This window comes from Salvia hispanica, chromosome 2 (assembly GCF_029641045.1).
Source record: "Salvia hispanica isolate PSC_SH4W2 chromosome 2, Shi_PSC_v1, whole genome shotgun sequence".
NCBI classification, from domain to species: Eukaryota; Viridiplantae; Streptophyta; class Magnoliopsida; order Lamiales; family Lamiaceae; genus Salvia; species Salvia hispanica.
Genome location: NC_142693.1, coordinates 53,292,287 through 53,364,375, shown reverse-complemented (window position 1 = coordinate 53,364,375; position 72,089 = coordinate 53,292,287). Strand labels below are relative to the sequence as shown.

Here is a 72,089-nt window from a genome sequence, read left to right as displayed (position 1 = left end):
GCATGTTTTAGGTTTTCAATATTCTTAAAGCATGATTAATTCAAGTTATGAGCATGATACATGTGATAATTACGCGAATAGATTTTGTCTAAATAATCTGCTAAATAGATCTGATTATTATGTGATTTATTTACATGCTCTTCCGCTGCGTGCACCAACAGTCCGTTGTTCGGTCTAAGTGTGAGAAGTTTTTATTTTTATAAACTGTTGTTGTGTGTTGCATTGATCTCCATGTTTCCCCCCTTCATGACGATGGCTTGGGGACAAGCTTGAGTGAAGTGGGAGGGGGAGAGGAGTCAATGCAAGTATTTGTCAGCATGATAAGAGTCTTTAGCTCAAGTTTTTTTGTTTGTGTCGCATGAGCCAGTGAATATAATACGGCATGATCTCCTTAGTGAAAGTAATTGAAAATAGGAGGTATTTCAACTTAGAAGCCTTTTCTTTTAATAAGCCAAGTCAATCTGAATGAAGCAAGAACGATAGAGGACGCCTTTACTTACTTAGTTGTGAAGCCCTACTATAAAAGCGAGTTATAAGCCTTAAATAACTTCGAGCTAACACATGTAAAGGGGCCGCCACTGAATGCTTAGGGAGAAGAGTCATGAAGGAGAAAAATAGGGGAATTGGGTTATGAAGGTATAAGCTGGACGAAGTCCAGGGTAAGGTGTTATAAGCTGGACGAAGTCCAGAGAAGAGAAGAAGAAAATGGAGGAATAAGCTGGACGAAGTCCAGGGAGAAGTTTTTTAAAGGGCAAGAACAATAATAACCTGACCTAGGAAAAGAGAAGGAAACTCTCATAACCCGACGCTTCAGTGGTGTGGCAATAACTTAAGAGAGAATCGATCCTAACATCCCTGGTGAGGAATGAGTGATCAAGTGAATCCAATAATTGGGTAAGTAGAGGCTATCTTGACGAACTGACAGATTGGCTAGGTAGAGGAAGGGAAAGGGCCTATTTGGAGGAGTGCAAACTGTTGGATTGACCTTAATCTTGTGGGGACGGTTGCCTAAAGGTGGAAGCTAGCTCATGCATATGTGTTTATGTGTTTTTCTTTAAGTGTTTTAGTTTCAAGTTGTGTCTAGGTCTAGGAGTCTGTCTAGAGTCTAAAGAGTCGGTCAGGGGATAACCTTGCTTGAAATTCGCCTTATTCTTTTTCTTGTCTTATTACTTGAGGACAAATATGGTTTAAGTGTGAGCAGTTTGATAAGGCTAATTTCATGCATCGGTTATATGGTGAAAAGCACTATATTTTGCTTGGTCTAACACAGTTTTAAGCTAGGTGTGTGACAGAATCACTAGATCCAGGAGATGCTGGAGGAAACGGACTAGCGAAGGAATGAAGGAGAAGTGAGCAGAATTTAAGGAAAAGAAGGCTAGAAGAAGGGAGTCAAAGCTGAGGGCAACAAAGTCTATCTATACCTCGCTGGGCCCCACTTCAACGCCTATAAATAGAGGAGCATGCAACACACAATAGATACAACTTTTCGCTCTTAGCTCACACACAACACACACACACTTGGGAAATGGGAGTTCTGGGGTAGTTTAGGTTTTAAGGGGTCCAATCTTCAGAGGAAGTCCGTCGTAACACCGTCCGCGTGAGGGCGAAGATACAATCTATTTACTTTCGGTTCTTTTGCACTCTATTTCGTTCGAACTTCACTTTTGGAAGTCGATTTGGTTGTTGATGTTACTGATTATCTATGCATTTCTTAGTTTTTGTTATATTGTGTTATCTCGTGTTGATCTACGTTGATCCTGTTGTTAAAAGTTTTTATTTCGGCAAGTTGCATGTTGATCTCTGTTTTTGTCACTTTGGTGCTTGATCTGGGGAATTTGGCTGTAGATCTGCGGTGTTGTTGTTGATCGGAGGTTGTTTGTTGAATCTGAAGTTATGGAATGTTTTTGGCTGGAGTTTGTGTCGGATGCTTGGATCCGGAGTGGATTTCGCATCCGAGGTTGGATTTGAACAGGGGAAGTCGAGTTGTGCATGGATTTTTAGTTTTCTGTTTACTTTCTGTTTTGCTTCGTCTAGCAGCCGTAGATCTGTTTAGTTCTTAATTGTTCTTCATTAAATCGTTAAAATCCAGTCTGCTCTGTTTTCTAATTACGTTTCATACCTGTTTCTTCTGAGTTTTTTTGTGAAATTTGATTTGAAGAAGATGATGTCGCTGTTAGTTAGTACTTTAGTTAGTTTTTTCTCAGCTTTTCGTCCGTACTTGCTTTTTCAGTCATGGTCCCCACCGTCAGTTTATTTCCCAGATCTAGGTAATTTAGAATAGTTTCTTAGATCTAGCGATTGTCTCGGTTCTAGTTTACGTGCATGTTTTCTGTTTTGCCTAGATCTAGCTGTTAGCGTAGCAGATTTCAATACCAAGTCTATTTTAATTTCCTCAACCCAAAAATGCGTGGCAGCAGCCAACCCAAAAATAATTTCCAAATCCTTGAGCATGTTCATTACGCATCCATCTCTGTGGGATCGATCCCTACTTCCCTGTGCTAAGTTTTAGTATAAGTGGTTGAGGGTTTTGAAGAAGTGATTTGCGTGTCCGACGATCGAGATTTTCCAACGACCAGTGAGTTCCTAGACCTTGTGATCTAGTGGATTTGCTGGACCTAGGAAACTTGTTATTCTTTTCTGTGCACACTAGCAAACACTCGTGTCTTCAGTCGGGTGGCATTTAGAAGCCGTGGAGAGACCAGAGAGTTTGAGAGAAGTCCCACCCGGCCGAGTGATTTTCCAGTACAATAATTGTACCCGGCCGGGTGGTGAATTTATACCTGCGAGAGTCCAGAGAGTTGCGGAAAGTGAAGACCCGGCCAGGTGAGTTTCCTGTGCAATAATTGCACCCGACAAAGCGTGATTTTTAGAGGAGAAGAATAAGAAAGAAGATCTAGGGCAACTCTACTCATTCTCTACCGTCGTAAACACACACTCCATCTCTCTCAAGCACTCTTGGAAGAAGATTGGAGATTCAAGCTTCAATTCCTCCACCAATTGTACTCTGTATCATGTTTTCCATTGTTTTCCTTAGTTTAGACGTGTTTTCTTCCATGAATATGAGTAACTAAACTTCTTTTATGTAGAATTCTTGGTGAAGATGCATTGATTCATAGTTTTAATCCAATTGACTTCGTTTTTATCTAGCTCTTGTAATTGTTTGGTTTATTCCTGTGCTTTTTCCTGTCAATTGCTTAATCACCAATTGGTAGTGTTAGGGTTTCTTAGAGTAATCGGGAGGTGAAATAATTAATCTTGAAATAGGAATGATTCACACATTTATTCAATAAAACTCGGGAGAGTTGAGATTCTGAGTGGGATCTTTAATTTAATCGATCTTTTGGGAGTTAAGTCTAAGAATTAGAAGGGGACTTCAATTGTTACACTTAATCTGTGGATTTCTCACCTTGGGAAAGGGTTAAATTCAAATCTGTGATTGATTCAACAATTCTAAAGACTTTAAATGGCAATTTAATTTCAATTGGGTTAGGCTATGAGTTGTGCATCGGATCCTTGAATTCTGCATATTTCTTCATCTCTGTCTGCAACTTGCTTCTTTGTTCTCTTATTTAAGTGTTTTCTTTTAATCTCTGAATTTATATGCTTTCAGTAGCTGTTAGTTTCAAAACCAAAATTGATCGTCTGGATAGTAGTCGAAATTGGTTCGTGGTACTTAGGTTTACACTTAATTGTCTCTGTGGGATACGATATACCCTTTCTTGCTATTTGCTACAATAACCCTATATACTTGCAGGTATTATTTGGGTAAAATAAAGTTGAGTCACGTATCCAGGATTTTCATAATGGGGGTACGAAAAATAAAGATGTACGACTTAAAATTTCAATTTTTGACAAATCCTTTTTGTTCTTTTTGTATGTTTTCTCAAATTTTCTATTTTATATAATAAAAATTTTCTTTATTTTTTATTAAAAACTTCATTTTTAAATAGAAATAAATCATTTGATGGTGTCACGTAGACGGTAAACTATGCATTTGATGTACATGTATCCATATATTGTTACTTAGAAATATAGTATAGATATGAATATAATGAGATTAATTTTATATATATTACTAACTTATGATACTTATTCGGTACTAGTAATTAAACCTGAGTTTACTGTAAATTATTACTAAAATTTATACTTTATACTTATAGTAATTAATTGAAACTAAATACAAAATAATACAAAATTAAATTAAAAAAGATTAGTTGGTAAACCAACAAGTACTACTGCCAAAACAAAATAAATAATGAAAAGTAAATATGAATTGAAAACAAAGTTTAGGAAGTCAAAGTAAAAAAATGAGTAGGAGATGAGAGCCTGAAAAGGCTGGAACTCTAGTCTTAGCTGTAACAAGTCTTAGCTGTAACAAGAAGAACTTCTACCACTAGGCCACCAGCAGATTTTATTAAATTTTCACTACATAATTGTATTAAACATAAATTATTGGGGGTACAGCTGTACCCCCTTGTTCCCATGTGTATACGCCGCTGTGTTGAACTACTACCGACTCAAAATCTTGCAATAATCTACGCAACCTCTGCACAATATTCTGGAAATTAACAGTTACCTCAAATTGCCCCATAATCATGTGTTTTTTCTTATGCGTGTTGTTGACTCAACTTATTTTAACACAAGTATACCCGCAAGTGTACGGGGCTAATGTAGCAAATAGTAAGCAAAGAGTATCGTATCCACAAAGACAATGAGTGTCAACCTAATTACCACGAACCAACCTCAACTACTATCTAGATGAATCGGAAAGTTTGAGTTTTCTAAATCTATTTAAAAGCAAGGTAAAAACAATTAAAAACAACTAGAGAACTAAAAGCAAATAAGAAAACGGATGTAGATCAAAGATGAGAAGGGTAGAATCCTACGGGATCGATAACAACTATCATATGCTCAACTAATTTCCAAACTATGCTAACAAAGGGTCTCAAGGGTTATTAAGCTATCACTAAGGTAAAACTATATCTTTTCTCAAAGCATATAATTTGTAGATTGCTACCTAGAACCGAAGTCTCCTTCCTAGAACTAAGGCAACAACTCCTAATTGCTCCTAAGATACTTAGCTTCATTCAAAGGCTCAAATCTCTCGATTATATTGGCAAAGACGTCAATTTCTTCTCTTTCAAATTAAACTACTCACTTCTCAGTTCTTGTAGTAAAATCCACATGCATTTATAAGGTGATCAGTCAACTAAATGTATAAGCACAGAAGAAATTAAAATAACCACACTAGCAAACATTGTTTGAACAAGAATAAAACTAAAGGTAGAAACTCCTAGAATTGGATTGGGCGGATTGGAGGCCTCGTCTTCAATCTTGCGATGAATACTCGTCCTCTGCTCGTTCTTCTCTTCTTCCTAGGTGAAAAAGTAGTACTTTTGGGGTAGGAGGCGTGTAAGTTGTGTTTGGAGGCGTTTCCTAGGCATATATATACCTAGGGTTGACTTTGGGCCCGAAATAAACTGTCGGACGACGCTGGCGGGTCGCCGGGTTGGGTGTGCGTCGAAGCTGGCAAGTCGCCAGCTGCTTACGGCGTTTTTTTCGTGGATTGCTGGCGGGTCGCCAGGTTGGGTATGCGTCGAACCTGGCGGGTCGCCAACTATGTCACTGCTCTGCGCAGTCTTGGTAAAACGGCCATAACTCTTTCTACCGAACTCCGATTGAGACGTTTAAGATATCCACACGAAGCTCTTTCGAAGACGAAGAGAATGGTATGCATTACATGCAAATCGGACTTCAAAATCTCCAGAAAAGCTGTCTCAAACATTGAGCAGCTGCACATCCATATATTTTGTACAGTTTTCTACACATTCTTCACAAAATGGTCAAAATACCAACATAATAGAGAAGTAGCTATAACCATGTCTCAAAGTACACAATATATGATCAAAACCAAGTAAAACTCATGTAAAATCCAAGTGAATCAACTCCCCCAAACTTAAACAATTGCAAGTCCTCGAGCAATGATAAAAAAGAACTAGAAGAAACTTGGATTCAAAAGAGTTTTAGACATCATCATCGTCTCAATTAATACGGAATAAAGGAGCATATCACAATACAAATTCCATCAAGTTAAGCCGTCGAATGCACTTTTACTACTAACTCGTATATCACCTTGGATTCATGCTTCACTCGGGATGTATATATGTGTGTATATTCACCTCACTCAAAAGTGTATAGGATATCAAGTAACACTCAAATCAATCAAAAATGCATGGTTTACCATAGGCTTGCTCAATGTCTAACCTCTCCTCTACTTCGTGTGACAATAAATCTAGAGTCCGAAAGGTCTTTTGTTTAGGTTATAATGTAGGCTCTTTGGTAAGGTAGGGTAATATTTGGCTAAAGTGACTAAATTCCCAAAAAGATGTGAAATTCCAAGACATTACACAATCCTCTTTCAACTTCAACCATTCACCAAAACACTTCTCAACAATAACTAGACTTTGTCTAATTTCTTCCCAACTTCCAAAGACCTCAAATTATTCTCTATATACTATATTTTTCTTTTTTCTTTCTTTCTTTCTTTCATTCTTTATTTCTTTCTCTCTTTCTTTTTTTTTTCTAAGTACAACCAACTTTCAACTTGATAAGCTAAACACGACCAATTTCTTTCAACAACTAAACTCTTCAAACTCTTCTTTTCATAGCTCAACAATTTTAGAGTCTAGGATTCCCAACCCCTTTGATTAGCTTAACAAAAGAAAAGGCAATAAGATCAAACTTGGCTATCAAGGGTATTATTATATAGCAAGGTTAGTGTTTAGGTAAAAATAAGGCTAACAACAATGGCCTAACATCTTCCCCTATCTCTAAGGTCACTATGTAGACTCAAGAAGACAAGAAGCAAGTTCTAGAAACACATACACATTTGATGATAAATCACACATGAAAGAATTAAAAGCTCAAGTCTCAATGGGCAAATAGCATGAATCAAGGCAAACAAGCAATTCGTTACTTATGCATCCTATTACTCAAACTCTCAAGTGATAGCTCAAAGTGGAAGGTTCTTTTATCATAGACGACTAGTCTTCACCCAAATTACTACCAAATTTTTCAATTCAATTTCAAATTTTTTCTTCAATAAATCCCAACCAATCAAAGCAAAAATTCATAGAGTTCTAACAAAAATAATTCTATCCTAAAAAAATAAAGCAACAAAAAACAATAAGATACGTACCTCGTTAGTGTCCCTATCCACCATATCATCCCCCCAAACTTATTCAAAGCTAAGCAAAGAATAAGTTTGAAAAGTTGGTGGAGAAGGGAGACTTACATGGTAAGCAAGCAACAAAAAAAAAAAAAAAACACACCAAAAACAAAATGAAACGATAAAATTAAAAGTTACCTACTAGGGGTTACCTCCCCTACAGTGCCTTTGGTTATCGTCGTTGGCTCGACGTCCTCCATGAGCTGCATCATGTCACGCCATAAATGGTGGTGTTCGATTTTCTATCAATCTTGGAAGCATATGATCTAGCCAATCTCTTCTTCCACCAAGTAGTTTTCAAAGCTCCATCACAAATTTTGGTTTCCACTTTGGGTGAATTTGCAGCTTTTGTTTTCTTCTTCTCCACTTTAGAATTTGGTGCAGTCTCTTCTTTAGAAAGTGATCCACCACATGAACCAAACATCCACCGCGGCAATGAAAAATTCCCCAATGTGGACTCAATTGCTTGTGTCTTTTGGACCTCTACAACATGCACAGCTTTGCACTCCATCTTCATAACAAGTTCCTCATCTTCACGACTCTTCATAGCATTATAGATAGACAAAATGTGTCGTTTGTTGCCCATACGAAGAGTGAGCTCTCCCTTTGCTATATCTATCAATGCTTTTCCCGTTGCTAGGAATGGACGCCCTAGGATAAGCGGCACATTCATGTCTTCCTCCATATCCAATACTACAAAATCGACGGGAAATATGAAGTCGTGTACCTTCACCAGAACATCCTCAACAATTCCTTTAGGATAGGTGATTGATCTATCTGCCATCTGCAGTGTGATTGTAGTCGGCTTGAGAGTGTCGATCTTCATCTTTCTGAAAAATGATAATGGCATCAGATTTATGCTCGCCCTAGATCACACAGTGCCTTTGTCTGTCTGTCATTTCCAATAATGCATGAGATATTGAAACTCCCAGGATCTTTAAGCTTGGCAGGTAGCTTCTTTTGAATTATCGCACTACAATTTTCAGATATGTTCACCGTCTCATAATCAATCCACTTCTTCTTCTTGGAGAGCACATCTTTTAGGAACTTTGCATACGTGGGCATCTCTTGCAGAGCTTCCACCAATGGTATATTAATGTGCACCTTCCTAAAAATATCGAGAAATTTGGAGAATTGCTCATCCAACTTCTTCTTCTTCACCGCAAGTGGAAAGGGCACTCTAACTGTCGTAGGAATGGAGGGAGGGGGCAGCTTTTCTGGCATTACGTCTTTCTTGGTCTGAATGTCCACCTTATTCTTTCCCTTGGAATTCTCTTCTGCTCTGACATCTTCCTCTGGAGTACTCTTCTTTTCCTCTACAGGCATGGAAGGTCCTTCATAGCTTTTACCACCTCTCAAGTGTATGGCCTTGCAATCTATGGGATTGTTTATGGTCTGTGCTGGAAATTGCCCTGGCTGATGTTGGACACCTATAGCTTGAGAAATTTGACTAATCTGAGTATCAATGCTCTTCATATGCACATTCAAGCTTTGCACGTCGTTTTCAACCTTCCCCAACCTTTGACTAGTGCTCTCCATGTACTTGTCAGTTTTCTCCATGTATTTGGTAGTCTGATTCATGAATGCTGCCAAGATATCTTGAGTAGTAGGCTTTTTCTGCTGTTCTACCAACCCATTAGACACTGTGAATCCTAGCGGTGGTTGCAGAGCATTGTTTGGATTCCCATATGAGAGATTGGGATGCACTTTGTTACCATAGTTGTTATAGTTACCACCACCTTGGTTAGGGCGATAGTTGTTGAAGTTCATGTTATTCCCTCCTTGGTGCACATAGTTGACACCTTCAACTCCTCCTTGCAGTTCTGGTCCAGGTTGTCTCATCTCCATGATCCCCAGTTGAGTGGTCAAAAGATCTAGCTGCTTTGACATTCTGTCTATCCTATCATCTTCTGTAGCAGAGGCCACCCTGCATGACTTGTTTCTTTCATTATTCCATCCTTTATCAGTGGAAGCTACTCTCTCAATCACTTGCATGGCATCATTCTCCCCTAATTGAAGGAGTGCTCCTCCTGCGCTCCAATTCAGTTCACGCATTGCATCTGGAGTACACCCCCTATAAAAAGTTATGACTTGGTGTCCCGGACTTAGACCATGTTTGGGGCATCTTTTCAGCAGTGTCTTGAATCTAGCCCATGCTTCTCGGATTGTCTCATGAGGTTTCATCTGGAATTGAATTATCTCTACTTGCCTCTTTAGAACTTCGCTGGGTGGGAAATACTTCTCCAAAAATAAGTCTACCATGGCATCCCACGTTTTAACAGATCCTGACCCCATGTTGTCGTACCAGTCTCTAGCATCATCTCTCAAGGAAAATGGAAATAGCCTTAGTCTGATTTGTTCATCTCTCACCCCATTAAGCTTCACTGTGTTACTGATCTGAATAAACTTAGTAAGATGCTTGTTGGGATCTTCATTGGCCTTCCCCGCAAAAGCATTAGCCTCAGCCATATTAAGCAATCCTGGCTTGAGCTCAAAATGATTGGCATCGATCCCATCGTTGCCAATTGGTGGGTTCTCCACCTCTCTGTAAGAGTACATGTTTTGCACTAGCACTGTGGCTTGTAGTTCATTCTTTTCTTTAACCTGTTTCACCAAATCTGCAAGTTGTAATTGGAGCTGTTGGACTACCGGATCTGGATGTGGTGCATTGTTCTCTCCGTTGTCAGCCATTGTTATTGCAACAGGATTAGGCGGTTCTCTCTTAAGAGGCGAAAGTGATCGCCTTTGGTTGAGCCTTCTCTGAGCGTTTCTCCTTCGATTGGATGCTTCGATCTCAGGATCGAATAACTCTAATGGTTGCCCTTTAGAGCGAGTGAGCATACAACTTGAAAAGAAAAACACAAAAGTGAGAATAAATCAAAAAGAAAAGAAAAATAAAGCAAGTAAAATCTAGATTAGTAATCTTAATTTTTATCACGATATTAGGCTATAATAACACAAAATTGTCCCCGGCAACGGCGCCAAAAACTTGACTCAACTTATTTTTAACACAAGTATACCCGCAAGTGTACGGGGCTAATGTAGCAAATAGTAAGCAAAGAGTGTCGTATCCACAAAGACAATGAGTGTCAACCTAATTACCACGAACCAACCTCAACTACTATCTAGATGAATCGGAAAGTTTGGGTTTTCTAAATCTATTTAAAAGCAAGGTAAAAACAATTAAAAACAACTAGAGAACTAAAAGCAAATAAGAAAACGGATGTAGATCAAAGATGAGAAGGGTAGAATCCTACGGGATCGATAACAACTATCCTGTGCTCAACTAATTTCCAAACTATGCTAACAAAGGGTCTCAAGGGTTATTAAGCTATCACTAAGGTAAACCTATATCTTTTCTCAAGGCATATAATTTGTAGATTGCTACCTAGAACCGAAGTCTCCTTCCTAGAACTAAGGCAACAACTCCTAATTGCTCCTAAGATACTTAGCTTCATTCAAAGGCTCAAATCTCTCGATTATATTGGCAAAGACGTCAATTTCTTCTCTTTCAAATTAAACTACTCACTTCTCAGTTCTTGTAGTAAAATCCACATGCATTTATAAGGTGATCAGTCAAATAAATGTATAAGCACAGAAGAAATCAAAATAACCACATGAGCCAAGGCATAGAAAAAGGAAATCAATTAAACATAAGAATCATTGTATCTCCCCCGTAGAACTCTACGAAGGATTTAGCTACTCATGTTCATCACATAAGTCAAAGAAATATTCAAAGAAATATTCAAAAACATTGTTTGAACAAGAATAAAACTAAAGGTAGAAACTTCTAGAATTGGATTGGGCGGATTGGAGGCCTCGTCTTCAATCTTGCGATGAATACTCGTCCTCTGCTCGTTCTTCTCTTCTTCCTAGGTGAAAAGGTAGTATTTTTGGGGTAGGAGGCGTGTAAGTTGTGTTTGGAGGCGTTTCCTAGGCATATATATACCTAGGGTTGACTTTGGGCCCGAAATAAACTGTCAGACGAAGCTGGCGGGTCGCCAGGTTGGGTGTGCGTCGAAGCTGGCGAGTCGCCAGCTGCTTACGGCATTTTTTTCGTGGATTGCTGGCGGGTCGCCAGGTTGGGTATGCGTCGAACCTGGCGGGTCGCCAGCTCTGTCACTGCTCTGCGCAGTCTTGGTAAAATGGCCATAACTTCTTCTACTGAACTCCGATTGAGACGTTTAAGATATCCACGCGAAGCTCTTTCGAAGACGAAGAGAATGGTATGCATTACATGCGAATCGGACTTCAAAATCTCCGGAAAAGCTGTCTCAAACATTGAGCAGCTGCACATCCATATATTTTGTACATTTTTCTACACATTCTTCACAAAATGGTCAAAATACCAATATAATAGAGAAGTAGCTATAACCATGTCTCAAAGTACACAATATATGATCAAAACCAAGTAAAACTACCCTCTAAAGTCATGTAAAATCCAAGTGAATCAACTCCCCCAAACTTAAACATTTCACTAATTTTTTTTCACCCATTTTTCTTAACATTTCTTAAAATCTGTGCCACTAAGAAATGAAAATCCTAATGGCGGACGAAGGGAGTAATATAATAAAAAAGTGATACTCCCATGTTTTTTCAAGTAATAATAACTATTTTATATCAAATGAAAAAGGAAATGAGTTTTATGAATGAGGGTACTAGTAGGGATGTCAATGTAGTCCGCAACCCGTGGGCTGGCCCGAATAGCCCGCTAAATTTATAGGGTTAGGGTCGGAAATTTCTAGCCCGATAAAATTAAACCCGATAAGCCTGCACCCGATTAACTCGCAACCGGTTAGGGCCAGACCCGAAAACCGATGGGCTGGCCCGATAATCCGGTAAAATTTATATTTTTCAATTTTTTACTCCTAATTCGATACTTCGTTGACTAATTTTATGACATAGATAACTAAAAAACGATAACTTTCAATTTTATGGTAAATATATAAATTATATATTGAATTTTTATTAATATAATAATTATTAAATAAATTAATCTAACTAAAAGAATATTTAAATTTTTAACATGCATTAAAATTTCACGAAATATTACAAATATTAGTATTTTATGATTTGAGTTTAAGCATATATATCAAATTTATCATAATTAAATATTTTATATTTTATAAATATAACTAATTTTCATCATGATTTATTGTATTGTTCGAGCCTTAACCTTATCGGTAGCAACCCGATTAACCCGTCGGGCTAGCCCGAAACCCGAGCTTTTAGGGTTAGGGCCGAACTTTTACAACCCGAAAGAAATCACAATCCGGCAATCTCGCACCCAATTGACCCGCAACCCGAATAGGGTCGGCCCGAAACCCGATGGGCCGGCCCGATTGACATCCCTAGGTACTAGTGTTTCTTAGTAAAGAGTGCTAAGGCTTGGTAGTAAGGAGATTTTGGAATAGGAATATTTTGAGAAAGTCCACATTGTATTTATAATAACATATACAGGGCTTGTATTTTTTCCAATATTCTGAAATCAAATTAACAAATCGAAAATTCGTGCGCTGCGCAAATTATAATATACTGTTAATAAATAAGTAATCGTGATCGTGACCAAGCAATAAAAAAAAACGACAATTGGCTTCAAACAACCAAGAACCAAATTGAGAATAATCGATATGAAAGTTATGGTAGTCAAGATGCGACGTTATTCCCAGGGTTTATATCCATACAGAAATATACTACTGGGAGTTAAATCCAAATTCTTTCTTGTTATGAAGAATATAAAAAATAAAATAAAATTATATGATAAAAATAAACACAAAAAATTTGGTCAGGTGTGCTTAAGCAAGTATATGCATCTTTTCTCAAAATAAATTATTGATTTTTAAAGTAAAAGGTCCATTATAATAAAGTAATGTAAAAGCTAATGTACTAGTCTCTCAAAAAAAACTTCTATACTGGTGAAAAGTATATAAACTAAAGTGATCAATCACAGGGTTTCAAAATTCTATCTAAAATAAAATCTGGCACTGTATTTTAATCGAAGCTAGTAACTTATTAAATTAAATAACTCAATATAAAGAATATTTAGTATATTGTTAATTAAATTGCATTAGTTTATAGTTTAAAATGTTACTCATTTTCCTACTTTCAAGATTTTTATTTCGGTTTGGATCGCCAGAATAGAAATGAGAAAACGTGACGTATTCTGTTTAATAATGGAAAGGTAAATATATTGTTCGATTGTATGCATTTTTTGCGTATCCAAAGTATATATTCAATATTTTAATGTTAAAAAACAAACATATTTGTTTGAATGCGAAGAAAATTAGTTATCATAACAAACAGTTAATGATTTAGTATTTGATGGTTTGATTTCAAAGATAGACATTATTAAGGACGTGGAAATGGACAGGCTAATAGCTTATTAATATCTTGGTTGAGAAAAAGAAATTAAATTTATTTATCTAAACCATAGTCTAAGATTGCATGCGAACTTAATTGGAATTTTGACAAATCAAACAAACCCGTGGCCAGCTGAAAATTAAAATTTGTGGATGCACTTCAAATTAGATTAATTAATTAGGAGTTTGTCAATTTTTTACAGGTTTATTTAATTTGTTTTAACGTAAGTAGACCTAGTCTTCTTAAATATTATCATCAATCATCATCATCATCATCATCATCGAGAAATCTTATTTCCATCCAAAACTGTCGTTTTCCTCTAATATTCCACACAAGTTAGTTAGATTATGTCATTTGTGTTTTTTATACCCCATTAATTTATTGTATTCATAACTATTATTTTAGTTTGTGAGTTATGCATTATTAAAGTTGAGGAACATACAAGATATGATAACACTTGTAAATTTTTGAATACCTACGCACGCCAAACAACAATTATATTTATAGAAGTGAATTTTCTATTTTGTTATTTTAATTGTACTCAATCTATATTTTCCAACGTGTCATTCGCCATCTAATTGTGGTATGTTCTATATTTATAAAAGTGAATTTTCTATGTTGTTATTTTGCTTGTACTCAATGTATATTTTCCAACGTGTCATTCGCCATCTAATATTAGTAGTACTAAATTGTATAGGATATACAATAGTAATATCCAGATCCAACCCTAAATCCTTATTTTTTTGCCCCATTAACACATTCTTCATTGTAAAGATCTAATTCTCAATTTTTACCATTGGTTACTCAATTGTCGTAATCGAGCGATTCGTCTTTATTTTGAGCGATCACACACTTAAATAGCACATTCCAAAAACAAATTTTTTACCTATATAATTAAGTAAAAGTTGGCTTGCGCTTTCGGTATAAACAAAAACAAATTAAAGTAAGAGGATAAGCGAACGGAGAGGTCCAATTTGTTTTAGAATTAATTAAAGTTATCAAGATAATTTCCGCACAATATAAATGTAAATTTTAGATACAGACACTAACATGCACGAAAATGATGGATTTGGATTATATTTTATTAGGATCGTCTCCATATGAGATTGACCCATTAGAAACCTAATAGTTTTGGATTGGATTCGGGTTGGCTTCAGAAAACCTATTAAAAAATAATACTCCATCCGTCCCACATTAAGAGTCTTGGTTGTCCATTTTAGTCTGTCCCGCATTAGGAGTAATAGGTTATACGGTCCACTAATCTCATTACACTTATATTTTATTATAAACTAGTAATATATAAAAATGATACCAACATTCTAGTGGAGTACTTTTTTTCAATAATTTTTTTTAATATTTCTTAAAATCTACGTCGGACTCAATTAGGACTCCTAATGTGGAACAGAAAAAGTATTAGTATTAATTTACTTATTTTTGTTCTTTTTTAGAAAAATTATGTACTTCAGTTTTATTCCTTAGGCTTGTGTAAATTACTTTCAATTAATGTAAACAAGGGTTTATCATATAAATTAGGTTTGATTATGAAATATCATATTTTAATCATGTAATACCAGATTCAAATCATTATCGTGTTATTATTGTGTTGTGTCAACCCATATATATTGTCGGTAACGCATTTGAAAGTAGCAGGTCAGGTTCGTGTTTAGGTTCAGAATTTCCTTAACAAATCGGATTCTGGCTATACCCAATCCGCACAATTCATCATCCGTATAAATCAATTATAACTAATGAAAATAAAAAGATTAGTTAGCTAGAAATGGCGAATGCGTCAACTCTGCAGACGTTTATTCCACTTGTTGGCATCTTCTCCCTAACTTATTATGCATACTTTTCCACTCCCCATGATGCGTACATCTCATATATCTCTTATCTATACCTATAATTTAATTGGTTGCCCAATTCTCCACTCATATTTAATTAATTAATTTCCTCCCATTTTCCTTGTACACTAAAGCTTTACAATCCCACCATCCCACGCATCATTTGCTTGACCTCATGTAACAATTTATCGTTGAAGAATGACAATATAAATCCCACCTTTATTTTGTCATAACATCACAACTTAACCAACCATGATGAGTAGCAAGGTTCACTCACATAGAAACATCCCCTTCTCATGGGAAAACGAGCCCGGCATAAGCAAGGCCGTGCCACCGCAGGACCACCACCGGAAGGTGGCCCTTCCACCTCCCCCGTGCCCACCGGAAAACCCCTCTAGGCCTTCCTTGCACATCCCTCTACCGCCGTGTGCGTTTCAACCGCCGTTGAGGAGCAATTCCAAGAAGGGCATCAAGAAGAAAATGGATGATCCTTTCCTTATTGCATACAAAGAGGTCACAAAGAGCACAAAAAAGGGAGTCATCAAAAATATGTCCATTTTTTCATGTAAGTCTTCGTGTGGTGTGGTGGAGGATAATGCAATTAGATTGTCACAGCTTCCGATTTCAAGGTCATTTAGAGATTGAGTAAATATAAATTTATATGGTCATGAAATTTGACACTTCCAATAATTTTTTACTAGGAGTACGTATATTTTTTCCTCCTATATTATTTATATACTATTATGGGAATGGTTTGTGTTAATTTTCAGTTATGTTGTATCAACCCAAGTGGCTTGGTGAGGAAAGAGAGCAATTTAGGATATTTCTAGTAGAGAGAGTTGTAAGTTTCTATCTACAATTTATTTTGTGGTTATTTGTCCATTTCGAGAAACATTTTAGAAGATTTTTATCATTTTATGTAGAAAAGTCAGTTTGAATATTTCGTGTTCGGTCACTATTATAGTCTTTTTCAGTTTGATCTGATTTTAAAATCTATGGCACAAAACAGATTAAGTAGAAATTAGAAGATAAATGCTCTATAAAGAAAAAAGTTACATTTACTATCAACGCAATTATACGTTTCATTTGGATATCATAATCCCTTATTTAGTTTCATACAGTAACATTTATAACTTCAATTCCTATAGTAACAAAATCGATTTTATCCAGAATGATATATGAACAATTAGTCGCATATTATTATAGATGATCATGTCGCATATTTTTATAGATGATCATTTTATACAGTATCTTTATAAACTTGTAGATCTAAGTTAAGTTGATTCAAGGACTAAACCAACATAGACCAAGTTGTTGCTCGAGCTGGGGGTTGGCCTATAATTGAAAATAACTTAAAAATTAACTTGAGTTAGAGTTTAAAAGAAACTATGTAATCAAGAATTTTCAGTCATTTAAATGTGTATCCACACTTTGTTTTGCATATAAAATCCACATGGTATGCTTCAGGCCTATTCTAAATAATATTTTTCCGTTGTTGGTCGAGCTTTCCACTCGTGCTCGACCTTTAACGATATTCACTTATCCTAAGTTCCAACGGGGTATCTGCATTCGAATTTTACATCTCAGTTAATAGATTTTTTTATTTCTTCAGACTAACTAAATCACAATATTTAATTAATTTGGTCTAATTAAATAATGAGATTTAATTACTTGAAACTTAAATAAAGAGTCCATTAATTTCAAGCTCGTCTTAATTAAATATGACTCAGCCCAATACAATTTTAAATTTGGCCCATCTTCGAAATAAATCTAGGCCTAGCAGATCAAATAAAACTTTCAGCCCAACTTAAAAGAATTATCCCAAACAGAAAATAAAACTTCCAACATAACCCTTCAACTGAGAGTACCCGACAACTTCAAGTGAACGAAATCCCAAAAATATGGGTATCACTAAAAAGTTATTCCCTCAGTTCCCGAATAATCCGTACTATTAAAATAGAGACATTTAGGACGATCCAAATTTTGATGCATAATTGATAAAATAGGAGAAATGGTAAGAAAAAGTATTGGTGTATGTTATAGGAGAATGATGCTCACTCACTAGAGAAAGAAAAAAGTTACAAAAAAATAGAAGTGTGCTATTTTTATTGGTAGGACCAAAATGAAAAGAGTCTTTGCATTTATGAAATTGGGGGAATATGTATTTTGTCATTTTGGGACGTACACATTTACTTTTTTGGCAATTTAGATAAGTGGACTGTTAAATTCTCCAATTCTTTGTCACACATCGGCTTAGTGATGATCTTAGCTCCTCTATATAAGTGTGGATAACTCTCCCTTATAAGGCCTTTTAAGGGGTGAGTGACTCATTTCTAATATGGACTTCACACTCGAAAACTTGAGTTATTGGCAAACGAAAGTTGGAATTATGCTGAATTTCAAAACTTACAAAGTTGGTGTTTCAGATAATGAAGTCTAATTTAAAGTAAACTAAATCATTTACTAAAAAATATCAAACCAAAGTATAATATCTCATGGACCAAACTAAGACAATTGCGCTTAAGAATACAAACAAAAACATCTGAGAACAAAAGAAAAGTCATACTACTACAATAGTATATAAGATCAAGAGGAAGAGACTGAATGCAGTTGATGATTACATCATTTTCCAGTGAGTACGTACAAGTTAGATATGTGTCAAGAGGTCACATATTATAACAAGTTAGATATATGTCAAGAGGTAACATTAATATGTTTAAATGAAATTCTTGTTTGAATTAAACAGGTTGAAAAGTTTAAGCTGAACTAAGGAGTAACTAAGAATTCCTCAAGAAGCAATAACCTACCATATATTTCAAATCTAAGTTATTTGCATTCTTTTTTGTTTTAGCACAAAAACATGGAAAAAATGGGTTGAAATAAGTTGTGGCTAATTTTAGAACAGGCATTGTTGGGGCACGTGATTTTGAAAAAATAAATAAAATATTTCCACTTCACAAAAATTTATTAAAAACTAATAGTATTATAACACGGATTAAGATATTTTCAAAAAATAAATTTAAACTTAAATTAATTAAATGAAATTAGAAACAATATCATTATATGAAAATGTACATAATAAATGGAGTATACAGTTTGAAAATTTTGTTTGCAACTAGGGTTGGCACGGTACGGTATACCGCACCGAGAATGCCATACCGCATACCGTACCGCAAATTGCGGTATGACTAAATGCCATATCTATACCTTACCGAATTTTTCGGTATACCGCATTACGGTATACCGAAAATTCGGTATGTTAATATTTGAAAACCTTTACCTTACCGACATTTCGGTATGTCGTACCGTGTTGCGGTATACCGCGGTATACCGCAAATCATACCTGTTTGATGTATAAAATATTGAAGAATTGAGATTTAGAATTAGGGCAGAATAATGAATTAATGATGGCTGCTACTGCTTTACGAATTATGCCTCTAATCTTTCTTTAGTTTTAAAAATATAAATATTATAATTTTATAAACAATATATATATTAAAAAAATATATTTATGAACGGTATATACCGCAAAATTACGGTATATACTGTAATTTGCAGTGCATACCGTAATTGCGGTATGATGCGGTATACCGCGGTATATGCAAAATCCATACCTTTACCGTACCTTAATCTAACGGTAAGGTATCATACCGTACCAAAAAATGCGGTATACCGAAAATTCGATATTTTCGGTATTTTTTTGGTATGGTAAGTGCGATATTTCGGTATGTTTTGCCAGCCCTATTTGCAACAATAAAAAAAGATGATACTAGTATTTTATAGAGACTAAAACGGAGATTTAAATAGAAACTTCATGGCTACAGTTTAAAAAAAATAAAATATAAAATAACTAAAATATCCTGAATTCGTTAAAAAATATCATAATTAAAAACACAAATAATAAGTATCATAAATAAGAACACAAATAATGTTGTAAAACAGAGAGAATACAATATAGAAAACTAGTACTACTTCAGAAATGACACATTTGATTGGTATTTATAGAAGATCTAGTGGTGTTTGTTTGCATTCTTCTTGCATGACATTTTGTGTGTCTAATGTCAATAATTATAAATTAAATCAATAATAATTTTCTCACACGTTTTTGACTTTTCAAATCATATTATTCAATAATTACAAAATTTAAACCATCGAATAAGTCTTTTCCAAATGTATGATATGAAACGTGTCCAATATCTAACGTACAATAATCATAATGAGAATTAATTTTTTTAACTCCATCAAATGCAATGCATTATATAACATGTACCATGAATAAATTTTACTCCATGTAAATATAAATGAATTAATGTGGCCCTAGAATTAGGCGACGTTGTTTTTTTTTTTTTTGAATTAATTATAAAATGTGGCCCTTGAATTAGGCGACGTTGTTAACCAAACAGGCCCACTTTGTAGAAGTCTCTATTCTTCCTAAAATCCAGTCTTCTACTTTTGTTTCTTCTTTCAGAAATCGAAAATAAACATTAAAAAATCATTAACTGCTGCGTTAATTGCTGCTTTCTCACGCTTTTCCTCAAAATCAGTTCCTTCAGTCCATCTGTGAAGAAAGCGAAAGGTTTCGCTCTCTTGTTTTGCAAATCAAAGTAAAGGAGAGTGATTGTTGAAGTTGTATGGTTTTGATCATCTCAAATTCTCTTTCATTTCGTCTTTTTTCTTAAAATTATTTGGGATATTTGATGTTGCCGTCTAATTTCACATGTGCTTCTTCTTCTTCCGATAGCGAAAGGTCGGTCGCTCACATAACTTTTCCTCTTTCAATTTTTACCCTTTTTTTTATTGTGTGGTTTGGTTTTTCCAACTTAATTTGCTATTTTTCTGTAAATAGATAGATGATCATTGGTAATGCTGAACTTGTGGAATTAGTTTAGGGGAATTTTTATGGATCTACTTAGGTATGGTAAGGTTTCTGGTTTGATTACTATTTGACTCACTTGTTTATGTTTCTCTGCTAATTTTGCAGTGTGAGTAATTGATATTACTAGAATTCTTTCCTGCAGCTTGTGTTCATGAATTTGCTCTGAGTTTAATTTTATTCTTGTTCAGATTCCCTAGGCTAGGGAGTTGATACGTTATGAGGAATGAGAAGCAGATTGGAGTAAGGCTGGGAAAGACAATGCAGTGTCTTTGCTCCGGGGAGCAGTTACGCGCAGTTGAAATGGTCACATCTTCTTCACCCAAGGATAGTTCGGCTAGTGTGCATTCATCGCAGCCTGGGGAAGCCGAAAGGAAGCCTGATACCGGCAACATCGAAGAAGCTGAGACATCACTGCGAGAAAGTGGTTCTTTAAACTATGAGGTCTTTCTCTAGTAATCTTTTGATGCAAATGTTTATACATTGACTGCTTAGAAAATTTTCTTATGGATTTACTGGAGATAAAAACCACATAATTAGCGCATTCCTTCTTTATTCTAGTCAACTATCTAAACAAGGTAAATAAAGATTATTTAAATCAATTATTTAGATAATTATGGTAACAACATAAGGAAAGATTTCATGAGATCTTCTCCGTCCAGTAACCTATCGATCTCTAACACCCTCTTTATTTCTTTGGCTGAGGTTTATCAAAGTTAGACCAATTCTTTGAGGATTGTCACTGACTCGGTGTGCTACTTAAAAATAAATACTTCATTTGCAACTTGACGATGTGCTTTCTTCTACAGGAAGCCAGAGCATTGTTAGGGAGGTACGAATATCAAAAGGGAAACATAGAAGCAGCCTTACATGTGTTCGAAGGGATTGATATAGCTGCTATAACTCCAAAGATTAAAATCACGCTTTCAGTAAATGGAGAAACTAATAGGAGACGATCACAGAACTATGCAGCCCCTCCCATGTCAATACATGCAGTTAGTTTGCTTTTTGAAGCAGTCTTTCTAAAGGCAAAATCATTACAAGCACTTGGGAGGTATAAAGGTATATCATCCATTTCTTTTTGTTTGATCACATGTAGTATCCTGGAAATAATGGTCTATTATTGAACTCTTTTGAAAATTATTTGGTGTTTTCATTGATTTGGTTCAGTTAGAACTCATCTGGTATGATGTATGCCATTTTCAGTACCAATCATGAGATGTGAATTTGCAGAATATTTTGAATTAAAAGGCAGTGCCATACTGCTAATAAAAGAGACCGGAGCTGTCAACTTTTAAATTATTTCCCTAACTGTTCCTCAGATTTATTCTTCTTTCATCTGTATGTGAAGAACTATCACTTTTTGTGTTCATCTATTTGCTCAGTTAGTTTCTTAAGATATTTTCTGGAGTCTCTTTCTTTGTACATATCAGTATATCTATTAACCTTTCAATAGTGTTATTTTCTATGATGTGTTCTGGCAATTTCAGTCCATATAATTGTTGTTACTATTGTAGGTGGATGAAAAATTGTGGAGATAAAATCATTTTTCAAGCTTTTTATCAGCTTATTGTGAATAATAATCTGAATATTTCCAATTATCTTTGCAGAAGCTGCTCAATCATGCTCAGTTATTCTGGACATTGTTGAATCATCATTACCAACTGCCTTGCCTGAAAACTTTGGTGCTGACTGTAAATTGCAGGAGACTCTAAATAAGGCCGTCGAGTTGCTTCCTGAATTGTGGAAACTTGTTGATTCTCCCCGAGATGCAGTCTTGTCATACCGTCGGGCCCTTCTTAATCACTGGAACCTAGATGCACAAACTACAGCTAAGATCCAAAAAGAGTTTGCCGTTTTCCTTTTGTACAGTGGAATTGAAGCCATTGCCCCAAACTTGAGGCATCAAATGGAGAATGCATTTATACCAAAAAACAATATTGAAGAAGCCATTCTTCTTTTGATGATTCTTTTGAGAAAAGTTTCACTGAAGAGGATTGAGTGGGATCCTTCAATTTTAGATCATCTTTCATATGCATTATCTATGTCTGGTGGACTAGAGGCTTTAGCTAATCAAATCGAAGAACTCCTTCCTGGAGTTATAGACCGAAAGGAACGGTATCATATTTTAGCTCTCTGTTATCATGGAAAAGGTGATGACACGGGGGCCTTGAATTTATGGAAGAAAGTGTTGAAAACTCAAGTGGATTCGACCTATTTGTCAGTTTTGTTGTTCATTTCAAAGATATGTGGGGGGAATCCTAAGTCTGCTGGTGAAGGGATTAATTTTTCTCAGATTGCAATTGACAACTTACATAGAGGATGCGATCAGTTGATGGGTGTTGCCGAATGCATGTTGGGCATCTCACTGTCAACATATTCTCGGTCTGTTGCAACTGACACTGAGAGATTTCAAAAGCAGTCCAAGGCACTTGAATCCCTGGAAATAGCTGGAAGAGTTACAAAATTGAAGGACCCTTTCATCATTTACCATTTATCCCTAGAATATGCTGAGCAGAGAAAACTGGATGCAGCACTACATCATGCAAAAAACTTGCTTAAATTGGAAAGTGGGTCTAATATTAGAGGATGGATCTTGTTGGCTCGAATACTATCTGCTCAAAAATCTTTTTCCAATGCTGAAACTATCATTAATGCGGCTTTAGAGCAGACTGGAATATGGGATCAGGGAGAACTGTTGAGAAGTAAAGCTAAGCTCCAGCTTGCTCAGGGTCTAGTGAAGGAGGCAATTGAAACTTCTTCTCAGTTGCTTGCTGTCCTTCAGGTTCAACTTAAAAGTGTTGGGTTAGGGAAGAAGCTTAAGGTATGTATTGCTAGTTCCTTGTTCGGCATACATGTGACAAATTTAATGGTTCTTGTACTAGTACTATATTTTATTTGTGAATGATTGAAATGATGGTTTATGGGATTAATGTTGCATAATGGGTTTATACATGTAATTAGTTTGCTGCAAAAAAGGATGTATACTACCATGAATTATTTTAACTATTTATTTTTAAAGCTTTTAAGAGCTTTGATACCATGCTTAAGTCCATGAATAAAGCTGTTTCTTCTGATCGATTGACTAAAGAGTATATTCAACTCATATATGGAGCTCAATTACTTTTAAGTTAGTTTTAGGTCCAACAGTGCCCTATCTGGATTCTCCTGCTGTGATGATGGTCAACTTGACTTTGATGTACACGATATTTTCCTTGACTTTTTAAGGACTATAGGCGGGAGTTTAAATAGTCTGAAGAGAATTGTGTAAAATAAATACCTTTTCCAACTGGTGTCTTCTTAAATCCAAAGGATCTTTTGGTAGGTGTTTGCTCCCGATTCAATCAGTGGATTGATTTTATTATAGATACATGAGGATTGTAATTGTTGGTGGATAGGTAAAAAATGCACAATCTGGTTATTAAGGTAGTTTTTGTAATGTTGGGACTTGGGAGAGAATTTTGGTACAACCTGTTAGAGATTATTTGTTCATATAGGATATCTACTTGTCCATCTGATATAAGTTGTTGTCAATCCCATATTAATACATTTAGTGACCTTGTTCTTAATTCTTGAGTTTTATAAACCAATATGACACTCTTAACTATTTATTGAGAAAATATGTCCTATTGTAGGATATCTAATTGACAAATTGTGTTAGATGATACGAAGTGTCATCTCTGTATCATCTCAAAAAAATATATAATCTCCATATTATAATACCTAATTCTAAGCCCTTAGTTTTTCGTCATTCTAAAACCATTCATTAAGAACCACCCCATTGCCTGTCTAATCTTATAGTGCTGTGGCGTCAAATAAGTAGCACCCATTTTGATCTGCATATTCAGCATGTTTGCAGTAGCTTTGTTCTCGTCTCTATCGACAAGTAGGTGTGTCATACTTCTGAATTCAGATATATCATATTGTGCCAATTCACCTGCTTTGTCAAAGATCAGATAATAATACAATCTTCATTACAGTGGCCATGTTTTATGAAAATTGGAACTGTGGAGATTAGTACGTTTGAATTTGATTATGCTTTATTGTGATCCTTCTGCTTTAAACTTATATTATCAGGGCGATTTAGACTTTTATCTTTTTTTTTGTTTATAGAATGATTTGGAGTTATCATTGGCGTACGTGTCACGAATTTCTTTTTTTTGTACACATGCGCATGCTAATTATCTTACCCTTCCATAGCTGGTCCATGGGTTGTTTAATGATAGCCCTTCTTTACTGAAATGGCAGGAGAACCACAACCATATCAAGAACTTAGAGCTGGATACATGGCTTGGTTTGGCTTCCATCTACATTAAATTGTCTCGGTGGCATGATGCTGAGCTCTGTATTTCAAAATCTGAAACCATTACTGCCTTTTCTGCCTCTAGATGGCATGCCACTGGTAATCATGCTTGGTCTTTTATTCATGTTAAAATGCTTTTTATTTACAATTTGAGTTTTACTGTTTCTTATTATCTTAAACTCCGTGGAACAACATACTAATACCCACTATCAAACAGAGAACATAGAAAAGAACAAGTCAGGCTTTTCTCCGACAAGTAATGGAACCTTTTATTGTGAGCAGTTAATGTGAAAACCATTTCCCTGTATATTTGATATGTTCATAGTTTCAGTATCAATAGATGGCAGTATATTTGTTACAGTAGTTGTTATTTTTCTAATTGATGGCAGTATACACTTTCGTTCATATGATTTTGTATCATAGATTCATAAAACCCTGTTCCTGGTTGACCAGAGTTTATGGGTCAACATCGACCTTTATAAATAGCTAGATATCTACAGAGATGGGTTTTCTCTCTCTTTGTTATCCTTTTTGGAAATAATAGGTCTTTTCCTTTTCCTTAAAGCATGGAACAGGACAAGCGACTGTCTGATGTCAGATTGAGAGCGGCCACCTTTTGATGATCACGAAGTGCTAGTTAGCTTTAGAAGTGTCTATAAAAGGTGTTCATGAAAGGAAGCTATATTCACTAATTTTTCTTGGTGAAGCTACTTCCCTTTTGCAATATGAAATGGGAAGCTGTGCAGGATAATAACTGGTTCTATGGTCATGGAGGAAAATAGTTCCAATTTTTTTTAAGTAACTTTGAATTTGTTATTTGGTGTCAAATAATAGCTGTTTAGACATTAAGGACCTCGTGATTTGAGTGGATTTTCTTGAATTGAAGTGAAATGGTTTAAGTGGCTCTATTTCCACATCAGCGTATTATACTAGCGACTTGGTTAGAGTTTTGTGTGCTTCATTCTATTAGGGGGCGTTTATTTCCACCTAATGTTATGAGACTCATTTTGGATGTTAAATGCAGGATTGCTTCAAGAAGCGAAGGGCGACGAGAAAGAGGCACTGAAGGCATACTCGCTCGCCCTGGAAATTGACCCAACTCATGTCCCAAGTCTAGTCTCCAAGGCTAAGGTTCTGAGTGGTAGCAGTTGCAGTTCCCAGGCTATCATAAGAAGCTTTCTGACGGAAGCTCTACGACTAGATCATACGAATGCCTCAGCCTGGCATCAGTTGGGCCTCCTTCACAAGGATGGTGAAGATAGTTTATCAGCTTTGGAAGCTGCTGAATGTTTCGAAGCTGCTGCTGTCCTCCAAGAGACAGAACCTGTTGAGCCATTCCGATGACTCCGTTCCCTATCTGTGATCATCATTTTTATACTGTTGTCTGTGCCATTTAGAGGAGAAAAAGGTACGAGATTTTGGGTCTTAATAGTTTTCCATTTTCTGCAATGTGATTGTGATGTAGGCAATGAGAAATTCACTTTTTGTTTGATCATGTAGATTGAGATTTTATTTGTTTATCTTCATTTTTTATGATTTTTTTTTTTTTGTGATTCTTGCGCTATAACTAACCTAGGATTTCATTCTGTATGTGTTACTGATTTTTGTTATGCAGAGTGAGTCAGTGACGTCAAATCGGTTTTCATGTGGTAAAGGCTCTGCCATTATACTTGTAATTGAAAAATCAAATGATTTTGGTTGGTTGGTTTGGTTTGATTCGTTTTACTATTAATTTAGTTTTTCAGAAACTAATTTGAGTTTGGATGGGCTTTGGCACAGTTTATAAACCACACGACCGCGGTTTACTTTTTCTTCTTGTTTCTTGATTTCTTAACAGACAATGGATTATTTAGTTTAGATTCTAAATTAGATGGTACTCCCTTTGTTCATTATTAATTGATGTGCTTCTTTTCGGCACGAAAATTGAAAATAGTGTGTTAAGTGGATGGTGAATAAAGTAAGAAAGATGATTTAATTAACTTAGAACCTCCTAAAATAGTAGTGACTCTATTAACTTGAAATGGAGGAAGACTACTACTACTCCCTCCGTTCTATAATAATGGAGGCAAAACTTTTCGGCACAGAGATTAAGAAAAATTGGTTAGGTGAGTTAAGTAAAGAGAGAATAAAGTGGAAAATGAAAAAGGTAGAGAGATGAAGATAGAAAAAAGTAAGAGAGAGTAAAGTAGGTGTGGAAAAATGTGTTGACTTTTACTAAAAAGGGAAATGACTCTATTACTATTGAACGGACGGAAATGGAAAAACGCCCCTATTACTATGAACGGAGGAAGTATTTTTTTTTACTTGCAACTCACTCACTCTCACATACATTGGCTTTCAAGTTATTGATTCAAGTAAAAATATCATACCAAATGAGCTTTGACTAATTTAATCTAAATATTGAAAAATAATATATATATATATATATATATATAGGAGTGATCAAGGTCTAACTAATTCTAAGTGTATAACTAGAGAATAAATCTCAACCATACAATATGTCAATCCAAAGGCTAAAAATAAAGGCAACAAACCTTTCATATTTAATTAACAAAAAGAATAAGGGCATTATTGGAAACTAAATTTTATGGTGGAATCATTCAATCTCACCCAGAATTGCTCACGCAAAATCAAACTTGGCGACACCCTTCTCCGCTCCGCCACCGCTCGCAGCACCGGCAGACCTCCATGCCTGTGCCTTCGCCTCTTCCTGCTCCTCTTCCGCCTCCTGCAACTTCATATCCCTCTCATCCATCACCGCCAGCCACTAAGAGGTCTCCGACGCCGTCGATCTGGAGCAGCGTCGTAACAACAGTAGAACTCCTCTCTTCCTCGAGAAATTCCATCGCGTCAACAAGACGTAGCAAGACTCATGCTGATTTGTTGCCATCTTCATCGTTTACGCTTACGCTCAGCAATCTCCATTGTTAATTGCAAAATCTTCATTGCAAGAGCTGATTTCTCCATCTCACTTGTGGATTTCGCAATCTACTATATCTGTATATCATCTCAAAAGATGATTTCTCCATCTTCAATTGTCGATTTCAGGATCTACTAATTCAATATTTCATCACAAGAGTTGAATTCACCATCTCATGAATTGAATTATCAGATGATCGAAGATGGTTCACTTTAAGATAGAAATAGTTCACCGTACTTCATTAAAATATCAAATATCATATTTAATTCAATATAAACAGCATTTCACTATAAATATTATATGCATCACTATATGCTCAATATACTTCACAGAAATGAAAAAATATTAGACTATAAGATATGCATAATTTACTTCACTATATGCACAACATACATCACTATATATTCATTATACATTATAAAGCATGCATAATATACTTCACTATAAGCACAATAGACATACATCACTTTATATGTGTTCATTTTACTGCTTACAAGCCCAACATTATAATTGATATGCTTTATAGTGAAGTAAATATCGATTATAGTGTACTGTTTTCCATATCAGTGAAGTATATTGAGAGTACAGTGACGTATATTGTGCATATAGTGAAGTATATTTTGCATGCTTAGAGTGAAGTATACTCTAAGCATGTAACACTTTACTCTAAACACATTTTACTTCACTGAAGTTATAAAATAGTGCACTATAAGCATGCATCACAAAAACTTCACTCTAACCATGAAATACTTCACTCTATGCACGTTTTACTTCACTGAGTTGAAAAAACAGTGCACTATAAGCATGCATCACAAACACTTCACTCTAAGCACGTTGTACTTCACTAAAATGAAAAAGCAGAGCACTATAAGCATGCATCACAAACACTTCACTCTAACCATGAAATACTTCACTCTAAGTACGGTTTACTTCTCTGAAATGAAAAGAGAGCAATATAAGCATGGATCATAAACATAGCAATATATGTGTTTGTTTCACTGCTTACAAGTCTTTAGTTCACTTATTACATGTTTTGGTTCATTTATAGTGAATACATACTTACCGTGAAGTTGAAATACTATACATTGTAGTAACTCTAATGTAGAGTGATGTAAAACTGTCTTATAGTTGCAAACACGATCCTTAAAAAAATTTTGATAAACATTTGAATATGCTCTATAGGAAAGTAAATATGCTTTATAGTGAAGTAAATATTGATTATAGTGAATTGTTTTCCATATCATTGAAGTATATTGAGCGTGCAATGATGTATATTGTGGTATATAATGAAGTATATTATGCATATAGTAAAGTAAATATGTACAACAGTGAAGTAAATAGTGAACAAGATATTAAAAGTAAAATAAGAACTGGCTATTGAATTTAAATGAAGTTTTCTATAATAGTCCATGAACACTTGAAGTTTACAATCATTTTTTTCTACATCTATGTCCATGTTTTTCCCACATTCTTCATAATGCTTTGGTGTTGTTGCCAAATTCTTCAATGACTCATGGTTTGTTTCATTAATGCGCTGCAATACTTTGCTCTTAGACTTTGGAGTATTCTCTTGCTTCTTGTAGATAATCCACATTTCCAATCTTGTTCCCACCTACCATAATAACATTCCATACGTCTCATCAAAAAAATTTCATAAGCTTCTACATTTGATTTTGTTTTCCAAGACATTTTTAGCCTCTTTATGTTCACATCCTTTATTGATTTGCATTGCATGTGATAACCCATTTTTGACAAATAATGACAAAAATACATTTTCTGCAATACATTATCTTGAATATCTGAGGTAGTTCACTGTAAAGAGTACTCTAGTTCAATGTAAACCTAATAACATGCATAAACACTTCACTCCAACCATGGAATACTTCACTTTAAGCACATATTACTTCACTGAGATGAAAAAACAGATCACTAATAATATGCATCACAAACACTTCACTCTAACCATGATATACTTCACTCTAAGCACATTTTACTTCACTAAATTGATAAAACAGATCACTAATAACATGCATCACAAAAACTTCACTCGATACATAAAATACTTCACTCTAAGCATGTTTTACTTCACATAAATGAAAAAACAGTGTACTATAAGCATGGATCACAAACACTTCACTTTAACCATGGAATACTTCACTTTAAGCACATTTTACTTCACTGAGTTGAAAAAACAGATCACTAATAATATGCATCACAAACACTTCACTTTAACCATGAAATACTTCGCTCTAAGCACATTTTACATCACTGAGATGAAAAAACAGATCACTCATAACATGGTTCAAATTGTTTACATCATTCCAACACTTCAACTTACGTCTTTCTTTTCCAAGTTAATTTCAGGCAAAATTGATGTGCCTTCAGCCACTAGTTTGCTCTTCTCATCATAGATTTCCATCATCTTTTTCCATTAGATCAATCCACTTTGGATTATCCTCTTGATCGACTTCCATAGCATGTGTCATATTATCAATTGGATTTGACACAGCTTGGTCGCCTTGAGCAACCTCGACACCCACCATCCTAAGGGCAGTTACAGCTACAACCTTGAAGCAATTGATGTCTTTGCCAGTTGCCGGAGCATTCTTTATAGAGTTCATCATTTTTTTAATAGAAGCTACAGCCTTCCTTATTGAACTTTTTACTTCATCATTTGAAGGAGCTTCATCAGTTGAAGGAGTTTTGTTTGTTGGCAGAGTATTCCCAAGAGCTTCATTAGTTGGCAGAGTATTCCCAGGAGCTTCATCAGTTGGTGGAAGAGTATTCCCAGTGGTAGAAAGGACAGGGGCAGTGACAATGATTGAATCATTATTGATATATAAAGCTTCAATGGAGACCGGGTCAACAATGCTTTCTATGCTTCCTCGACCTATAACACCACCATTTTTGAATTCCAATTGACCTCTTTCCCTAAGAAGGGTGGCTGTCCAGTTCCGGGCAGTGGGAAATCTTCGAACCACCATCCTCGTCCTGTAGACAACCCTATCAACATAGCAAGCCTGCAAAAAGGTTCAAACATGGATGATAAGCTGGGATGACAAACACTTCACTCTAACAGTAGAATACTTCACTCTAACCATGTTTTACTTCACTGAAATGGAAAAACAAAGCACTACAAACATAGATGATAGACACTTCACTCTAACACTGTAATACTTCACTCTAACCATGTTTTACTTCACTGAAAGGGAAAAACAAAGCACTACAAGCATAGATGGTAGACACTTCACTCTAACACTGTAATACTTTACTCTAACCATGTTTTACTTCACTGAAAGGGAAAAACAAAGCACTACAAGCATAGATGATAGACACTTCACTCTAATACTGTAATACTTCACTCTAACCATGTTTTACTTCACTGAAATGGAAAAACAAAGCACTACAAGCATAGATGACAGACACTTCACTCTAACACTAGAATACTTCACTCTAACTATGTTTTACTTCACTGAAATGGAAAAACAGAGCACTACAAGCATCGATGACAAACACTTCACTCTAACACTGGAATACTTCACTCTAACCATGTTTTACTTCACTGAAATGGAAAAACAAAGCACTACAAGCATAGATGACAGACACTTCACTCTAACACGGTAATACTTCACTCTAACCATGTTTTACTTCATTGAAATGGAAAAACAAAGCACTACAAGTATAGATGACAGACACTTCACTCTAACACTGGAATACTTCACTCTAACCATGTTTTACTTCACTGAAATGAAAAACAAAGCAATACAAGCATGCTCAATACAGAGCACAATAAGCATAGATCACAAACACTTCACTCTAATAATGTAATACTTCACTAAATGAAAAACAAAGCAGATAGTTGTTACTCACGATCGGAGTCTACGGTTGTTGTTTTTCTTTTTTTCTTTCGATCAAAACCTACACAAAAAATAGAAGTAGTTAACTGTAGTAATTAACTGTAAGCTAACATCTGTTCTGTTCAATTTGGATTCCATAATAAACTACTGCATATCTCACTTATTAAAAACTCTCGTCGTTTGAATTTGCAGAATTCTCAAAACTAACTTTTATTCTAAAATTAAATCTAAATCAGAATGAGAAATCTAAATCAGAAACTAGTAGAACAACTTACATTTTGAAAAATCTTTCTCATTTGGATTCATTGTTCGACTATGGATGGAGGCGACGGCGATTGCAGCGACGATAGATGGAAGCGACGGCGACGATGGATGGAGGCGACGGGATGAGCAGGGATGGAGGCGACGGGATGAGCAGGGATGGCGGGAGATGAATTCTGCAAATGAGAAATTAATTCAATTGTTAACCCTAATTTTATTAGTGAAATGTCCATTATACCCCCGCCTTGTATAGTGAAGTAAATCTGTGATAGAGTGAACTGATTTCTCCTTCAAATTCGAAAATCACATGTGTTAAAACTAGCCCTTGATTTTCTTGATCTTGTGGCCGTGATTTGTTCTCTAGTTATATACTTAATGAGCACTTTCCCCCTATCACTACTCTATATATATATATATATATATATATGGGAGTGATCAATTGCTAACTCATCCCTTAGTTGCTAACTACTATTAATTTAAGATCATAAGATTTTAGAAATCTTGTGGTCTACAATTTGTCATGTGTAATTTCATTTTTCATTTTTTAATATTAAAAAGATAATAGCAATTATCAAATTTAGGGTTTAGAAATATAATGTCAATACAGTGTATGAAATACATCAACACGAAGACATAATAATGTCAACACAATTTCATATTGACATTTTACAAGCATAATATAGGCATATTATGTAAAGTGTAAAAATACGAAAATTCAAAAAAAAAATTCACTTTTTTTTTTCAAATTTTGACATCGGAACATATGCATGTTGTATATCGTTGGAATCCTTATAAAATTATCTTTGATTTGGTATATGTTATATGAATTTAAAGTTTTAAGATTTCTTTTAAAAGTTAGTTATAACTAACTTGACATTAATACCCCTATTGATTTTTATTAGAATTAATCCTATAGCCTTATTGACGTTTTTTGTTGATCATATTGACATTTCGTGGTTGATGATCTAGGCCTTTAATTTAAATATCTAATGGCTATTATTGAGTTGTAGTTAGCAATTAAACATTGAGTTAGCAATATAACACCCCTATATATATATATATATATATATATATATATATATATATATATATATATAGGGGTGCGTTATGCTCCTTTGCACCCTAAGTGTCCTATTTCCTTCTTAATCTCAGCCCTTGGATCCTTGAATTGGATGGTTGTGATCAATGCATTATTAGTCTATAATGTTGCATTATTAGCCGTTGTGCATTATTAGAATGAAAATGTGCATTATTAGTCTATAATGTTGCATTATTAGCCGCTGTGCATTATTAGAATGAAAATATGCATTATTAAATGACACGTGGCATTAATCTAACCGTCAGATGACAAAATCGTGGGGCTAGGATTAAGAAGGAAAAAGGACAAAAGATATGAAAAGGATTTGATTACATCCCTATATATATATATATATATAGTCCCATTATCCACAAATCCACTCTTAAAGACCGAACCACCGAACCCTACCAAATTAGGGCTTTTAGATCTAGTTTTTTATGGATAAGATATAGAAATTTATAAATTATTTTCACCTTCATCACGAGCCTATTTTAATTTATCTGAAGGTAAATAAGTCATACTAACATGTTACGAAGATTTAACTTCGTTCCAGAATATATTACTTCATTCTAGTAGGTTTTTACTTCATTCCAGTAGGTTTTTACTTCATTCCAATACGTAAATGTGGTTTCGCCGTCGTGTGCCGTTCTTTCTCTCTACAATATCTATCACCCACGTCATGGCGCTAATATGGTTTAATAAACACATGGAATAATGTAATAAATTATAGGAATGAAGTATGTGTAGAAGCATTTGAAGTCCTACGGGAATGAAGTAAAAATCTTATCCAATGAAGTAATAACGTTTATGAATGAACTAATAAACTCACTTGAATAAATTGCATTTTTAAATGTTAATCAAGCTAAAACCCACGTCAATGAATTTGAATGAAGCATATGTTGAATCATTTCAAAACCTATTGGAAGCAAGTAAAAACATGTTGTAGTTTCAAGGTATTACGTACATAATGAAGTAATAGACCTATATAATGAAGTAAAATGGGCTTGTAATGAAGCCGAAAAAATTTTCACAGCAGCACATCTCATCAAAAAAACTAGATCTAATGGCCCAGATTTGATCTCTAGTTCGGTCTTTAAAATTGGTTTGACATTGATCACAACTATATATATATATATATATATATATAGGGATGTATTCATATCAAAACGCTAAGTATGAGTAAAACTTAAAACACTTGCAGTCCATTGGATCGTGTGATCTAACGGTCAGATTAATGCCACGTGTCATCTAATAATGTAGATTTTTAGCCTAATAATGTACATATGATAATAATGTAACATTTTAGTCTAATAATGTACATTTCCATTCTAATAATGTACCTCGGCGAATAATGTACATTTTTAGTATAATAATGTAGCTTATCACAGCCATCCAATCTAAGGATCCAAGGGCTGTGATTTGTGCTGTGTTTTACACTGAGATGCTGTTATGACCCTAACATACCCCTATATATATATATATATATATAGGGTCTTGTTAGGTTGAGATTTATCAACCTAATTGAGAATTGAGATGCAATCTCAGCCACTCATCCAGAATATTTGTGAAATGTCAACAGCATGTAGTTCATGTCAACAGAACGGCATATTTGTAATTTTATTATTTTTTTTAAATTTTTTTTAAAATTTTTTTAAAATTTTTTTTTAATTTTTTTTACATTTTTATTTATTTTTTTTCGTTTTTTTATTATTTTTTTTTAATTTTTTTTTTCAACTACATATACAATTCATGTCAACTATACATCAAATGTCAACAACTTTATTCAATAAATACTATTTGATATAAATTGTACATGTAGTTGACATTATATTGTGTAGTTGACATGAATTGTGTGTGTGGTTGACATGAAATGTACACATAGTTGACATTATATGTGTGTAGTTGACATAAATTGTATATGTAGTTGAAAAATAAAACTTTAAAAATTAAAAAAAATTAAAAAAAATTAAAAAAAAACTAAAAAAAAAATTAAAAATTTTAAAAAAATTAATAAAAAATTAAAATTAAAAATTAAAAATAATATTTATTGAATAAAATTTACTATGATATTACCATTCTACCCTTTCATAATTAATTAATCTAAAGATATTTTCCATGTGGAAAAATCTGGACCACTCATTTAATAAAAATGAGTGACTGATATTGCATCTCATTTCTCAATTAGCATAAAAAATCTCAATTGATCACAATCCTATATATATATATATATAAAATTATTGGAAGTGTTAATAAATTAAAGAAATGTATATAGTTCAAATGCAATAAATCTAAATAAGATTTAAGTTTAACAAACAACCAATAAACATCTATCAATATTTTGATAAAAGCACATTCATTAGAAAATAAAAGTTATCCTACTTAAACCCAATAGTAAATTTAAACAACTTTAATAATGCATACTTAATGAATTATGTACTTTTGCTTTTGAAAAATATTCTCATCCGTCCCTAAAAATTTATCACTTATTTTCATTTTTGTCCATTTTCATACGTCCTTAAAAATTTATCACATTTCATTTTTATTATTTTTGGTAGTGAACCCACATTCCACTAGTTAATTTTTACTCATATTTTATTATAAAATCAAATATGAAAGTAGGATTCACACACCACTAACTTTTTCAACTCATTTTCTATTACATTTCTTAAAATCTATATCGGGTCAAATAGTGACAAATTATAAGGAACGGGGGGAGTATATATTTAATGAATTACCACCTTTTCTAGGCAAAAAAATAACTGAATGACATGAGACAGAGAAGCTATTCTAGAGTCTAACACAGTCGTGGTACTGGTACACACAAAAAATAACTCTACATCACTACTCCTTCACTTCCTACTCCTACAAAGAATACAATCCCGCACCATACTCATACTTGTCTTCCAAAAATGATGGTGCTGCTCCTCCCTCTGCTTTTATAAACTCTCACTCTACAGAATAAACATTTTAAGATGCTCTGTAAGTCCACATTTATACAAAACAGACCACCAAACTTCCACCACTATTACCTTTTTACAATACCAAATACCAATGCCTTCCTTTCCATTTTCCAACCAGATGGATGCAACCCTGCCTGCATTCAATACATTAAAACCGGTTCATCGTCTAGTAAATCGAATGTTAGGGGTCAAATTCTTTCATTTTATACGCACTCGCCTTGAACCGTATCTTCTTCTACTTTATATATAATGCAACAACAGGTCAGCTGAAGAGTTCTTCAGCCTGCAGCTCTGCCCTAAATGAACATCTCCAAAAAGATACCTGCGTCAATGTTTCTAAATTTATTAAGTTTTCAGATGTCTCCTTGATTTATTTCCAGAGAAAGATTATTAGTTAGACCTGTATTCACAATGCTCAGGCCATGCACATCGGGCTTTTCCATAATCCCAATAGCAGTCCTCGTCCCTTAGAGGTCCACGGCTAGCTGTTTGTCCACAATGCGGTGATATAGTAAGATTGTGCCGAGGATGATATGACAATGGTAGGAAACAACAAAGTAATGTATTCAACCTTTTGTCACAAAGTTGGACTTTTTGTCAGGATGGGTATCGTGCCATGTCTCTAGCCACAGCTCCCGCATTAGTATTGGAGATCTAACAATGTTCCTGTGATTGGCTGCAAATGAGATAGATTGATCAACTAAAGGGAACTATATTATCATTCACTCAAAAGAACACTCTGGGACTGTTCATGTCAAACATTCAAGAACTTTTGGCATTTATGTCATCATGCATGATGCATCTCATGATTAGATAAAATTACACGTGTCAAAACCAATATTCACATGATTTCACCAATTATAATCCGGCTATACTACAATAATATCTGAATCAACCAAAGTATGATAGGCCAAACAACTGTATTACCTTTATCAAGCTCCCAAACTGCTGTTCTCTTTCCTGGCACACTTTCAGAGTCTTCATAATAGGTCATGTACTTCACTCTAGGAGATCTGGTCATGTTGGGTATTATATCCATTTCAGGATGATGGTCAACATCTAAATGCACTTGGATATCTGAGCCATCATGTTCTGACTGCAACTTGTCAATAGACCTCTCTTAGCAAGTAAGAAAAAAGATACGTAAACTTTTTCTAGAAAATTTATACATAATGGCTGGCGTAACCAGCTAGCTAAAAGGGAGAAGAGAGGGATCATAAGATTCTAGTATCCAGAATAGCAAGTAATAAATTTATTAATTTAATTTATTGGCAGCAGAAACTAGTTCAAAAATGCAGTAGCAAGTGTGATCATGAAAGAGTTCAGAGCCTGACTGGGTTCACTTTATCAGCCAAGTTCCTGAGAGTGACGAGTCATCTACGTAAATTATATGGCAGCAGGTGTCAAGGCCTAAAGGACATAATCATGGTTACTAAAGCAGCAAAAGGGTAATTTGTGCATATTAGCAGTTACAATCCTACTGTCAGGGGAATAGCTTTAATTGTAGATAAGGAAACTTTTAGTAAACTACAGTATCAAAGAGACAACCAAAAAAGGCAAAAATATTACACTTATCAGAGCAGTAAGATTATCTGAATTCAGAAGTGTCTAATAATCACAGTTAAGTAAATCACAAGTAAAAACAATCACTTCAAGGAAATTATTTAAACACCTGAGGAGCCCTTGTTATATTTACTTTTGGTCCCAGCCAATTCTTGCACCAAGAGAGGGAATTGTATGGTACCTGCAAACCGGATGACAACCACTAGGTGAAATACAGCAATGAATAACAAACAGTGAAACATCATGGCTCGAGATTATTTAGAAGGAAACATCTGCACTTTACAATCACTGTACCGTCTCATCCCCACTTGCAGCACCAGGGTCTCCATCAACCAGGTTTCCTGACCTAAACAATAAAATACAAGAAAAGTGAACCAAGGTGTCTATCTACTAAAGAGCATATAATTACTGCATGTCAAGAAAGGATGTACACAACAAATTACATCAAGCAATGCTGCAACAAAACCATGGCAGTATTCTAAAATCATGCGTATATGTTAGGTTTTTAGCAGTCCTATACTAACACTTCTCGTGCTCAATCAGGAAAGCAAATTGAATGTGTAAAAAACGATCACATTCATTTCATAAGAAACATGTTTTACCCTTTGCTCACAAAGCGTCCAAGGTATTCAGTCTTCTATAATTCACACGAATAGATTGAAATAGAATGGGACGCCAGCAATATAGGTTCTTACTTCTGTGCTTCAACCCAAAAAAACCACATAATAAATAACTAAGAACATATTTGCAGATACAAATGATTACTTGATCATCTTATTTCTCAGCATCAAAAGTGAAAATAATTTTCAGAATTTAAGGATAACAAATTTAACAGAAACTTTAAATGAACAGATTTTATAATGCACATAATATGCACCTGGAATACAATGATCCTTCTAGCTCATATATTACATCAGTTATTATCCAGTTATCAGGATAAGGCTTTCCACTTGGTGCAAAATAGTACCCAACCTGCTTAGTCACGTGTCAAGATTATTATATCAGTATCAAAATTGAACATGCAATCTAGTCACGTCACAAGAATGCCATTCAAGGAATAAAGTGCACAAATGACCTACTGTTACCATTAATTGACATACCTCAGTTTTTGAATCTATTCCATATATGCAAAAGATGTTCTTTAGAGGTGGCCTGTCCCACGGTGTTAGTGGATTCAAAACTGGATCATTATGATACAACCTGAAATATATTAAGGATTCACTACATATCACTCAGGTGCTGTGGACCATGTCAAATTCCAATCAATAAATGACATACAAGATTACCATAGTTATTATTGAGCGACAAACTACACTTGTACAATTTTCCTAACATCCACTTAGTTGCAGGTGATTAAACTTACAATCTGTGAATATGATATAAGCCAGATAAAGCTATTGCAAAAATTAGTACTCCACTTTAGAAGTGCTTAGCTGGAGGAGCATAAACATTCTAACAGGTATTGGATGATAAAAATCTATGTATGTATATGTAGAACACATTATATGCTGACCATCAGGGTCATATCTATTGCTTATAGGAGAAATTTTCTGAAACTAAAGCACAAAGAAGCACAGCATTCACAGGGTACAGCTTACTCTTCTAACTGGTACAAGAGTCTTTGACTGTCAGGGTCATAGTCAGATATAGATTTGAAAAAAGTTCCATCGGAAACTTCCCGGGCGGAAAATGATTGGTGAGTAGGAAATCCATAATCCATGTCGGACAGGTTAACCGGTGCTGCTCCGATAAATGAAGGATAAGCTTCATCTCCTGCCAATGCACTTGCATGCATTAGCATGATCCAGATACATTTCAAAGAAGTATATACCACTGTAACATAATGGTGCATGCAAGCTATATTCCGCACCTCGAGTTGTTGGGATTTCAATATTAACAACATTTGTAGGCCAACCGGAGTAGTTAATTTGAAACTCATGGTCATCACAATGGTAAGCTTGATGCCCCTTTTTATTCCAAGCTGAGAAATGCTTTAAGTATACGTTCTCAGTTCTACAGTGTTTTGAGAAAGGCATCATCCATAACGCTGATCCAAATGAGCTGAACATCAAGCGAGCTGTTCCCTGATGACTTGCCAGTGGATTAATAAGAGGGGGTCAATGCAGGTAACAGAGTAAAATCAGCAGAAAATACAGGCATTTGAAACAACCTCTCCCCCGAAAAAAATTATAGAAATAAAAGTAGATAAAAGAAAAAAAATACTAATAAAGGGGAAGAAGAAGAATAATTAAATCACAAAAGGTACTCCAGCACAAGATCTCTGGCATAGCCACAAATTCATGCATTGCAACATTTCTTCACAATATAAACACACCCAGGTGATAAATCTGAAGTTTCAAAAGCAGGAAGCTACTGTGCAATAATATTTGCACACAAATCATTTTGATAATCGTTGAAATTAATAAGCAAATAGAATGTGTTCCTGAAACACGCATTGCTACATTTCTTCCCTCTCCAACCTGCCATAGCTAATAGCAACATACAGCAGTTATTGGAAGGCAAAACCAGAAAATTTTGCTTCAAATATATTAAACTCACTGGTAACACAACAGGTATATCAAACTTTGACCTAAATGTAAAATTTGAGATTATGGAGATAATATGATACCTCAGAAACCGGAAGACCAAATGTAGCTCCTGAAAAAGTTGCCTTAATAGTCTCAACTGATCCAAGAAGAGGGGCACCTGAAGCCACCCAAACACCATAAAGACATATTTATAAACATAATCAATTAGTGAAACAAAGTTCACGAGCATACCGACAGCAAAATAGGCATGGATGTGTTCATCCAACCATTTGACGTAATTTTTGGGGGGAATTTCTAATTTCAACCACTCCAAGAAATATCTGAATACATTGTTTCCCAGTGAGTGAGCAAAAACCAATGACGGTCCACCACGGAGCTTAAGAGCAGTTTCAAAAGTAATCCTGAGTATATCAAAGCACATACAATCATTTGTATCACTCATTAGTTTGAAGAGGGTTGAACCTTTCTAGCCAGAATAAAAGACTAAAATGAACCAAAAAGACTAAAATTAGCAAAAGACATGAAATAACAGCACATATATTTTTCAAACACCCAGCAGGTACCCTTACACTCAAATGTACACAGAGACCTGGTGATTGCATTGTATCTATATGTGAATCCTAAATTTGATGGTGATACAACCACATTAAATTTCAGTAAGAATAAAATAATGATAGCAAATCCAAATATCCTTAGGTAGCTTTTGGTACATGAAAATATTTCTCAAAAGCCTTTCAATTTTGTTAAAAAAAATTATTTTATTTTCACTACTTATTCTAATAAGATTGCAAAATTTGTGGTGCAGGAAATTGTTTTAAAAACTGAAAAAATAGATAATGGCTAATAAAGCTGATGGAAATACACAGGAGAATGAGAAGATGGGTACTTTAATTTATGAAAATAAATGTCCCGCTCCTCTAGTTTTGCAGGTGACAATCTCCAGTCATATGGGGCTGCAATTATAGCATTAGCCTCAATACCAAACTCAATGCACCACTTAACCCATTCTTTCCATACTGAAGACAGAGGACCTGCAGTATGCACATGACTGTAGTTTGTCAACTTCAATAAATGCATCTATCAAGTTATTCGCCCAATGAACATTGAGAAAGAGGAAAATTTCAACTCAAAAGCACTTGAATATACAAGGAGCAAACTGCATATTGGGCATAAACAAATTTCACAAACAACTTTTTCACTGAACTCCAATTAAGACTTAAAAAGGCACATACAACATCTCATCCAAAGCATACCTGTGATGTACCCTGGATCAAGCTCTGTAATAGCAGAAAGACCGCTATCAGGCCGTGACTTGCATTCAACATGATCAGTTTGGTTGTATGGGTCAAGCAACATACACTTGAGCCAGCAATTTACAGCAGATAGAAGCTGAATATGTGGCAACAGTTCATCACCAAGCACAAGAAGAAAATATCCAATGTTAGTGAAATAGTAATAAGATACATGACATATATTTACATCTAATCCTGATCACGATTTGTTCCATAAAAGACAGAGTTATAATAACTTCAACATCACAGACAAATCAAAACCTCATAAAAACCTCCAAATGTCATAATCGCTATGGTTAACATTCATATTTTTCCAATTATACAATTTTTCGATTTTGAATCATTGCAAAACCTCGGTAACAAAAATTACGTTCGCCAGTGCAACAAGCACATATAGACATTCATTATAGGTAGAATTTACTTGTATATGGGCGATCATGCCTACATTATTATCCAAGTAGCACGAAATTCAAAGCGGAAAACGAATATAGAATAATGAAGCGCCGGAACCATAATTTAAACTGCGATTCGCATAATCATACCGGTTTTCAAAAGAAAAAAGAGAGAGAGGAAATGATGAGAAAACCTTGGTGGTGTCGAGCCACACTAAATCGAGAGGATTGAAATCGAGAGGCGAGTAAGGACAGTCCAATATAGACCAGGCTCTGAGCTGAGTGGAGGCGAAGCCAGGTATTATGATTCCAGAGAGTTTGCTGTGGCCTCCGGTGAAATCGGCGGCGTTGGTTTTGGCTGCATCGGCGGCGGTAGAGGTGAGGAGGAAGAAGGAAGCGAGGAAGATGGTGGCGTGGTGTCCTCTCATTGGGCGCTGGGTTTCAAAACCTGACTGACTCAGTCTGATTGGACTGTACGGTTGGGAGTTATATGCTGCATTGCTATTCACATCGAAATCACATTATTGCCCCTGCTAAACCTACTTATTACACTCTGCTCCTGCTTCAACTCAATCGAACGGCTCTTTACTATTTTTAAGTTTTTATGGATGAAAATACATCCAAACTATATTTGGTTGTCGGGAAAGTAAAATTGACAAAAAAAAAAATGATTTCTAGGAAAATGAATCCTGAAAATATGATTCTAAACAATTTTACTTTCCCGTGTTTAAAAAAATCAAGATTTTAAATTTATATTTAATTTAAACACCAAACTAAAAATATATACTTATTATTATTTTAATTATAAAAGAGAATAATATTGTAAAAAATGTAATAAATTATTAATTATTAATTATAAATAATAATAATTATATTACTATTATATTTATTATTACGATGCATAGTTTAAATATGGATTATCCATCATAATATATAATGATATAATTATAATTATAGATACATGGAGTATTATACTCCCTCCGTCCCAGAGAAGTTGGCATACTTTGAAAATGACACGAGATTTTAGGAGGTTTTGTTTTGTGTGTTAAATGGAGAGAGAAAATATAATTTTTATATTCATGTGAGAGAGAACTTTTTCCAAAAAGGGAAATGTGACATCTTTTATGGGACAAACTAAAAAGGAAAGTGTGCCAACTTCTCTGGGACGGAGGGAGTACTCATTTATTATAATAATAAATATAATAATAATTATTTATATTATATAATTATATTTTAATTATTAATACTCCCTCCATCCCATTAAATATGCAACATTTGGGAATCGACACAAGTTTTTATGTTGTGTTGTTTTGTGAGTTAATGAAGAGAGAGTAAAGTAAGAGAGATGAAAAAATAGAGATAGAGATGTTTCCATTTTAAGAAACGTTTCATTTTAAATGGGACAAACTAAAAAGGAAAACGTTTCATTTCGAATGTGACAGAGGGAGTATATTATTAATTACTATTATGAATTATTATAAAATATAGTTATAATTATGATAATTTTAATTATAGTTATTTATTATAGTGAAATTAAGTATGATTTATAATTTCAAATTATTTTTAAAATATTGTAATTAATAATAATAATAATAATAACAATAACAATAATAATAATAATAATAATAACAATAATAATAATAAAACTATACTCCCTCCATTCCATAGTAATGAAGGCATTTCTTTTCGGTACGAAGATTAAGAAAAATTGTGTTAGGTAAATTAAGTAAAAAGAGAATAAAGTGGAAAATGAAAAAGGTAGAGAGATGAAGAGAGAAAATAGTAAGAGAGTAAAATAGGTGTGGAAAAATGTGTTGACTTTTACTAAAAAAGGAAATGACTCTATTACTATGGAATGTACCAAAATGACAAAATGACTCTATTACTATGGAACAAGGGGAGTACTATATTGCTTAAATATGTAAGAATCCTAAAACTGGGAAAAAGAATACCTAAGAAAAGTTAGGATTCAGAATCCTGGAAAGTTGTACTAACTTTCCTTGTTCTCGGATTCTGATTACTTTTTCAGTTTGATTAAAAACCGAAACAAACACAAGAATTTAAAATTTTAAGGAATCAGATTACTTTCCCAAACAGAATCCTGACAACCAAACATGGCCTCAATGCTTTGAAGGTTGTATATTTTTGTACTGCTACTAAACTTATCACGTATTCATATCTACTATAAATATTTTACTATATATTTTCGATGAATTTTCTAAATATAATTTGACCTCAATATGATCACTTAATTTTATGACATGCAAGAAGAGTTCATTCTTCAACTTTTATAATTGATTTTTTTTTAAATAATTTTAAAATGTGGATGCTCGTAAAAATTAATGTCACAAATAGACACTAATGATACTTAAATATTGATATATAATTTTATCACTCCCCCGTCCCATGAAAATAAGGACGCTTTTCTTTTTCGTTAGTCCCATAAAAATATCTCATTTTCATTAGTTCTCCTAAACTCATTATCCATATACGTTAATTTATTTACAACTTATACTACTATGACACATCATTAAACACTCATATTAATATAGGTCCCACTATCCTTTCATTATTTTAACTATCTTTCTCCTCATCTCTTTTACTTTATCAATTACTCTCCTAGGGTTGGGTAAATATACCGCAATACCGCACTTACCGAACTGAAATTATACCAAAAAAATACTGAATTTGCGATATACCGCAATTTGCGGTAAGGTATGATACCTTACCAATAGACTACGGTATGGTAAAGGAATAAAATTTCGTATACCGCGAAATACCGCACATTCGGTATATACCGAAAATGAGGTATCATACCGTTATTAATTTATACCTAACATACAGTATATATCAAAAAATAAGGTATTACCTTATATGTATTTATATGTTTCAAATATATTAATATAAAGATTACTTAAAAATTAATAATAATTTAAAACTTCCTTGTGAGGGTGTGAGAAGAAGATGAAAGAAAAGAAGACTATGTTGGTTATTATCGAAACTGTTTTGGATTTGATGGTTGATGTTTTATTAATTTGAATGTTATGACCAAGATTTGTTTGCCATGGACTTTTAGGTCTTGTACTTTATTTAAATAGTTGAACCGTTAATTTTAATATTTTGGGTATGAAACATGTTTCTTGCGAAATGAACACATGTATATGGTATGTTGTACCTTATTTGATATACCGTAAAAATGTGGTATACCATAAACATGCAGTATATCGCATTTACCGCAAAAATGCGGTATACCGTAGTAACAATATGGTAACGGTATTAGAAATATACCATGCCGAATATTAGGTATACCGAAGTGAGGTATACTGAAACATGTGGCAAGGTATAGGTATGAGATTTTCGCATACCGCATTTTGAGGTAAGGTATGAGGTATGGTATGATCAATGCGGTATACCTTACCTTTCCACCCATACTCTCTTCGTCCGCAAATAGGAGTCTCGTTTTTCCATTTTAGTCCATCCGCCAATAGGAATCCCGGTTCACTTTACCATAAATGGTAATAGGGTCTCACCTTCCACTAACTTATTTCACGCACATTTCATTTAAAACTAATATATATATATATATATATATATATATATATATATATATATATATATATATATATATATATATATATATATATATAGGGGTGCACTAGGGTGCCACCATAGTTAAAATAACATCATACCACCAATATAGTCCGTTAGATCTCATCTATGGACGCCTAGGATTAAGTTTCGTGAAAAAACACGGGTTTGCAGTCTACTGTATTAGATATTGCAGTCGTGGTAAACTGCAATATTGTTGTGGTAAGACTGCAATATTCAATGAACAACACTGCAAGCAATCTGGTAACGTAAAATTAGAAATTTCCTATTTTACCCCTCCGTGTTTTTACACGTGGCAGCATGACAAACACACGATTTTCAGATCCAATGGCCTAAAATGGTGGTATGGTGTTACAATAAAGAGGGTTGTCATCTTAGTACATCCCTATATATATATATATATATATATATATATGTTTGTGTTAAAATGACAACCCCTCTTAAAGTGACACCGTGACACCACTTATACAGCAATATTATAAACGCTACAACAGCAATATTACAAACACTACACAACAATCTATAGTGTGTCAGATATTGTTGGATAGTGTGTCGGATATTGGGTATGTCGTACCTTATTTGAAACATTGCTGGATAAAGACCAACAAATTGCTGGCCGTCTTTTTCAGATTTTTAAAAAAAAAATTTTGCCACGTGGCAACCTATTATTCGTCCACATGTACAAATGATTGGCTAGGAATGGTGGTATGTTGTTATTTTAAGGGTTGGTGGCACCCTAAAATATATATATATATATATATATATATATATATAGGGGTATGTTAGGGTCATAACAGCATCTCAGTGTAAAACACAGCACAAATCACAACCCTTGGATCCTTAGATTGGATGGCTGTGATAAGCTACATTATTATACTAAAAATGTACATTATTCGCCGAGGTACATTATTAGAATGGAAATGTACATTATTAGACTAAAATGTTACATTATTATCATATGTACATTATTAGGCTAAAAATCTACATTATTAGATGACACGTGGCATTAATCTGACCGTTAGATCACACGATCCAATGGACTGCAAGTGTTTTAAGTTTTACTCATACTTAGCGTTTTGATATGAATACATCCCTATAAACGCTACAACAGCAATATTACAAACACTACACAACAATCTATAGTGTGTCAGATATTGCTGGATAGTGTGTCGGATATTGGGTATGTCGTACCTTATTTGAAACATTGCTGGATAAAGACCAACAAATTGCTGGCCGTCTTTTTCAGATTTTTTAAAAAAATTTTTTGCCACGTGGCAACCTATTATTCGTCCACATGTACAAATGATTGGCTAGGAATGGTGGTATGTTGTTATTTTAAGGGTTGGTGGCACCCTAAAATATATATATATATATATATATAGGGGTATGTTAGGGTCATAACAGCATCTCAGTGTAAAACACAGCACAAATCACAACCCTTGGATCCTTAGATTGGATGGCTGTGATAAGCTACATTATTATACTAAAAATGTACATTATTCGCCGAGGTACATTATTAGAATGGAAATGTACATTATTAGACTAAAATGTTACATTATTATCATATGTACATTATTAGGCTAAAAATCTACATTATTAGATGACACGTGGCATTAATCTGACCGTTAGATCACACGATCCAATGGACTGCAAGTGTTTTAAGTTTTACTCATACTTAGCGTTTTGATATGAATACATCCCTATATATATATATATATATATATATATATATAGAGAGTTGTGATCAATGTCGAACCATTCTTAAGGGCCGAACTAGAGACTAAATTAGGGCCTTCCATTTTCTTAATCTTGTGGCTAGGATTAATTTACAATTTATTTTTAATTTTATTCAATTAAAACATGCTCAGGGGTATTTTAGGAAATTACAAATTACTATCCAAATATGCAAAACTTGCTGATCACGTTCTCCTTCACATCGTCGACGAATCAATTCTCGTTCTCCTTCACATCGTCGACGAATCAATTCTCGTTCTCCTTCAATTCTCGTTCAATCGCAATTCGTCATTCTCCTTCAATTCTCGTTCAATTCACGATCTGCGGTCCACGATCTTCAATTCGTCGATCGCGTTCAATTCTTCAATCAAGTTCTTCTACAATCTTCTTCAATCTGCCTTCCACGAACGATCGCGTTCTACTTTAAATTACAAACTGCCTTTGATTCACCATCGTGTTTTGCTCCAATTTGGCAATATTCTGACTCTCATGGAGAATATCGACCGATTCGGATCTACATCAACAAATTCTGAGGTTGAAGACGGATTAGGATCTACTTCAACTGGATCTACTTCAACTGGATCGATTATGGATGATCTTACTAATCTAGGAGGATCTCTTTTTGACACGGATTCTGATTCAGATTTAGAGCCAGAATTAGATAATACCACAGTTGAAGGTTCGTAACTTTTTTCAATCGAGAAATGTGTTATTTTCGATGTTTTTCATGTCTGTAGTGTAGACATATTAATAATGAAGTAAATGGTCGGAAATATGAGCTAAAAACTGAACTTCTGTTCTTGTTGAATATTAAATGCTTATATTATTGTAGTGTATATGCGATTTGTACTCATAATGAAGTAAAGTTTTGTTATCCTGAAGTAATAACAAGTAAAACTGAACTTCTGTTCTTATTGAATATTAAATTCTGATATTATTGTAGTGTATATGCGATTTGTACTCTTCATGAAGTAAAATTAAGTTATTCTGAAGTAATATCCATTAAAACTGAACTTCTATTCTTATTGAATATTAAATTCTGATATTATTGTAGTGTATATGCGATTTGTACTCATAATGAAGTAAAGTTTTGTTATCCTGAAGTAATAACAAGTAAAACTGAACTTCTGTTCTTATTGAATATTAAATTCCTATATTAATAATGAAGTAAATTACTGTTAAAATGAATTAATAAAATATTATAATGAAGTAACATCTTTAACTGATGTGTTGTTTGCACATTAAAGTATGCCATTAATTCGACTAAATTGTTGTTATAATGAAGTAATAAAACAGCTAAATGAACTAAACTGTTGTTATAATGAACTAAATTTGTAGGCATAAATTGTTTGTTTTAGTTTTCCACTGACAGTAGTTTGCATGTTTTATATCAGTGTCATACCTACCTGACTGTCCATCCCAACTAAAGCCCTATGTAGGACAGATTTTTCCTAAACTTGATGATGCTACCGAGTTCTATAATAAGTATGCACGGTATGTTGGGTTTGACACTCGTAAACATGGATCAAAGAAGGAGGGGGATCTTGTCACATGGTTATATGTTGTGTGTAGTAGAGAAGGTGAGAAGAAAAATAAAATGCAAGGGCAGTCAAAACGAAGACGATCTTCTAGGAAGTGTTTTTGCAAGTCTAAAATTGGGATTAAGTTTTCTAAGGGAATTGGTTATGTTGTCAAACAGTTTGAAGAAAAACATAATCATGATATGGTTGAGGGACGCCATAGGCGATTCATGAGGCTGAATCGCAACATTGATCTAATGCATCACAAATTTATATTAGATTGTGCAAGTGCAAACATAGGTCCTACGTTGACTTTTAAGTTGCTGAATGAGGTTCTTGGTGGGCTGGATTATGTTGGGTGTACGGTTGTAGAAGTTCGAAACTATAGGCGCGACTTGAGAGCATTTACTCGTGGGGCAGATGCACAGATGATACTTAATGAAATGAGCCGAAAGAAGGAGAATTGTCCGGCATTCACTTATGATTTTGAGGTGAACTCCAAAGATAGGCTCACTCGTCTTTTCTGGTGTGATCCCATTGCTAAGAAGAATTTCCATCTCTACGGTGATATAGTATCGTTTGACACAACCTATTCAACTAATAGGTATGAAGTATGTTGTTTATAGTAAAATGATTATTGATGTGATCAACTTGCATATGCATGAAACATTTACTTTAGGTACTAGTAACTGTCAATAATGAATTAATAGTCTACTGGAATGAAGTGAATGCATAATTATTTAGAATTCTTAGTTGAATGTAGTAAAACTCCGATAAGATGAAGTATTTACCAAACAAAATGAACTAACTTATAATGCTGTTTATAGTAAAATGATTATTGATGTGATCAACTTGCATATGCATGAAATATTGACTTTAGGTACTAGTAACTGTCAATAATGAATTAATAATCTACTGGAATGAAGTGAGTGCATAATTATTTAGAATTCTTAGTTGAATGTAGTAAAACTAGGACAAGATGAAGTATTTAATTAACAGAATGAACTAACTTATAATTCATGTACTGCATAACATTTACTGAATCTTTTTGATGAATTGATTTAATGCAGGTACTGCATGATATTTGCACCGTTCACAGGAAAAGACAACCATGGAAGACCTGTAACATTTGGTGCAGGCTTATTATCTAAGGAAAATGCCGATTCTTTCTCATGGTTGTTTGAACGTTTTGTCAAATGCATGGGTTCTGCACCAAAATTGATTATTACTGATCAGGATTTGGGAATGAAGGTTGCTGTGGAAAGAGTCCTTGTTGATACAAGACATCGATGGTGCATGTGGCACATCATGTTTAAAGTTGTGGAAAAGTTACCAAAGAGTCAACTTGGTAATGAAGATTTGAAAAAGGAGTTAAATAGTTGTGTTTGGTCTGAGTTGATAGAGCCTGAAGAATTTGAAGAATCCTGGAATAATGTAATGGAAAAATATGGGCTTAAGGACAATGAGTGGTTTACCTCTATGTTTGACTCACGAAAATATTGGGTACGTAGCCTCCTTTGGAAACACATTTTCTGTCTGCTGAAGTATATTAGCCAATAAATGAAGTATTTTTATTACTTGATGAACTACAGGTTCCTGCATATTTTAGGGATTTTCCAATGAGTTCACTGATAAAGATCACATCTATATCTGAATCTCAGAATATATTCTTCAAGAGGTACTCCAAGTCTCGATCTAATCTTGTTGAATTTCTTATGTATTACAACAATGCATTGGATGGTCAAAGGAGCAACAATAATAGGCTTGAATACTTGGATTTTAACACAATTCAAACTTTGAAAACAAATTCGGCTCTTGAGAAGCATGCATCAACAATTTATAGTGACAGTGGTTTCAAACTAATTCAGAGTGAGATTGAGGAAGCAGTCGATAATGTCACCATGGTGACAGTGTCAACTGTTGGTGAGAATGAGATTTATGTGTTGAATGATAAGTTCTCAAAGAACTGGACAGTTTCATACTCAATTTCTTGTGGTTCATATGCATGTGGTTGTAAGATGTTTGAGACGCTTGGGCTCGTTTGCAGTCACATATTTTGGATCTTGAGAAACAAAAAATTGAAGTTAGTCCCTGATGAGTTGCATGTAGGACGCTGGTTGAAGTCTAAATTTGTCAAGCCTGTGCATTTTGGTTTTGATGATAATATTGAGTCATTTATTGCTGTGGATGAGACGAAGCAGGAATACAGTGATATGCATGCAGATTTTTATGATATTGCACGGCTTATAGAGGGAGATGGTGATAAAATTCGTGCATTTAGACATATTATGGCTGAAGGGAAAAAAGAAGTACTTGGTGAGGGAAATGTATTGTCTATAAGTGCAAAGAGACAAATGATTGAGAATTTTTATGGCTCAGAAGTCCCTACTGAAATAGAAGTTCATCCACCTGATGTTGTCAGCACCAAGGGTTCTGGTCGACGTCTTTCACGACTTGAGAAAGAAATAAGAGAGTTGTCGAAGCCTGGAAGGAAATGTGGCAAATGTGGCGAGATTGGTCAGCATGATTCAAGGAATTGTGACAAGATACAAGAGTTGAAGAAGAAGAAAAAGAGGAAACAACAATGTTGATGCTTGTTGTTCTTTTCTCTAACAGTAGTTCTGTTTTGTCGTTTATTACTTCAGTGGTATATGTTTTGTTCTTCATTTTTTAAGTTCAGTACTTCAGACCCGTAGTTTCTTATTTCATTTAAAATTTGAATTTGAATTAGTTTAAACTTTTTATGAAAACAGATCATTAGCTTATTGATTGATATGAGTTTATTATATCATTAAATAGAATATTTAGTTCATTTATATGAGTAAATAACACAGCTGTTAGTAGTATTATATAAAAAACAGTTCATACAGTATGACAGTTACTTCATCATACTTAATATTACCTCAAACAGAGTTAATAAAATGCAAGGTAAAAAATAGTTCATTCAGTACGACATTTACTTCATTATATAGAAATATTACTTCAAACAGAGTTAATAAAATGTAAGGTAAAACTTGTTCATTCATTACGACAATTACTTCATAATACTGAAATATTACTTCAAATAGAGTTAATAAAAGGCAAGGTAACACTGAACTTTGATCACAGCAGTTAAATTTAAACCATAAACCCATACAACGCAGTAAATAGATACTTCATAATAAAAGCCTGATACTTCATTATTATAGATTTTCACTTCATTATTATAATTTATTACTTCATTGTACAAATTAACTACCCAATGAACTATATCTATTATCCAATGCAACATTTAAATCTAATATAGAACAACATTAATAAGCAAAGTACTTTATTTTGAATTGCTCAAAACAGATCTATGTATATATCAAAACTTAATCTGCTAAAATCTTCATTTTTTCTTTAAATATGCTGCAATCATTTTCTCAACATCTATTACATGGCTATTGTTTTCCTCCTTATAGTATGTTTCGGTAACTTGTTTGTTCTTGAAGCTTGTATGGCTGTTATTTGCTAACATCAATGCAGAGCAATACTTGGCCCTCAAGCTTTGGAGAACACCTGAACTTGATTTTTTTAAACCACAGTTCCAACAACCTTCGCGCTCACCCTTGTATGTTTCCATGTGGCGCATTAGAAATACTCCACAGTCTTCAACATTTTCAGAAGTTCTCCATGGCATTTTGAATCTCTGTATTTTAGCATTGGATATTGTCTTGCACTGTTTGTGAAGACCAATGTTGGTGAGGAATTGACAAAAATATGATCTCTGCATGTATAATAAAATATATGTTATTTTTAGTTGTGTATCATATGTAAGTGTAATAAAATTAAATCATATGTGAAGAATACAAACCAGCGTCTCTGGAATGTCACTATAATTGGTTGTGAGATCATTGTCGTCGCCATTTTCAGAGTTATCTAGTACAGCAATTCCATTTCTTTTGAAGCAAAAGCAAATACCATAATAATGCTCATTCGCACATATGGGGAAAAAGACCTATGTAATGAAGTAAAAGATTACTCGAATGAAGTTAAAAACTGGGAGAATGAAGTATTGTTAAATATCTGAAGAATATGAAACAACACAGCAGCTGAATACAAAACAGTAAATAGATAGTTCATATTTAGAGTCTATTACTTCACTTTTAAGTTTTATTACTTCATTTTGGCAATTAACTACTTCATAGGTTTATACAGTATAGCTTTAACTTCATTTTTTCAAATTACTACTTTATAAAAAATTAAGATACTTCAGAATGATGCTTGTACCGTGTCCACATGTTCCCATTTGAAATACGGTATTTCCTTCACCTCTCTGTCCAAGTTGCTGCAGAAGTTTGCAATGATTTTGCTGACATCCATGTTTTGAGGCTTTGTAACAATCGTATACAACTGTATAATAACATAGTTAGGATTTTCACAACAATTAATATTATTTAATTTAAATAATTTTTACTTACACAAGGATAAGTGGTGAAAAATAGTCGTCTTGATGAGTACAGTGATTGGAATTCTTCCATATTGTTGAGGTAGGAAGCCCATGCATCTATAACGCCAACCACAATTAATTTCCTAGGTATCAAGGAACACATTTCCATCTTTGTAACTTTTACAACGTCATCGTCATAAACAAGTTCAAGTCTGCATATTTTTTAATATATGTTAGAATTTCACATACTAGTAAAAATAATGCGATACAATGTTAGAAAGCAATTTAGAAATCATACTCTTCTGTTTTATGTGTTGTAAGAATCCAGTAATATGATTCTTTTTCATCTTTACTGAGCTTGTTTGTAATCTTAACTGCTCGTTCATTGAATGGAGATCTCAACGCATGAGACACAGTTTTCTCATTTCTAGTACGTACATCTATATGTTCCTTCAAAGTTTTGATCTATTGTTTGCAATAAATAAATCAATTATTATAGCTTCATCATATAAAGAACAAACTTCAAATTATCTATGACTTTGCACAAGCTTACCTTGTTGGCGTTGTAAACAATGAGCTCAGTTGACACTGGCTTACCAACCAAACAACTTTCCATGAAATCATCATCCATGTCTATATCCTTATAAGCATTCAACACTGACTGAATTTCCGCATCCACATTAATATTCTACATAATGAACTAAATTGTAAATATAATGAAGTACAAAGTATGCACTGCTGTTTGAGTATGACAATCATAAACATATATCAATAAAAGCAAAGGATCATTTCAATGCTTTTATGTTGTGTGTAGTAGGGGAATAAATATTTTTAATTATGTAAATTAGATTTGTACCTTGGTTCCATCATCTTTATGAAATCTCGCATTGGATCTATGCTCATCAACACACGGTGTATTCAAATTCTGGTAGTGGTTCAGAAAATGATCCATTTCAGAGACAAGATACTTCATTATTTAAGATGTATACTTCTCAAATTGTTATTTTACCTTCTCCGTTAAATTAACTCTTAAGTTTTTCATATGTCCAGCATCAACACTGAACGTTGATTGCTGTGTAACATCTACCATTTGTATACTAAGATCCTGGAAGTAGAATTACATAACAAAATACTTCATTAAATAAGATAGTTAATTAATAATGAACTGGATCTTCTACATAATGAACCAAATTATAAATATAATGAAGTAAAAAGTATTCGATGCTTGTTAGGTTTGACATTTGTTGTGTGTAGTTGGGTGATAAAGATTTTTAATCATGTAATTTAGATTTATATAAAAAACAGTTCATACAGTATGACAGTTACTTCATCATACTGAAATATTACTTCAAACAGAGTTATTAAAATGCAAGGTAAAAAATAGTTCATTCAGTACGACAGTTACTTCATTATATTGAAATATTACTTCAAACAGAGTTAATAAAAGGTAAGGTAGTAAATAGTTCATTCAGTACGACATTTACTTCATAATACTGAAATATTACTTCAAATAGAGAAAATAAAAGGCAAGGTAACACTGAACTTTGATGGCTGTGTAATATCTGCCATTTGTATACTAAGATTATGGAAGTAGAATAACATAACAAAATACTTATTTAAATAAGATAGTTAATTCATAATGAACTGGATTACTATGCAATCTTCTATATGCAATCTTCATTAAATAACATAACATCTTCTACGTAATGTATATGCAATCTCATATATGCAATCTATATGCAAATCTCACATTTGATCCATGTTGAACAACACATAATGTATTCAAATCCTGGTATTGATTTAGAAAATTATTTATTCCAAAGATAAACTATTTCATTATTTGAGATGTATGCTTCTGAAAATTCAGATTTTACCTTCTCCATTATATTAGCTTTTAAGTTATCCATAAGGCATGCATCAACACTGAAGTTTGATGGCGATGTAAGATCTGGCATTTGTACATTAAGATCCTGCCAGTAGTATTATATAAAAAATAGTTCATTCAGTATGACATTTACTTCATTATATCGAAATATTACTTCAAACAGAGTTAATAAAGGACAAGGTAAAAAATAGTTCATTCAGTACGATAATTACTTCATTATACAGAAATATTACTTCAAACAGACTTAATAAAAAGCAAGGTAAAATTTTACCTTATTCACATCATCTACGGGCATGAATTGTACAGCATCGAAGATATAGTTCCCAGTATATATGTCCCTTGACGGTGTATTATCAACCTGTCAATTATAAACAACAATACAAACAAAACCCAATGAACAATTGTTCTCCATTGCCTAAATAGAACATGTTAGTTACAAAAACCATTTCATATTTTACATCAAAGTAAGTTTAGTTCATCCCCAAATACAAAACAAAATAAGTCAGTTAGTTACATCCCATTTTTCAACCAAGAAGCCATTCATCCACTTACGTTCCTTCCTCCAACCTCAAATCCTAAATCAAACGAAGGACCTTCAGTTTCCCATCTTTTTCTTAGCTCTGCCACCTTCATTACTTTCTCAACTGCAGCGATAAATTCTGGATCATCAACGTCGTCATCTTGCATTGCTTGAGACATTGCTTGAGACATGTTTTGGATTTCAATGCCGTCTTCTTCTTGTCCCATCTGTTGCACGCCCATCATTTTCAATGAGCAATTGGCTGCAACTTTAGAGCAGACATCTTTCTTGACATCTTCTGCATCTTCTTCTATATTCTTCATAAGTTCACTTAGTGCATCAGCTGCAATTCCCATAACTTTGAAAAAGTGCTTTCTACGTTTTGCAGCAGCAGAGATATCACTTCCTTTTATGCAAGATAAGCTGGCAATGTCATGCTTTCCACCCAATTCAAACAGATTGCTTCTTTGAGGATTGAAAATACCCTCCTTAATGCCTCTTCCAAATGGCCCAGGCTCAAGCTCCATTTTCTGTCTTTTGTTTAGCAGTTTGCTTGTCCAGCCCTTGATTGTTGGGAATGTTCTTGTGACGAGCCGTGATTGAAGAACAATCCTATCAACATAACATGGCTACAAAATGAAACTTAGCATTAGTTCATCACTTCTAAATAATACTTCATATTTAAAACAGATTAATTCAAGACAATATATTTTAGTTACTTACCACCAGAAATGAAACTGGCCCAGTGAATGGTTTGCTCTTGTCTTTAGCCCAAACCTTGTGGGCATGAAGGAGAGAATCAATCACATAACCGCACCAATTATAATCTTTGACATTATCAATGTCATCGATTACCTCTTCAATCTGTGTTGTCAAGTATCCGTCTCCAGAGGGGTTAATCAAGATTGTGTCGAATAAAATCAAGAAAATCTTCCTGAACATTTCCCCACCTTCAACATCACTTAACATTTTTTCCATAAACATATCAGGACCCATATTTTTTCTTGCTCGGTTACAAGATTCAGCAATCTCTTTGATGAATTTGTCCAACTTTTGATGTCCATTCCTTTCAAATTTCAAATGACCATTTGGTAAACCAAGCGTGGCATGGACATCATCATCGCCGATATGTAGTATTCCTCGTCTGAACTTTACTCCGCATGTATCTATATCAAAATTATCTAGTATCTCATATGCAAGCTTTGCTGGAATAAAGGTCAAATTGAAATGAAGAAGACTCCCGAAACCCATATCTTCTACTGCCTTTTGTTGTTCCTCATTCAGAGATTTTATTGCTTCAACAAACTTTGTCGGACCTCTTTTAAGACACAGAACTCTGTCAGAAACTCCTGTGCCCTTCTTTGAAGCAACTTTATCAACATTCTTTGACGCTTTCTTTACTATCTTTCTGTTTACATCTTCCCCAGTAGGTGAAGTATGTTCTTGCTCAGTTCCTCTTATCCTCTTCATACCTAACATATGTTTATAATTAATAATGATAATGATATAAAATGTTTAAAAGTTAACATCATATTTGACACTAAATTGCATTACTGAATGAAGTAATAGCACGACTAAATGAAGTAATAAACTAATGTAATGAAGCAATCGCATGACTTAATGAAGTAAGTTAACATTATATTTCAATAAAATGTGATATTTACTTCATTACTGACTGTCATTTGATTCATTATTTATTAAATATAGTTCATTACTACCGCTTAAGGTTTAACACTAAAATTTGTTGTATCATTAAGCTAATTCAACTAATTCAATAACATGTCAAAATACTTCATAACATACTTAAGTTAGTTCATATTTATTGAATATAGTTCATTACTATCCATTAATGATGTCAAAAGAGATGCCAATAATGCACATTTTTAAATGCCCTTTCTGCACTACAATATAATCAATGTCGAGTAAAGAAATTCCAGATACAAGGAAGTGAAACACACACAAGGGTAGTACCTCTGTTTTGAGCTTCTTCTACAGGCTGCTTGTCATGTCTTTTCTTTGTTCTCAATTCATCATTAACTTCATTAAAACATGTCAGTTTATCTATGTTAGTCACCTATATTATTATTTTTTATTGAATAATTAAAACTTGTTTACATATGCTGCAAACCTGATGCTTGATTTGTTTTATCTAGATTTTGAGTAGCAGGCTGCTTTGAAGAGCTATTACCACCAGAAAATTTCTTCATACTCAACATTTCTGTAAAAAAAAAAGAGCACTATAGTACTTCAATATGGTATTACACAATTCTATTATAGGAATTTAAATAAAACATCAAATGAGATATTAAATATGAAACAAAAATCCAACATTAATTTGATATACCTCTGTTTTTATCTCCTTCGCGATCTGCTGGATACTTGTCATGTTTTTTCTTTGTACGCAATTCATCATTGACTTCAGATTCTTCATTAGCATGCTGTTTTGAAGTATTATCACCAACAGCTACATTTTTCATTTTCAACATTTCTGGAAAAAAAAAGAGAGGACTATTTTAGTCAATGGATAAAATGACATGTTGTATTAAATCAAAATATAATGTGAGTTTATGAATTAAACCTTGTAGTTTTTCTGTTGGTGTAATACTCTTTTCTAGAGCTTTCATTTTCTTGTCATCTGCATATAGCACAGTTTGTATGAATGAAGTAATAAAGTGTATGAATGAAGTAAAATGGAACATAAATGAAGTAATAAAGTGTATGAATGAAGTAATTGCCTAAGTAGTTTGAGAGGATTTGCAAAGAAATACTCGCATTCTTCTTCTTTTGTAAGGAACTTTCACCTATACACAATATTACAGAATAAATATACATATCATCAACAATTACAGATAGTTCTCAATGAACACTATGTTACTTCATTAAATACACAATTAACTTCATTATATAGCTTAGATTTCACTTTTTACTTTCTGGCACAGAATTATTTCTAAGCCTTTTACATGATAACTTCATTTAGTAGATAGATTACTTCATTATATCAATTTATTACTTCACCTTACCAATTGACTACTTCAACTAATAGAACATATAGGTCATTTAAATGTGCAAACAACAAAGTAGCTGAGTTTAATCCTAATACCCTAAACCCATTCAACACAGTAAATAGATAATTCATATTTAATGTCTATCACTTCATTACAAGCAAGTTTTACCTCCTATATAATGAATACATAATCTATGTTAACATATCTTCCCAATTACAGATAGTTCACAAAGAATACTATGTTATTCATTAAATACACAATTAACTTCATTATATAACTTAGATTCAAGCAATTCACTTCAAACCCCCAACTGGTTCATGATCAAGAACAATGATAAGCAACAAAATCAAATAACAACAAGCTCAATCTCAGTTACAACCAATTCTTATTTCAAAAACATCAAACAATGCAGCAGTTAATTTTTATTCTAAAATCCTAAACTCATTCAAAGAAGATTTACCTACAACAGTTAAGTTTAATCCTACATTCTCTGATGAAACTTCATGTTCGAATACTAATGAACAGATCCTCTATCAACAAGCATCCAACAGATCATGTGTTACCTCATTGTTATAATTTATTTTTCATTTTACCGATTTAATTCTAGGTTTTACCTTCTGGATCTGTAATTTTTTTCGCAGCAACTTCATCCGGCTTCCGACTTGACTTTTTGATTGTCTCTGATTTTGCCGGCTGCTTGCGTCTATATTTCAATGCTATTTTGACGAAAATAAGAATCTAGGTTAGGAATTAGATGAATTAAATTAAGTGTAAAAATTTTCAAAGCTTCAAAGTGTATTACCTTCATCGGAAATGTGGCGTCCCGAAGTTTCGGTAGAAGTTTTCCGAGTATCGACCATTTTGCAACTTAATCTACCGATTAAATGTTGAACTTATTGCCGGTAGCAGTTTTCGGTGAAGTTTTCCGAGTATATTGCCGGCGATGAAATCGTATATTGCCGGCGATGATCGATGATCGATGGAAGATGAAGATGAACTATCTTCTGAGAGAAGTTTTGAGAGGAGAGAAAAAATCGCGGCGAAAAACGCGAGAGGGGAAATGTAGTAAATTTTTGAAATTTTACCCTAATTATGAAATTACAAAAATGCCCCCCGAGTTGTAGTAAATATAGGGTAGTGATAAAATACACACTTATATATTGTACAAACTCAAAACTTCTCAACACAGCTTCAACACAGTTTCAATACAATATTAACACATTGTAAAATTTCAATATTTTAATGTCAACACAGTATCAACACAATATCAACACATCATCAATCATTGACTACCGTTGAAATTCTGTTGACATTTTCCTGTTGATGCTTTTTGTGATCTGTTGACATTTTTCAATGGTCCAGATCATAGTTTTGAGTTTGTACAGTATTTAGAGTTTTCATTTGATCACATCCCTATAGGGGTGCGTTAAAATGACAACACTCTTAAAATGACACTGTGACACCACGCTAGACTGCAATATTATATGCTAGACTGCAATAGTATAAACGCTAGACTGCAATCTATAGATTGCAGTCTAGCGTATTGGATATTGCAGTCGGGAAAAATTGCAGTCTAGTGTATTGGATATTGCAGTCCGTGAAAATTTATCCTTGAGCAATTTTTATGATTGCCACATGGCAGCTTATTATTCGTCCACATGTACAAATGATTGGCTAGGAATGGTGGTATGGTGTTACTTTAAGAGATGTTGTCATTTTAACACAATCCCATCCCTATATATATATATATATAGGATTGTGATCAATTGAGATTTTTTATGCTAATTGAGAAATGAGATCCAATATCAGCCATTCATTTTTATTAAATGAGTGGTCTAGATTTTTCCACATGGAAAATATCTTTAGATTAATTAATTATGAAAGGGCAGAATGGTAATATCATGGTAAATTTTATTCAATAAATATTTTTTTTTAATTTTAATTTTAATTTTAATTTTTTATTAATTTTTTATTATTATTTTTTTAATTTTTTTAATTTTTTTTAATTATTTTTTCTTTTTTTTTAAAAAAAATTTTAAAATTTTTATTTTTCAACTACGTATACAATTCATGTCAACTACACACATATAATGTCAACTATGTGTACAATCCATGTCAACCACACACACATATAATGTCAACTACACACATATAATGTCAACTATGTGTACAATCCATGTCAACTACATATACAATTCATGTTAACTACACAATATAATGTCAACTACATGTACAATTCATGTCAAATAGTATTTATTGAATAAAGTTGTTGACATTTGATGTGTAATTGACATGAATTGTACATATAGTTAAAAAAAATAAAAAAATAATAATAATAAAAAAAACGATTTTTTTAAAAAAAAAAAATTAAAAAAATTTGAAAAAAAATTATAAAAAATTTTTAAAAAAATTAAAAAATAAATAAAATTAATAAAATTACAACTATGCCCCTCTGTTGACATAAATTCCATGCTGTTGACATTTCACAAATATTCTGGATGAGTGGCCCATATTGCATCTCATTTCTCAATTTAGCTAAATAATCTCAACCTAACAAGACCCTATATATATATATATATAAATATATAAATATATATATATATAGGGGTGCACTAGGGTGCCACCATAGATAGGATAACACCATACCACCAATATAGTCCGTTAGATCTCATCTATGGACGCCTAGGACTAAGTTTCGTGAAAAAACACGGGTTTGCAGTCTACTATATTAGATATTGCAGTCTACTGTATTAGATATTGCAGTCGTGGTAAACTGCAATATTGTTGTGGTAAGACTGCAATATTCAATTAATAGCACTGCAATCTGGTAACGTAAAATTAGAAATTGCCTATTTTACCCCTCCATGTTTTTACACGTGGCAGCATGACAAGCACACGATTTTCAGATCCAATAGCCTAAAATGGTGGTATGGTGTTACAATAAAGAGGGTTGTCATCTTAGTACATCTATATATATATATATATATATAGGGATGTATTCAAATCCTTTTCATATCTTTTGTCCTTTTTCCTTCTTAATCCTAGCCTCACAATTTTGTCATCTGACGGTTAGATTAATGCCACGTGTCATTTAATAATGCACATTTTCATTCTAATAATGCACAACGGCTAATAATGCAACATTATAGACTAATAATGCACATTTTCATTCTAATAATGCACAACGGCTAATAATGAAACATTATAGACTAATAATGCATTGATCACAACCTTCCAATTCAAGGATCCAAGGGCTGAGATTAAGAAGGAAATATGACACTTAGGGTGCAAAAGAGCCTAACGCACCCCTAGGAATGATCAAGGTCTAGCTAATTTTAAGTATATAACTAGAGAATAAATCTCAGCCATACATCTTGTTACTCCAAATTAATCCTATGGTTTAAACAAACTTTCAGATTTTTATGAAAAAATACTTGTCCAAGGGAATTTTGGGAATTTAATATCTCAACATGAATTAATGAATAACATAGCCGATTAATCGTGAATCCAATCTTCCCAAATCATGCGCAAATCTGAACCAAATTTAGCTTAGGATTTCTTCCAAAAATATGAGATTCCCAATTGAATTCATTCACGATTTCTGAACCAAATTTATGCGCGATTTCTCAAATCTGAACCAAATCCAGCTTTCCGATCCAATTCGTTCACGATTGATCAGCTGCGTTTTATTCATCGCGAATTCGTCCAGGATTGATTAGCGTGATTTGATTCTGATTGAATTCATTCTTCTGTTATCAGCGTGATCGTTTAGGATCGACCAGCATGACAAACCGAAGGTATCAAATTCGCTCACGATTGATCAACACAATTTGATTCATTCTTCACATTCATTCCTTCATCGTGACATCTGGATTCCTTTATCACATGGATCCAATTCTGATACATTCATCGGAAGATTATTTAAATTCTGATTCATCTTCATCGGGAGAGGAAGGAGAAACTGAATCTAAAGATAATTATCAATTATTATTATCAATTTAGTGTTGTTGCTCAGCATTATTAGATGTGTATGATGTGAAAAACGTTAGAATGAACTATATGTGACGAACAGTGAAGTAAATATGCTCAATGTGCGTTGTAGTGTAGAAATATGTTTTTTAGTGAGTAAATATGTACTGTCGTGAATTAAATATACTTTATAGTGAAGTAAATATTGTTTGTACTGAAGTATATTATGCATTTAGTTAACTGTTTTCATTTTTGTGATGTATATTATGCATTAGAATGAAGTAAAACATAATTACAGTGAAGTATTCCAGTGCTAGAGTGAAATATTTGTGATTCATGGTTAGAGTGAAGTAAAACATGATTAAAGTGAAGTATTACATGGTTAGAGTGAAGTGTCTGTGATTCATGCTTTAAGTGTTCTATTTTTTCAATATAGTGAAGTAAAACATGATTAAAGTGAAGTATTCGAGTGTTAGAGTGAAGTGTTTGTGATCCATGCTTTTAGTGCTCTGTTTTATCATTTCAGTGAAGTATATTATGCATTAAGTGAACTATTTTATGCTCACTGTTGTTAGAGTGAAGTTTTTGTGATTCATGCTTAAAGTGCTCTATTTTTTCGTTTTAGTGAAGTAAAACATGATTAAAATGAAGTATTTTGTGCTTACAGTGAAGTATATTTTTTTAACAGTGGTTTACGTACCAAAATGCCCTGATGATTTGAAACCAAAAATTGGACAAAGTTTCATGACCCTTGATCGTGCATTGGATTTCTACAACAATTATGCTCGATATGTTGGGTTTGACACCCGTAAGAAGGGATCGAAAAAGGAAAAAGATGTCATTACTTGGATTTATGTGGTGTGTAGCCGAGAAGGTACAAAGCAAAGAAAAAATGAACAACATGAGGTGAAACGCAAGCGTTCTTCTATTAAGTGCTTTTGTAATGCTAAAGTGTCTTGGAAGTTTTTTTTATGGGTATTGGTTATGTTTTACAAAGTTTTGTTGAAGAACATAATCACGAGATGGTTGAGGAACGCCATAAGCATTTTATGAAGTTGAACCGCAATTTGGATTTAGTCCATCAGAAATTCATACTTGATTGCGCTAACGCAAATATCGGTCCAACATTAAGTTTTAGCTTACTCAAGGAAGTTCTTGGTGGATTAGATTATGTAGGGTGTACTGTTCTAGAAGTGCGCAACTACAGACGCGACCTTAGAGCATACGTGGAAGGAGCTGATGCACAAATGCTATTAAATGAGATGCGCAGGAAGAAGGAACTTTGTGCAGCATTTACCTATGAATTTGAGGTCAACTCAAAGGATAGACTGACACGTTTGTTTTGGTGTGATCCAACTGCCAAGAGAAATTATCATTTTTATGGTGATATTGTTTCTTTTGATACGACATACTCAACAAATAGGTACATGCACACTAATTATATTCATATGCCTCATAGTTTACTGTCTTTCACTTCAATGTAGTATATTGAGCGTATAATGATATATATTGTTCATATAGTGAACTAGTATATGATTATAGCGTATTGTTTATTTCTGCATGCTTATATATAGTGTATTGTTTTTCAATTCAGTGAAGTATATTGAGCATTTAGTGAACTACAATAAGCTTACAATGAAGTATATTGAGCATGGCTCATATTGTAATGTTTTTATTCATTTTAGTGAAGTATATTGAGCATTTAGTGAAATAAAATATGCTTACAGTAAAGTGTATTGAGTATGCTTATATTGCTCTGTTTTTTCGTTTCAGTGAAGTAAAATGTGTTTAGAATGAAGTATTCCTTGATTAGAGTGAAGTGTTTGTGATCAATGCTTATGTGCACTATTTTATCATTTCAGTGAAGTAAAATATGCTTAGACTGAAGTATTATAGAGTTAGAGTGAAGTGTTTGTGATCCATGCTTAAAGTGCTTTGTTTTTGCATTTCAGTGAAGTAAAACATGTTTATAATGAAGTATTTCATGCTTAAAGTGAAGTGTTTGTGATTAAAGTATATTCTGTATGTCTTATAGTGATTTTAACATGTAGGTACTGCATGATATTTGCTCCTTTTACGGGCAAGGATAATCATGATCGCCCTGTGACATTTGCTGCTGGCCTTTTGTCCAAGGAAAATGCGGACTCCTTTTCATGGTTATTTAAACAATTTGTGAAATGTATGGGTGTGGCTCCCAAGCTAATCGTAACCGACCAAGACTTAGGAATGAAAGTTGCTATTGCAAAGGTTCTTCTTAATACAAGACACAGGTGGTGCATGTGGCATATAATGAATAAAGTTGCTGACAAATTGCCAAAGAACATGCTTGGTAGTGAAGAACTAAAGAAGGAATTGAATGCATGTGTTTGGTCGGAGTTGATAGAGCCTGATGCATTTGAAGAATCTTGGCATGCTATAATGGAAAGATATGGGCTGGCCAATAATGACTGGTTTTCATCAATGTTTGCATCTAGAAAGTTTTGGGTTCCAGCCTTTTTCCGTGATTTTCCGATGAGCTCGTTGATAAAGACAACATCTTTGTCCGAATCACAGAATAACTTCTTTAAAAGGTACGCAAAGTGTCGGGCTAACCTTATGCTATTTTATATGAACTATAACCATGCTTTGGAGGCTCAAAGAAGTAATAGCGCAAAGCTTGAATACTATGATTCAACAAAATTGGAAATCGAGAAACATGCATCAACGATATATAGTGGTAGTGCTTTTAATGCAATTCAAGAGGAGATAGTTTATGCATGTTTCTCTTTGTCTTCTGCAACTCTAGGAGTGTCTACCAATAGAGAGAATGAAGTATATAACATAAATGACAATGATTCAAACTCATGGACAGTGACTTACTCCATTGGTGATGACACCTATTTGTGTGGATGTAAAAAGTTTGAGAGACTTGGTCTATTGTGCAGCCATATATTTTGTGTGTTGAAATATAAATTTGTTAAGTTGATACCTGAGAAGTTGCGTGGATGGAGATGGTTGAAGTCACAGTTTGTGAAGCCAATACACAGAGGTTTTTGTGATGATCATGAAATATTCTCTGCTGTAGACGAGAAGAAGATTGCATTTAAAAACATGTATGCATTATTCTTTGAAATAGCACAAAGTATTGAAGGGAACATTGACCAAATCAATGCATTTACTGCAATTATTGAAGAAGGTAAGAAGCAACTTCTTGGAAAAGGTGTTGTTCTGTCTTCAATAGAGAAGAGAGCATTGATTGAAAACTTCTATGGCTCACAAGTTCCAAACTTTATTGAAGTTCATCCTCCTAATGTTGTCAGTACAAAGGGAAGTGGAAGTAGGAAGAAATCAAAGAAGGAGGCAACAATCAAGTTAGCAAAGAAACCAGGCCGAAAGTGTGGAAACTGTCATGTGATTGGACACCATGATTCGAGGAACTGCAAAAAGGTGAATGAGAAGACAAAACAGAGGCAGTGAGGATTTGGAAAGAAATAGTTCACTTTGGTTTTAGGAGGAGAAGAACAAGAAAAAGAGGAGAAACCAATTTTGAAGCTGGTGGTTTTGTTCTGTTCCAATAGTTCTATTCCAAAATTTATTACTTCATTCGGATATTTCTGTTCTTCATTCCTTTAGTTTTGTACTTCAGTCTTATAGTTTCTTCATTTACATATTGAATTTGAATTTGTTTAAACTTTTTGCAAGCTTTAGAATAGACTGAAGTTTTTTTATAATGGCTTATTTGTTCTTTATTATGGCGTTTATCTTAATCTTACTTTGATATAGTTTCCATTTGTCAATCACTTATCAATAATCAATAGATCTCAGAAATGAACTAAATATGGTACCCAATGCAGTATTTCAGGCTAACAATGAACAACATTTAAAGAGGAAAAACCAATGTTGAGGCTGGTTGTTCTATTCTGTTCCAGTAGCTCTGTTCCAAATGTTACTTTATTCGGATATTTATGTTCTTCATTCCTTACTTATGTACTTCAATCATGTAGTTTCTTACTTCATTTACATTTTTGAATTTAAACTTGTTTAGACTTTTTGCAAGCTTAAAGAGAATAGACTGAAGTGTTTTTATAATGTCTTATTAATCTTAAAGAGAATAGATAAAATATATAGTAGGAGTAGATTATTAATCTTACTTTATATTTTCCATTTGTCAATAGATCTTTGAAATGAACTAAGATTTCTGAAATGAACTAAATCGGTTACCCAATGCAGTATTATAGGCTAATAATGAACAACATTACAAAGTGTGGTATTTTATTCAAAATTGCTCATAACAGATGTATGTCAAATACAAAATTTGATTCATTATTTCTTCTTTAAATATGCCGCAATCATTTTCTCAACATCAATTTCAATGTGTTTGCTTTCTTCTTCGTAATACGCTGATGTAACAATTTTGTTGTTGAAGCATTCGTGGCTGTTTTCGGCTAACAGCAGTGCCGAACAATATTTGGCCCTCAAGCTCTAAAGCACACCTGAACTTGATTTCTTCAAGCCGCAATTCCATCAACCTTCACGCTCACCCTTGTACGTTTCCATATGCCGCATCAGAAATACTCCACAGTCTTCAACGTTATCAACTGTCCTCCATGGCATTTTCAATCTCTCCATTTTGGCGTTGGAAACGATCTTGCAATATGCATGGAGACCATTCTTGGTGAGGAAGTGACAAAAATATGATCTCTGCATGTACAAAACAAATACATGGCATTTGTAGTTGTGTGTATTCATATGTATGTGCTATAAAATTCAATCATAAGAGAAAAATACGAACCAATGTTTCTGGAATGTGACCATAATTAATTGTGAGGTCGTTGTCATCCCCGTTTGCAGAATTGTCTATTATAGGAATAACATTTCTCTTGAAGCAAAAACAAACAACATAATAATGCTGATTTGCACATATGGGGAAGAAGACCTATTGAATAAAGTAACAAGCAATATGAATGAAGTAATAAAGTATACAAATGAAGTACTGAACAATCTGAAAAATGAAGTAACATGAAAAATGAATGAAGTAATAAAATGTATGAATGAAGTAATATAGTGTAAAAATGAAGTACTAATGAAGTAATGATGCTTATACCGTGTTCACATCTTTCCATTTGAAATATGAAATTTCCTTCACCTCTCTGTCCAAGTTGTTACAGAAGTTTGCAATAACTGTGTTGACATCCATGGATTAAGGCTTTGTCACAATGGTGTACAACTGCATATTAATATTAATGTAGTTAGGATCTTCATAACATACAATCTTATTATATTTCAATAATTTGTACTTACACATGGATAAGTGGTGAAGAATAGCCGCCTTGATGAGTATGGTGATCGGATTTCTTCCATGTTGTTGAGGTAGGAAGCCCATGCATCTATAACGCCAACCACAATCAATTGCCGAGGTATCAAAGAACACATTTCCATCTTTGTAACTTTCACAACATCGTCGTCATAAACAAGTACAAATCTGCACATTATGTAATACATGTTAGAATTTCACATTCTATTGTTAGATATGTTAATGGTGTGATATACTATTAGAAAACAATATTAGAAATCATACCCGTCTCTTTCATGTGTTACAAGAATCCAGTAATATGATTCTTTCTCATCTTTACTGAGCTTGTTTGTAATCTTAACTGGTTTGTCAGCGAATGGAGATCGCAATGCATGAGAAACAGTTTTCTCTGCTCTAGTACGTACCTCCATTCGACCCTTCAAAGTTTTGATCTATTGTTTGCAATAAATAAATCACTTGTAACACATTATATATTAACCACAAGACAAACTTCAGATTATATATTATTAGATTCTTAATTTGCACATGATTACCTTGTTAGCATTGTAAACAATGATCTTAGTCCCCACCGGCTTACCAACTAGAGGACCACTATCCATGAAATCATCATCAATGTCTATATCCTTGTAAGCATCAATAACTGACTGTATTTCCGCAACGACATTAACATTCTATTCACCAAAATATAGATATAAGTTTTTCCATGATGTAGTGTATCATATTAATAATAAAGCATTATATAATTAGATAGTTCATTCAGAGATATGTTTACTTCATCACAACTAAATATTACTTCATCCAGAATAAATTTATACCTTTGCTCCATCATCTGTATGCAATCTCATATTTGCTCCATGTTGAACTACCTACGGTGTATTAAAATCCTCGTAGTGGCAATACGTCCATTCAAAAAATGATTCATTTCAAGGACAATTTACTTCATCATATAGGAGGCATACTTCTAGCTATTGTAATATTACCTTTATCACTAGATTAGCTTCTAAGTTTCCCCTAAGTCCAGCATCAACATTGAAGATTGATGGTGGAATATTCTGCCAGTAGTATTATATAATCATATAGTTCATTCAGTAAGATGTTTACTTCATCACAACTAAATATTACTTCATGCAGAATGAATAATTATATAATTAGATAGTTCATTCAGTGAGATTTTTACTGCATCACAACTAAGTATTACTTCATCCAGAATAAAATTATACCTTTGCTCCATCTTTTGGCTCATTATCTGTATGCGATCTCATATTTGCTCCATGTTGAACTACACACGACGTATTAAAATCCTGGTAGTTGCAATACGTCCATTCAAAAAATGATTCATTCAAGGAGAATTTACTTCATCATATAGGAGGCATTCTAACTATTGTAGTATTACCTCTGCCACTAGATTAGCTTCTAAGTTTCCTCTAAGTCCAGCATCAAGATTGAAGATTGATGGTGGAATATTCTGCCATTAGTATTATATAATCAGATTGTTCATTCATTAAGATGTTTACTTCATCACAACTAAATATTACTTCATCTAGAATAAATAATTATATAATTAAATAGTTCATTCAGTGAGATTTTTACTTCATCCATAATAAATTTGTACCTTTGCTCCATCATCGTTTAGCTCATCATATGTATACGATCTCATATTTGCTCCATGTTGAGCTACACATGGTGTATTAAAATCCTGATAGTTGCAATACGTCCATTCAAAAAATGATTCATTTCAAGGACAATTTACTTCATCATATAGGAGGCATACTTCTAGCTATTGTAATATTACCTTTGTCACTAGATTAGCTTCTAAGTTTCCCCTAAGTCCAACATCAACATTGAAGATTGATGGTGGAATATTCTGCCAGTAGTATTATATAATTAGATAGTTCATTCAATGAGATGTTTACTTCATCACAACTGAATATTACTTCATGCAGAATCAATAAGAGGCAAGAACAGCTTCTTACCTTGTCCAAATCTTGGACATGCATGAATTGCACAACCTCAAAGATGTAGCTTCCGGGATCTATGTCCCTTGTTGGTGTAGTATCAACCTGTATATAATAAACAGGAATACAAACAAAACCCAATGAACAATTACTCTTCATTTTAAAACCCCATTATGGAGAAAGTCAGTTAGTTACAAAAATCATATAATACAACAAAAAGGTTCAGTTCATCCCAAATACATGCCATACTAATGTGTTTTATAAATTACATCCCAATAACACAAAACTCCAAGCTCAACATCACGACGCAACCCATCATCAACTTACGTTTCTTTCATGAAACTCTAATCCTAGATCAAATGATTGCCCTTCTGTTTGCCGTTTCTTTCTTTGTTCAACCACCCTCATTACTTTTTCTACAGCCTCAATAAACTCGGGATTGTCGATGTCATCTTCTTCCATTGCTTGAGACATGGACTCAACATCATTGGCATCTTCTTCCAGCTCCGTCTCATTCAACCCCATCATCTTCATTGTGCATTTGGCTGCAACTTTAGAGCACCCATCATTCTTTAGCTCATCTGCACCATCTTTCAACTCCTTCATCAGTTCCCCAAGGACATCAGCAGCCTTTCTCATAAGTGTGATAACTGTAGTTCTACGTTGGGTTGTCTTAGAGATATCTTTGGGCTTTGCCCCAGAGGAGGACGCAATATTGACCTTGACAACCTCTTCAGACAGGTGGCTTCTTCGGGGGTCAAAGATTGGCTCCTTAATGCCTCTGCCGAATGGCCGGGGCTCAAGCTCCATTTTCTGGTGTTGGTGGATTAACGTGCTTGTCCAGCCCTTAATGGTTAGGAATGTTCGGGTAACAAGCCTCGATTGAAGCACAATCCTATCAATATAACATGGCTACAAAATGAAAGCTATCATTAGTAAAGTTCATATTCAAAACATATTTATTTAAGGTTAATGAATTTTTGAATTTAAAATTTACCACCAGAAATGAAATTGGGCCAGTGAATAGTGTGCCCTTGTTTTTAGCCCAGGTATTATAGGCCTTGAGTAAGCTATCAATGACATAGCCACACCAGTTGTATTCCTTGACATTATCAATGTCATGGATTACTGAAAGGCTTTGGCTTTGTGCTGTGTGTGTTCAAATAGGAAAATAGCAGGTTCCCTAAATCCAGCAAGTCCACCAGATCACTCGGTCTAGGAACTCGTGGGTCGCGAGGAATCCCGGTCGTCGGACACACAGAGCACTTTTTTTTCTTTCAAAGAAAACCCTCAACCACTTTACTAAACCTAGTATAGGGAAGTAGGGATCGATCCCACAGAGAAGGATACGTAATACTCATGTTCAAGGATTTGAGAGTGTTTTTGGTGTTGGCTGCTGCCACGCATTTTCTTGGGTTGAGGAAAATTAAAATTAACTTGACTTGGGAACCTTTAAAAATTCTTAAACTAACAGCTAGACCTAGGAAATAAATCTACGGTGGGGACCATGTCTAAAAAAGCAAGGTACGACTGAAAAGTTGGCAGAATAACTAACTCTCGTACTAACTGACAGTGACATCGTCTTCTACAACCAAATTTGCGTAAAACTTCTTAAGAAAAAGCATGAGCAAAACAAAAAAAACAGAGCTACTGACTTGAAATCAAAATTATGCATAATAAACGAAGAACTTAGCAGATCTGCATACCCTAGACGAGGTAAAATAGAAACCAAGAGGAAATGAAACAAATCTATCGAACTACTGTCTTTCCTCACACCAAATCCAACCTCAGACGCTAAATCCACTCCGGATCCAAGCGTCCGACATGAACTCCAAACATAAGAAACTCTCCATCACGTTAGATTTTAAAGGTAAGAACTCCGAATACTCAAACAACCACAGATCTGTCACCAAATTCCACATCAAACACCTCAACATCAAAATAAACAGAGATCGACATAGCAATTGAAGGAATAAACTAACAACAGAGAGATCTATGCAAAATGACTTGAAATTAAACAGCTAAACGCAAATCCACGAACGATAAACAATGAAACATCATCAACATCAAGGTCGACTCCCAAAAGTGAAGTTCGACGGTGAAAACTAGCAAAAACAACTGAAATTAAAGGTGATTGTATCTTCGCCCTCACTAGGACGGTGTTGCCAAGCACGAAATCTTTTAGAAAGTACCCTCCCGATCACGATTACCCCAGATCCATTCCCAAGTGTGTGTGTAAAGTGTGTGAGCTAAGAAGAGTGAAAAACTATGTATCCCCTTTTGCGTTGCATGCTCTTCTCTATATATAGGCGTTTGAGTGGGCCCAGCGAGGTGTAGATAATGACTTTGTTGCCCTCAGCTGTAAACTCCTCTGTCACGCCAATTTTCCTTGGAAATCCTGCTCATTCCGTTCCTTTCTCTCGCTAGACCATCTCCTTCATTACTTCCTTGATCTAGCGATTTTCTTCACACACCTGGCTTAGGAAGCGTGTTAGACCCAGCAAATTATAACATTTTTCGCACATTATCGATGCATGAAATTAGCCTTATCAAACTGCTCACACTTAAACCATACTTGTCCTCAAGTATAAAGACAAGAAAAGAAAAAGAATAAGGCAAATTTCAAGCAAGGTTATCTCTTGACTGACTCCTAGACTTAGACACAAGAAAAACTAAGAAAATATAAGAAAATCATACAAACACGTAAAACA

At 34.0% G+C, this 72,089-nt stretch overlaps 4 protein-coding genes and 2 pseudogenes across 10 annotated transcripts; 3 read left to right on the top strand and 3 right to left on the bottom strand.

Annotated features, from left to right (window-relative positions):
- Positions 1–7,436: 7,436 nt before the first annotated feature.
- LOC148932633 (uncharacterized) lies at positions 7,437–9,919 on the bottom strand (annotated as a pseudogene).
- A 9,946-nt stretch (positions 9,920–19,865) lies between these two features.
- LOC148932632 (protein NPGR2-like) lies at positions 19,866–26,309 on the top strand. 7 transcript variants are annotated; one of them, XR_016135795.1, is made up of 7 exons: positions 19,866–20,176; positions 20,494–20,746; positions 21,112–21,364; positions 21,913–23,126; positions 24,551–24,704; positions 25,630–26,013; positions 26,221–26,309. XR_016135795.1 is itself a non-coding variant. In XM_089065696.1 (7 exons), exons 3-7 carry the CDS (start codon positions 20,522–20,524, stop codon positions 25,947–25,949), a joined length of 2,166 nt encoding a protein of 721 aa, XP_088921822.1. In that variant the 5' UTR covers positions 19,866–20,176; positions 20,276–20,342; positions 20,494–20,521; the 3' UTR covers positions 25,950–26,158. The 7 variants fall into 7 exon arrangements, 6 of the variants coding, with proteins under 6 accessions (XP_088921822.1, XP_088921821.1, XP_088921824.1 ...); XM_089065696.1 differs by lacking the exon at positions 26,221–26,309 and adding an exon at positions 20,276–20,342 and having other exon boundaries at positions 25,630–26,158; XM_089065695.1 differs by lacking the exon at positions 26,221–26,309 and adding an exon at positions 20,276–20,347 and having other exon boundaries at positions 25,630–26,158.
- Positions 26,310–29,854: 3,545 nt separating this feature from the next.
- On the bottom strand, positions 29,855–30,554 carry LOC148932631 (uncharacterized; annotated as a pseudogene).
- Positions 30,555–35,418: 4,864 nt separating this feature from the next.
- On the bottom strand, positions 35,419–41,924 carry PSAT1 (phospholipid sterol acyl transferase 1). Its single transcript, XM_089063500.1, has 17 exons — positions 41,672–41,924; positions 41,047–41,182; positions 40,680–40,824; positions 40,025–40,194; positions 39,874–39,950; positions 39,115–39,328; positions 38,843–39,017; positions 38,345–38,444; positions 38,122–38,216; positions 37,539–37,590; positions 37,354–37,425; positions 36,609–36,777; positions 36,253–36,357; positions 36,082–36,166; positions 35,895–36,003; positions 35,751–35,811; positions 35,419–35,672 (listed from the first exon to the last, which is right to left on the bottom strand). The coding sequence occupies exons 1-15, from the start codon at positions 41,903–41,905 to the stop codon at positions 35,922–35,924; spliced, it is 1,911 nt and encodes a 636-aa protein (XP_088919626.1). The 5' UTR covers positions 41,906–41,924; the 3' UTR covers positions 35,419–35,672; positions 35,751–35,811; positions 35,895–35,921.
- A 5,385-nt stretch (positions 41,925–47,309) lies between these two features.
- On the top strand, positions 47,310–50,931 carry LOC125195563 (protein FAR1-RELATED SEQUENCE 5-like). The gene is made up of 4 exons (XM_089065187.1): positions 47,310–47,499; positions 48,215–48,944; positions 49,411–49,843; positions 49,933–50,931. The coding sequence occupies exons 1-4, from the start codon at positions 47,310–47,312 to the stop codon at positions 50,929–50,931; spliced, it is 2,352 nt and encodes a 783-aa protein (XP_088921313.1).
- Positions 50,932–63,152: 12,221 nt separating this feature from the next.
- LOC125197305 (protein FAR1-RELATED SEQUENCE 5-like) lies at positions 63,153–65,586 on the top strand. The gene is made up of 2 exons (XM_048096036.2): positions 63,153–63,553; positions 64,182–65,586. The coding sequence occupies exons 1-2, from the start codon at positions 63,153–63,155 to the stop codon at positions 65,584–65,586; spliced, it is 1,806 nt and encodes a 601-aa protein (XP_047951993.2).
- Positions 65,587–72,089: the final 6,503 nt, after the last annotated feature.

Coding starts and splice junctions, on each gene's coding strand:
- LOC125195563 (XM_089065187.1), top strand. CDS start 47,310: ATGGAGAATATCGACCGATTCGGATCTACATCAACAAATTCTGAGGTT. Junction 48,945..49,410: donor ACAACCTATTCAACTAATAG/GTATGAAGTATG, acceptor GATTTAATGCAG/GTACTGCATGATATTTGCAC. Junction 49,844..49,932: donor TTGACTCACGAAAATATTGG/GTACGTAGCCTC, acceptor GATGAACTACAG/GTTCCTGCATATTTTAGGGA.
- LOC148932632 (XM_089065698.1), top strand. CDS start 20,522: ATGAGGAATGAGAAGCAGATTGGAGTAAGGCTGGGAAAGACAATGCAG. Junction 23,127..24,550: donor GGTTAGGGAAGAAGCTTAAG/GTATGTATTGCT, acceptor CTGAAATGGCAG/GAGAACCACAACCATATCAA. Junction 24,705..25,629: donor CTCTAGATGGCATGCCACTG/GTAATCATGCTT, acceptor TGTTAAATGCAG/GATTGCTTCAAGAAGCGAAG.
- LOC125197305 (XM_048096036.2), top strand. CDS start 63,153: ATGGTTGAGGAACGCCATAAGCATTTTATGAAGTTGAACCGCAATTTG. Junction 63,554..64,181: donor ACGACATACTCAACAAATAG/GTACATGCACAC, acceptor TTTAACATGTAG/GTACTGCATGATATTTGCTC.
- PSAT1 (XM_089063500.1), bottom strand. CDS start 41,905: ATGAGAGGACACCACGCCACCATCTTCCTCGCTTCCTTCTTCCTCCTC. Junction 38,217..38,344: donor GAATAGATTCAAAAACTGAG/GTATGTCAATTA, acceptor GTGACTAAGCAG/GTTGGGTACTATTTTGCACC. Junction 36,778..37,353: donor ATATAACAAGGGCTCCTCAG/GTGTTTAAATAA, acceptor GACAAGTTGCAG/TCAGAACATGATGGCTCAGA.